The sequence below is a fragment of the Lagopus leucura genome, unplaced genomic scaffold (assembly GCF_019238085.1).
Source record: "Lagopus leucura isolate 7727_CA_CO unplaced genomic scaffold, USGS_WTPT01 Super-Scaffold_1, whole genome shotgun sequence".
Lineage (NCBI taxonomy): Eukaryota > Metazoa > Chordata > Aves > Galliformes > Phasianidae > Lagopus > Lagopus leucura.
Window position 1 is genome coordinate 166,043 of NW_024962250.1, and position 70,229 is coordinate 236,271.

Consider the following 70,229-nt stretch of genomic DNA (forward strand, 5'->3'; position numbering starts at 1 on the left):
GAGCATCCTGGGAGGCTCCCTGGAGGGCAACCCCTACCTATCCAGCATCCTCAAGCCCTGCTCCTCCACCTCCCGCAGCCAGGCCAAGTGTTTGTGCTCAGCATCGTGAAGGAATCGGGACAGTCTCTGCCCGCACACTTCCAGGAGCTGCGTGGGACCGTCGGCTGCCGCCATGACCTTGTCTGAAACACAGGAGACAAAATGAAAACCTTCCAGGATACAGAGGATGACCGAAGCCCACTTCGTGCCTCGCAGCAGGGTACAAATAAGCACAGCCACAGTTCTAAGACAGATGCAAACCCAGAGGACCTCCCTGGTGGCTTTCCCAAGCCCATAGGACCAGCTGCTACGATACCCAGGCTCTCCTCACCACCTCTCACCCAGGAAGGCCTCACCACCACGGCTCTTTCCCCCCTTCCACTCCTGGTCCCAAATATCGCGGCTTCTACCAATCACAGTGCTCCACCGGCGGAGCCCTCCTCGCTACTGGCTGCCTCCCGCGTCCATCACTTCCCTGCTATTAAAATCCAGTTGCCTATTGGTCCTCTGCCCCAAGCCCCACCTTCCAAGTCCTCCACAACCACAGAGGCGGGCGAGCAGAAGAGAAGCAACTTTTGAGAGCGCCGCGCTCGCCTCCTGACCAATGAGGAGGGCGGGCGGCGGGGAGCGCGGCGGCGATAGGCCAGCGCGGCCGTCACGATGGCAGAGTGGGAGGTGAGCGTTAGATTTGAATTCCAGGCGGGCAGAGCTGCTGCGCGCGCGGCGGCGACAGTGAGGGGAGTGGGGTGAGGGCCGGGCATCGCGCGCGCAGGGGGCGGTTGGGGCTGAGGTAAGCCGGAGCGATGGCGATGGCAGCGGGCCTGGCGCGGCTGCCCGCGGCGTGCAATCAACGGCTGGCGGAGCTCCTGCGGCAGGTGGACGACGTCGACATGGTGTGGCTGGAAGAGATCCGCGAGGAGGCGGCCAGGATGTTCGGCAGGTAACTGTCCCCCCCGCCGCGCGCTCCTTCGCTCCCAACCGACGAACCCGCGCTGAGCTCTGCCCCTGCCCGCAGCCACTACAGTGACCAGCCGGAGCTGATGCCCAAGACGCCATCGCAGAAGAACCGGAAGAGGAGGAAGCGGCCGTCCGCGCTGCGGGGCGAGAGTCTGGAGCTGGGCAGGAGGAGGTAGGCCGTGGGCCCGGCCGTGAGGCGAGGCGCCCTGCCGCGGGGCCGTCGTGCTGCGAACCGTTCTGAGAGCTAGGGGTCCCGCCGCAGCAGCCCCCGCCGTGTTGCCGTTAAAGGCCTGCCTGTGCGCTGGCTCGGGGCGCTAGTAGCCTAGCGGCTGGAGCGCGCCATAGCGCGGAGGTGCCCGGATGAAAGCGCGCCCTACCTGAGAGTTAGTAATTGGAACTCGCGGCCGTTTTATGCCTTCTGTTTGCTTTATATAGCAACTTTCCGATCTGCCGGGGGGTGGCTTCCGTGGTTCTGGGCTGTTGCTGAATCCAGCGCTATGCTAACGTGCCGTCTCTATTGTTAGATTATCTAGAAGGAGGACTAACAACCTCAAAGCAGTGTCCTCTAAGCGATATTCTCAGCGACTCCAAAATAAAGAAGACTCAGCACCAGTCAGCACCGAGGCCCAAGAACTCTCAAGCCAAACTGTCTCTCAGCGGTTGACAAGATCCCAGGTTATAGCGCCTGCCGACTGCTCAGAGGTCCTTCCTGAACATCTAGGTGAAAGGGTAGTTCCCGTTGTAGAAATCAGTGTCTGCGATCGTGTTTCTGCTGAGTTTCAGTTCCAGAAGTGTACACCTGAACCAGCGGAGAACCACTCCACGAACCTCCCCCTGAGCTCAGATGACAAGTCTCCCGAGAAGAGCAGTGCTGCAGAATCACAGCATTTGCCTTCTGCATCTGAGCTCAAGGTCCCTCATACCCCAGAGGCAAAAGGTTCAGGAGAGCACAAGAGTGCGTTTAAGAAGACAGCAAAAGCAGCTAATACTACAGTTGTTTTAAGTGAAGAGCCTGGGCTGGAAGAGGTAGATGACTCTGCTCAGGTGCAAAAGCATAATGAGAGGGATGATAAAGAACCTCAGCATACAACAGATAGCCCAGAAACCCCTACAGGTTCTAGGCTAAGCCGTCGCTCTGTGCGCAGAAGTTTGATGGGCAAACCTTCCACGATTCGTAGAACCTCACTGGCAGAGAAATACTCACTGGCCCGCAAGAGGGAAAGCGCTATTCGGAAATCTATCGCCAGGACAGTGATCAAGCGTAAGGCGCCCCAAAAGTTATCTGTGTCCTCCAGTTCTGTGAATGGTAAGTTTGAACGCCACTGGATACGTGCTTTGCTCTGTTTTTGCTCATTTTGTCAGTGTATTGCATGAGACCACGGGTCTGGTGTTTGCAATGGGCAGGAATAAACACAGTGGCCAACCATCCTGCATGGTTGGATTCTGTGCCTGGAAAAGTTAATAGAAATGGGTAAGCCAACCCAGAGAACAGAAAATCAAAAGCACTGTGTGAGCTTGACCCTCAGCTGAACAAGATATGGTTGGCTACTTGAAATAATGCAAGAGAGGCGATCAGTCAATGGCTGTTCTTACTGCAAACTCCTTGTAGTATGTTGTGCAATCATACACAGCTTCTGAAGAAAGATGATGTTAGTGGAACTGGTTCTTTAGTTTGGGTGCAGCAGCTTAGCCAGATCTTAGATCTTTCTAGCTTAGACAGCCTTTCATTAAATGCCAGTGTTCTAACTGACTTTCTAGATACCTCTGTGAGCGGAGGAACCCAGATAACTGTTAACTAATGGTTGATAGCATATAAATTCAGCCTCGTATTTCACGTGAGAGAACATGATTAACATCTGAGTTTCTGTGGTGGATAGCTGGCAAAGTTCAAGTGGCATCTGGTAAATGGTTTTTTTTGTTGCTAGTAGTCCTTCAGGAGGAGTCTGGGCTCTGTCTTGTTTTAAAGAAAACAAGGTAGCTATTGTGAATTAGATGATATAATCTCTTCTGGAGCCCCTCCTTTGAGAAGGAATTTTGAGACTGATTAAAACAATCTTCTATGCTTAGTTTGCAATGCAAGTGGGTTTCTGCAAAGGATGAACGTCTGCTTGCAAAACAAGTCCTTGCAAAACAAGGTAAACTACCAGGGTCAGCACTTACTACAAAACAAGATTACTTCCCTTGAAACTGTCTGAATACTTTGTTCCATCCCAGGATCATTCTTCAGTCAATGGCCTTTAGGTCCCTAACACACTAACTCTGAAGGATACAAAGCAGCTTTTTCTCCCCAGTTTAAATGATTGGTCTGTGTTGTCTGGATTCCCTGGGAACCTTAAAGAGGACTTCATTTCTCTCCTTCTGCACTGTTTGACTTGACAGTTTTCTTGTCCAGTCAAAATTTCCAGGTGTAAGGAGAGAAACTGAGGTTCAGGCAGCTCCACTTGAGCTGAGTTTAATGTCTGAGCACACTGCATGGGTATTAATTGGCTGCATGGTATCCACCGTGTCTCTGATGGGTGGTGTCCTGTGCATCCAGCACATATTTGCGTTTCCTTTGATAACGCTAGCGTAGAAATTTAGGAGCAGACTTCATACTTCTGTAACGTCTGTCTGCATTTACCCCCCTCAGTCTGAGGCGGCATATCCATCTTATTAATTATTAACAGCAGTTTCCAGCCTGTGTTGGTACTTAAAAGCTAACTACCACTGAGCTAGCTGGAATGTGTAACAGGGAGCAGCACTGTGACTGTAAATAATGCTGGTTTCTGCTACTGCTAGCATCTGATCGCGGCCCTGCAAGATGAATCTGGGCCCAAGCCTAGCCACTCTTAATGTAAACACATTGAATATCACTTTTAACTCATCTGCAATTGAAAACAGTTCTCTTATATTAAAATTGCGGGCAATGCTTTTTTTCTAGTGCTACTTGGGGATATTAAGCTGCCTTTGCTTGTAGTGGCATGCATTTGAATTGCAGGAGGTAACCCAGGAGGCAGAGCAGAGGAGTCTTGAGAGAATCTCACAAAGAGTCTTGGCTTGTGCCTTACATTATAGTTTTGGCACCCTTTTTTCTTTTCCTCTAGGCTCGGGTTCTGAAGAGGTGCCAGAAGATGAAGAAACAGTTGTCAACACTGGGTGAGATTACTTTCAAGATATTTTTTTTATCCTTAATATCATGCTCTTTTTTTTTTTTTTTCCCCTCCAGTTGAATTCTTGATGTAAAATGCTTGTGGATAACAAGTCATTTCATAGTTTCCTCAATGTTATTAAATGTGGCTATCTTTCTAATTCTTTTTCTAGACCTCCTCCTGTACCTCGTACCCCTCCGAAGCTGGTAAGTTTTGACAAGGATTTAAAAGCATTTCTGTTTGTGTGGACTCATGACCAAAATATGTTGGATGTATCTCTCATACGTTGCTGGGAAATCAGGGAGTTGTGACCACATACAGTCAGATTCAGACCACTTGAATAAAGAAGACGTAGGGCATTCAGCTCAGCCACGTGCATGACCCTATACATAGCCTACACAGTTCTGGTGAACAGACTGGAGAAAAGTCTGATTCTGTTTTGATCAGTTTTCCAGAATTGTCAAAATTAAAAACACTGAAGTTTTTGCTCAGAAAATGAGTGCATGTGACTTGAAGTTTATTTCTATATGGTGTTACAAGCTTGGATGCTTCCCAGCCAAGGCTAGTTTGGAAAATAGCATTATCTGTCAGCTTACATAAGAATGTTTAAATGCAAGCATTTTAGTGATGTGAGTGATTGATTGCATTCAAGCATCATTTACACTGTTGGAGCAGGTCCAGAGGAGGGCCACAGAGATGATCAGAGGGCTAAAGCACCTCCTCTTTGAGGACAGGCTGAGAGTACTAGGGTACTTCAGCCTGGAGAAGGGAGAGCTCCAGGGAGACCTCATTCTGGTCTTCCAGTACCTGAAGGGCACCTACAGGAAAGTTGGGGAGGGACTTTTTTGAAGGGCGCGTGGTGACAGGACAAGGGGTAATAGCTTAAAACTGGAAGAGGGTAGATTTAGACTAGATATTGGGAAGAAATTCTTTACTGTAAGGGTGGTTGCCCAGCAAGGTTGTGGATGCCACCTCCGTGAAAGCATTCAAGGCCAGGCTGGATGGGGCTGTGAGCAACCTGCTGTGGAGAGAGGTGTCCCTGCCTATAGCAGGGGGCTGGAATTAGATGATCTTAAAGGTCCTTTTCAACCCAAACCATTCTATGATTCTGAGCACTGAATTCAGTCCTTGGTATTGCTGGCATTCAGAGTGGAGGCCTGCTTTCTTTTTGTGGTTTCGTAGCCCTTTATTTTTATGAGAATTCAATCCTCAATTCATATCAGACTGTTAAATAAACTTCTTACAATTCAGAACAGTTTTTTTAGTTGGGCAGAGTTGGTACACTACTGCTATTCCTGTATTTCTAAAGCTCTTCTGACCTTTTCACTAGTCCTACAGATTACTGAAAGGTTGTCAGTTTGTCTTAAGACGACGACAGAAATTCGTAAATATCACTCAGGTCAAAACATATCCCTCCACAGCTCACACTGCCCTTACGAGGAAGAAATCCCAGGATTATGTCAGTGTTTTGTTGAGAATCATTTTCAATAGGCAAAGGCTGAATTAATGGAGCAGACCTCTGTGGCATTAGAACTTTTGTAAGCAAGGATAGGTTTACATGTGCTTTTATGCATGTACTTTTTGGTAGATCTGCAAAAGTTCAAGTGAATTCAGTTCTTGTAGTGCCTGTGGATTTTAGCTTGACTGAGTTTCAGTTGTGCAAAAAGGTTACAGTGGCAATATGAAGAAGAAAAAAAAGGAACTGACTGCTTTGCAGATCTGCGAGTGGAGTATCTGTATCTTTTGCTTCTCTACCCTGATGAACTTACAAATGCAATCTAGTCATATGGTGTAGTTGATCTATCCTTAATCCTCATGTTTTATTTTATACTGCTGCTGACAAGAGTGGGATTTTATAACCCCTTTGTATGGTAACTGTTGTGTCACAGCCTGAACCACCGATAAAGCTCCTGAGGAAAGGACCCAGTCAGCCCTGGGAGCACAGGTGAAGGCAGTTCAGCTGTGTGACAATAAGGGGTAGAGCCTGGCTGCACCTCTCAGACCTCATTTAAGGGCTGACTGCCACTGGGGAAGGATCTCTGGTTGGAGATCCCCCCCTTGGTGAAGCTTTTCCCTGCGAACCTGGAATCTTTTGATACAGGTGAGCAATCTTCTTCCCTTCCTTTATAGCACCTTTCTAACTGTTCGGTGCTTCTGTCATCACATCTCTATTGTAATGCCTTTCCCATTGTATTGGTTGGTCCAATTGCTACATTGTTCCGCTCTTAAGCTGTCACCAGGTTACCTTATCTATCTGTCTGCCCTTTTCTTAGCAGACTGGGTTTGGTTCCTGGCAATCTTCTTTGTGACCTGTAAGCAGCACGAAAACATCAATACTCAGCACTCTTTGCAGAAAATAAAATGTCTTCATGTGCTCCTGTAGTCAAAGATAATACCTTTATACGTGCTGTTACTTAGAGATCAGCTTTTTCTCAGTCCTGCTATCAGATTAATCAGATCTTTGTGCTTCTGCTGGCCCCCAAGATGCTTCCTATACCTAGCCTTAAGATGAAACTCTAAAGAAGCATTTGTTGAGTATAAAGTTTCCGGGCTTCATTTTAACTTTTCTTCCTAAATCCTTTGTTGCTGACAGCCTACCTGCTAGCCAAAGTAGATTTGAGGAGTGGAATTAATATTTGTATTGCTAGTTACAGTGTAGATTTTGAATGCCATTACCTGTTCTCACAGACATATTGCACCATTATCACAGCAGAAGTAAATGTGTATCTGTAATGCCAAGGAAGGCAGACAGCAGTGTGTATCGTATTCATAATGGAAATACATAAATCTAGGAAATGAGCTGTTTGTTTTTGCCATCTTAATCTTTCAGCATTGCTAAGTTGAGCATTGTCTGATTCTTTGCCAGAACTCCAGCAAGCATAAACAGATTTCAAAGTGGGAATGCTTTTTGTCCTTAATAGGCTCAGTTTGTTCAGTTTAAATAGTCAGTTCCCCACTGCTGATATTCACACTGTGCATTAACATCTGTGCTTCTACTGATGGCATCAAGGGATTTTCCAAGATGGCATCCAAAGCTGTATTTTTCATAGCTGGTGGTTAGGACTTTACTCTGGATGCTGGTACCAGTACTCTGTAGTAGTATTGTACTCCCTGGTTATATTTCAGGCAGGGTCTGTGCTGGTATGACATGATTTCAGGGTCCAGGGAATGGCAATGAAGTTGGTGAGGGGACCAGAACACATCTTATGAGGAGCAGCTGAGGCAACTGGGATTGTTTCCTCTAGAGAAGAGGAGGTTCAGGGGAGGCCTCGTTGCCCTCGACAAGCTGTGGAGGTTGTGGTGAGGTAGGGGTTGGCCTCTTCTCCCAGGTAACTAGCAATAAGATGAGAGGGAATGGCCTCAAGTTGTCTGAGTGGAGGTTCAGGTCGGATATCAGGAATAACTTCTCTGAAAGAGTGGTGATGCTCTGGCACAGGCTGCCCAGGAAGGTGGCTGTGTCACTGTCCCTGGAGGTGTTCAAGAAATGTATAGATGTAGTACTGAGGGACATGGGTTAGAGGGCAACATTGTGGTAGGTGGATATTTGGACTAGACAGATATCTTAGAGATCTTCTCCAACCTTAATGATTCTGTGATTTTATGAATAGTTTGTTCCTGTGCAAGGATTGCATTGAGACCCATCTGTTTTTCCTACAGGATTTCCAAGGCCTGCGGATGTCACTTCGCTCTCAGACTGTCAAAAGAAATGAACAGCAGCAGGAGACGAGCAACAACGGTAACTGCCAGAGGCTTTCCGTGGCACTATTTTAAATAGTTATGACTTTGGGAGGCTGGAAAGCTTGAAAGACTGGCTAGTCAATTTGAAAGCCCAATTTGGAAGGCAAGGATTTGTTTCAAGAGATTAACAGTTAGGAAACTCTGTGCTGGACTTGTCATTTCCACCCTGGGAAGTGCATGGAAATGGTCTGTGATGTAATGAAGATATAAAGTTATGTGTTCTCAGGTTGAGGGAGAACCTTTATTTTCTGTTTCTAGGTTTGTATGACACTGGTTATTTTTGAAAGCAGGAAAGGTCCTGCTATGTGTAATGCATGGCAGGTGGGCTTTTTTTCCTATTTTGCCTGGAGAGAGCTATTAAATTTGTTATGTGCTTTCAAAGCTGTCTTGGAAGGGGTTGTTTGGCCAGAACTAACTGTTTAATGCTTTTTTCTTTCAGAATGTGACTTAAGTAAGAGTGAGAAGACCCAGGAACCACCCCAAAGTGCCAGGTATATTTATAGAATCATTTAGATTGGAAAGTGCTTGTGGTGATCTGTAATCCAGTCTCTTGTTCAAAATGAGTTCAACATAGAAACACTGTTAAATGGTGTAGTGGCAATGCTAAGTCATGGCTTGAACCAGTGATTGAGCACCTGGTGGGAAGGCAGGGCCAACCCAGGGGGGTTCAGCTACATGGAATGCATCTGAGTGACTGGAAGAGGTGGAGCCAGGATCCACCCCTTCCCAGACCTCATTTAAGGCTTGGCAGTGGTGGCAAGGGGATATCATCTGGAGATCCCTGCTTAACTGAGGGCCTTACAAGCCTTCTGAAGTAAGCAATTACTTTCTCTTATTTCTGTGACATCTGGGTGGATTCTCACTTGCTGCAGCCTGGGACCTTGCTGCTCTGTTGTCTTATTGTACTTTCTGTTGCATTACGAATGGCTTCAGTGACTTGTGAATATGAAACTTTTGTAATAAGTTTTCTCTCTCTACAAAAAGATGATTTATTTTTTATCTTCTACCACATTAGGAATTTTTACTGGATAACTATTTGAATATACTCCACCACCTTTTAATCTAGGATAGTTTTATGACTTTAAAAAAAAACTTGAATTTGGGACAAACAGGTGTTTGCAGTGTGTGGTAAGTTGCATGTTTTTCTCACAGGAGAAAGACAAGTTACAAGAGAGCTGTGGATCAACGCTATGACACCCAGCAAGCAGAAGATGGAGGGCTTTCTCCTCAAAGAAAAAAGACTCCATCTCCTCCATGTCCAGCCAGCAAAGTAAGATCCTTTTAACCCTGATGTACTTCAGCAGGAACTGTTTCTTACTGAGACTCCTGCACATAATTTTTTTATTGTTCTCCTAGGTTGTACGGCCTTTCAAAACATTTTTGCACACTGTGCAAAAGAATCAGCTCCTCATGACCCCAACCTCTGTGGGGAGAAATGGAGTAATAAAGTCTTTTATCAAGTACAACACTCCTCTCCAACATGATCCCAAGGTAAGGCACGACTGTCGAAGCTACTAGAAGATGGCCTAAAGAGTGTCCAGGTTAAAGCACAGACACAAAACAAACCTTCCCACCCGTGTTAAACTAAGGAACAATTTCAAGCTTCCTGTTTAGATGAACTAAGTAAAGTTGTGAGTAGTCAACTTCCTGAAGATTTCTAACTCAGGCTCTAATCTTTATTTCTATAGCATTTCTCTGTGGTTTTAACAACTAACAGGGGAAGAGAAAGTGGTTTTCACTTCCCAGTTATTTCCAAGAGGATTCTGAATACTGCAGTTTCAGTGCATATAATTGAAGCCTGTAGATTCTAAGTTTCACTTCTAGGACTCTTCTGATGAGTGAGATCTTTGCAAGTCCCTCTTAAATCTAAGCTGCTGATATTCTGAGGTCTATCAGATCTTTGGAGCTCCTTGTAGGAAGAAACATGAGCCTATCTTGAATTGAAGACTGCTGTGTCAGCGAGACAAGTATGCTGGTATCTACACAAGATCTAGTACAAATATCAAGGGAGTGTAATTGCAGCAACCAGCTATTAGCAGAGATGGATTGCATGCTTTTCCTGTTTGCAGGTGGATGCTGTTAACTGTGCATTATCACTGTGAAGCTTGTAGCATCAATAGGAGAAGCTCCTGCATGCCAAATAGAAGGATTTTGAGTGGACTTAAGATGTTCTGATCCTCCGTTTTCAAATGGAGTTGGTTTCCTGTGCTCTATTTCTGTAGAACTGTTTGGGCACTCTAACAGCATTAGTGAGGACAGGAGCAAAGCTTCATTGATGCACTGAAAGATGAGCTAGAAACTAGCATGGCAAGCACCGATTGCTCTTACTACTTATGCTCAACAACTTGCCTCCAGAATAAGGTAGTTCTAGGGCTTGTTTTTGCTTTCAGGAAGGCTGGAGAAGGAGAGGAGGGCATACTGCAGAAACCAATCTTCTTGTGCCTGTCCTGTATCTTGGCAACCTAACACCTAAACTTCCATGTGTTGTTTAAAGCTCTCGTGGTTGTGATGCTTAGAGAGTCTTGTGCCAGAAGCCTATCATTAGGAAGTAGCAAAATAATCAGTCTTTTATCTGACTGGTGTTCCTACTGACATTAGTGTTTGTGTTGGCAAAGGAGCTGATGTGATGAGAAAAGAGTCTTTCCTACTAATCCTTTGTTGCTGTGATTTCGTTGGAAGTTATATTTCAGGTTTTGTTCCAGTGCAGGCAACTTCCACCTTAGGACTTTCTCTGTATAGGGGCTAAACACCACTAAATAACAAAAGAACAGTAAGATACAATTGTAAATTTTAAATTAATCAGTTGGAGACTAATAACTACCAGTCTCAACGTGGAGCTCAGCATGAAGTAACCAATCATTTGAATATTTGACCCTGCTTATCAGTACGGTACTTGAACTGAGGCTAGAGGTGTCGTAATTAGGCATTTGCAATATACAGTCTGGTGTTAAATTAGTGTATCTTAATGTTTTTGCTATGATTGTAGTGGTGGTGGCTCTTGCTCTTGTAATTGACAGTATACTTCAGGTTGAGTTAGCTGGATTGTTCAGTAAAATGGAAAAAATCCCCTGCGTTTCTGGGTAGGTGCTGTACAGGGCCAACTGTGCAGCAAACGTGGCTGCAAGCACTCTGTTTAAATGGTGGTGGTTTACCAAGAGATAAAGCTTTGTGGGAAGCAAAGAAGCCAGTGAGAGCTCTGAGCTGAAGTAAGCAATGTGTTTCCTAGAGTACCATCTGTTCCCATCACTTGCTGCAGGAAGTTAATATTGTTGCCAAGCATTAGCACTGCTTTTTTGGTTCTCTTTACCAGTTAAATCACAGTGTTGTCTGTCTGCAAACTCTGTGAAAGCTGTCTGGACATTAAGAGCTGATGCTTCTGTTTTAACATCTCAGCTTCTTCTCGTGCTCTCAAGGATTAACGCTGTTGCATTGTGTCCATTGCATCTGTTCTCAGATGTCCATGACCACAGACCTGAGGTCTGTTTCAGGCTTATTACCATGGTGTTATATCTGGGTCTTTACCTCAATCTGGGTAGGCTAAGGTGGAAAGGAACTCTGTCATATGGTATAGTCACATTTCAATTCATCTTAGGAAAAGGAGAGACAAAAACTGCAGGCTCTGAGAAAGAAGGAAGAGGCTGAGCAGTTGAGAAAACAAAAAGTGGAGGAAGAAAAGAAACGGCGACTGGAAGAGGCAAAGTTGTGAGTATAAGCGTTCTGTCTCATCTGCACTGTTCTCTCTGGGCCTGTTATGTCCTGTGTCAAGGCCGTTTATCTTGCAGGCTCCATATATGCAGCAGAAATTCTTGTTGGTTTGCTCTCACTCTAAAAACAGTATTGGATCTCACAGTATCTATCCAAAATGCTACTAAGAAACTTAACACTTTTAGTTGAGTGCTTCTTTGATGCTTCTTTAGCTTTTTGCTTCAAGCTCTCTGCCGTGGAGTTTAAAAATATTGCCAATTTTTAAACAGTTTGCTTAATTCATTGGCTATAACACAGCTCTAGATGTGTGTCTGCTTTATTGGAGTCTTTTTGAGGTCTGTGGTAGGAACTCATCTAGCTGGATGCACTGACAACATTGGGCTGTGTCCTGCAGGAGGCGTGAAGAACGCCTGCGTAAAGTGCTGCAAGCTCGGGAGCGGGCAGAGCAATTGGAGGAAGAGAGGAAAAGGCGCATTGAGCAGAAGCTAGCTCTGTTTGATGAGAAGACAGAGAAGGTAAGGAGCATCCTACTGAGAGCTTACTGGTGAGAATAATCAATATTGAAGCAGGTGATGCTATGTGAGCGTGCCTTCCAGAAAGAGGAATGAAGGCTGCTGAAATTCAAAGAATGGCCATTTAAATAAAGATGTTTCTAGAAACATTGCTCTTAGTGATACTCAGTGACTTCCTTTTTCTTGGTTACAGCAAGTGGCAGGTAAAACTTTATTTTCTAGAGTTATGAATTTAAATGTGGTTTAATAGGGCTTTATTAGATGGATAGGAAAATGACTTCAAATAGATAAAGGCAACCTAATCATTTTATCTATTTGAAGTTGTTCTCTGTTCTGATTAACAGATGAAGATGTGAAAATAAGCATATTTTCTCCACACCTTTTCTGGTATCTCAGATCTTCAGACTGTTCACGTATGTGACCATAATGTCCTTCGTCTTTGCTTTCAGCATTTCCATCTGCCTTATTGATTTCCTGCTTCTTAGAATAAATTCTTATGGCTTTTATAGTATTAGATTTCTACTTCCAGAATAGAATTTGTATCTTCCTGCACAGATGCAGGAGAGGATGAAGTTGCGAATACCGTCTCCTTGGAAGCATTCAAGGCCAGGCTGGATGGGGCTTTGAGTACACTGGTCTAGTGGGAGGTGCCCCTGCTTATTGCAGGGGGTTGGAACTAGATGATCTTAAAGGTCCTTTCCAACCCAAACCATTCTATGATTCTAAGAAGATTGCCTTTTAAAATAGAGCATAGATCTCATCGACTCCTAGCGGCAAAAACAAAAATATGGAAGTCTGTTTCATAAGAGGATGGGGGCTTTGTATTCTTAAGACATACTACCACAGTAGTTCACACACAGAAGGTTGTCCAGCCTGAAATGTAAGTCTTCATCCAGCTGTGTGTGCTTTAGGTGCGGGAAGAGAGACTGGCAGAAGAGAAGATAAAAAAGAGAGCAGCTGCCAAGAAAATGGAAGAAGCGGAGGCCCGGCGCAGGCAGGATGAAGAGGCCAGAAAGCAAAAAGCACTGCAGCAGGTTTGTGCTGCAGCCCATCTTATTGTCCAGCATACAGTTAAAATAGCTGCAGTTTGCTGTGGTCTTTGTAAGCAAGGAATGCAGGAATGCTGAGATGAGCCACCTCAGTGAAAATTGGGGTGAAGAGACTGTTTTCAAAGCTCTCCACAGCACTGTGCTTCTAGCACTATGCTGTGAGCTGCTAGTGATGTTTGTAACCTGCATGTCTTCTTCTTACTGAAGACCTTCATTTATAAATTAGTTAACCTTGTCTATTGGAGCATGGTGGCTATTGGGCCATTTAGGATACATGGTGGTAGAGAAAGGATAGTGTAGAAATAGCTGAAATGCAGGAAGGCAGTGGGGCTGTAGCTTTTTGTTTCATTGCTGTGTTGTGATATATGCCAAAAACTTATGTCAGATGAGATGATCCTGATTCTTTCTTCTGGAGCCTATTCTTGTACAATGGGGAGTAATTAGTTGCCTTCTGCTTAACAGGAGGAGGAGGAGCGTCGGCACAAAGAGCTAATGCAGAAGAAGAAAGAAGAGGAGCAGGAACGTGCCAGGAAAATTGCTGAGCAGAGGCAGGCAGAACAGGAGAGAGAAAAACAACTGGCTGCAGAGAGAGAGCTGGAGAGGAAGAAGGAGCAAGAGAGGATTCAGGCAGAAAAGTAAGATAATATCCATTTATGTACCACATTCTGTGTGGGGCCTTTTAAAAGCAGTAGAAATGCAGGCCTAAGCACTGATGAGCTGTTTTGCACTGGGCACTTCTGACAATTGTGGGTTACTTCACATTTTAAAGATACCCATTTATTGAGTGCAATAATCCATTGCCTTGGTTCTCAGGCAACGTGAACAGCAAGAGAAGGCAGCTCGCCTGCAGAAGGAAGTATTGGCTGCTAAAGAGCAGCTCCAGAAGGAGACAGAGAAAAAAGTAAGTAGATGTGGCTCTGACTTCTGTAGCCCCTTACTGTTTGGAGTGGTTGGGCTATGAAGTTAAGAACCCTGATGAGTGTACTACTTTGCTTCTGATCTTGAGCTAACGTAAAGTGCTTTTGGTCCAGTCACTTCTCTGTCCACTTCAGTGTGAACAGAAGATGTCCTTTTTGTCTGGATATCTGTCCTTTCTTCTTACTCTGCTGCTAACACATACTGAAGTTTTTGGCTCTTCTTGTGCTTTGCCCGGGTGTACTGTACTGTGCTTGATATCAAATAATGATCCCAGGTTTTTTCAGAAACAACGTCCCAATTTTATGTTGTATACTTTCAGACAAAACAGAAGTACAGACTATAGAGTTCTGCAACAGTAATTCTCACATAGATTAACTAAACAAGCATCTTTGTTCATGGTTCATTGTTCACTGGCAGCAGATATCCAGATAGGACAGGATATCTGCTGCTCCTACAGGAGCTGAATTCCTTAGTGCTGATCCCTATGTACCCAGGAAGGTTCTCATCCTGTCTTTTAGCTTCATGAAGGTGGTAAACCCAGTACAACTTGTCTGAGATTAGGTGGGATTTGTCTCAGCCTGTACCGTTTGAGTTAGCAGTCTCTCTGTTTCCTTTACATCCAGTAGGAAGGACTAAAAATGTGTAAGGTCAGATTTCTTTTGGCTTGTTCTGGATGGGATCTTTAGATATATTTTTTTTTTTGTATGTCAAAATTGTGGATCCTTGAGTTAACCCCATGGGTTAGTAGTTAATAAGGTAAACTTAAATTCACTTTTGACATCGGCTTGCCAGAAGGAAGAGCAGTTGCTAGCAGAGATGAAGAGGCAGGAGCAAGAACAGAAGAAACAACCAGAGGAACAAAAAGCTAAAGATGTAGCCCAAACACAGCACCTAGAAAACAAAGAGGTAACTGCTCTCTGGTGAAATTTCTGTAAGGGATCGCATCGGAGAACTTAGATTCCAGCACTGGCACGCTGTTACTATGAGCCATAGTTCCTCCTTTTTTTGTCTTAATTCCCTTTTAGTAATGAAGGGATGCTGTAAACTCTTTCCTTAGTTACCTGAGGTCAGCTCCTGATGGCCTTGAGTACTTAAATGCTTTCGGGTACTGACAAGGAGGGAAGGGAAGCAGCAAATATATTCTAGGATTCTTCTAGCTGTCAGAATAAGGCAGTGGCTGTTTATGTTGCCTTGCCTTCTCTAAACTTGCTTAAAATACTGAACCTTGGAGGCAGTAGATAAACTGAGATAGTTGTATTTAATCTCAAAACTGCAACCAGCCACAGGATGGCAGCAGAGTGCGTGGAATAGTATTGCATTTGTGCTGCACTGCCAGTGAAACGTGAGATTATGTTGGGGATGAATATACACAGTGAACATAAAAGACAAATAAATACATGGGTCTTTATCTCCTTGCAAAGCTATATATTTTAATCTTTAAATGCAAAGCAAACAAAATGTAAACTAACAGTAATGTATATAGAGCCATGAAAAAAAGCATGTTGAGGGGAGCAAAACTGTTTCTAGCTCTTGCTTGTCTTTCTCATTAAGAACTGACTTTAAGTTTCATGGTTGGTGAAATTTGCTGTTTCAAGTTTTTTTTCTCAACTTGCATTTTTCTCAGTCTTACTGTTCCCATCAAAATTATAATAGAGTTTATTCTGAGATGGTCATTTCCTGTACAAGATAATATTTTGTTTAATGCTATTAAATGCCAGGGTGTTAAGCTGTGAAGTACTTATAGGACGTCTCTTAGCTCCAGCTTTGAGGATGTGACAACTCTATTAAAGTTCCTGATTTTGAGGGAAACTGTTGTATCTGTATTAGGATGAGTGTATTGCTGGCTTACCTATGTCATAATTAGCCACTTAAGTGGCCTAATTAAACAAGAGAAGGCAGTACAAAGTCAAAATGGGGTCAAAACTTTATAATTTGGGTGAAGCTCTTTGACCAAGACTTCAGAATTGTCAAATTTTAGGTTTCTAAATCATGCGGTACAGCAAGGGAGAACACCGAGATACTGTAAGCTACAAGCATCTCATGACAACTTGGAAATGTAGCAATACTACTGCATCTAACATCTGACAATATGTTCATCTTCTAGAATTCACCTGCCTGCAATTCATACCAGATGACTCCCCAGTACCATAAAGATCCAAAGCCCCCCAAGATAAATCCAAATAACTATGGAATGGATCTGAACAGTGATGATTCTACTGATGATGAAAGCCAGCCTCGCAAACCCATCCCGGCCTGGGCCAGTGGTACGTGTTAGCAGGTTAAAATCTGTCCTGAAAGACTCCAGCTATCCCTGATGCAGCTTTGTTCCAGTGGATGACAGTGGTTATAAGATTTATCCTTTTCTGTCAATTGGGAGCTTCATGGAGCAGCACTGGGGAATAATGCTCTTTTAAACCACCTTAACACTGCTGCTAGTGTCATTTTGCCAGTGTAAGTGTAAGAATTATGAACTGCTGCTCTGAATTGCACTTTGAAGTGTGCTTGACCGTGTAGTCTACAGAAGCTGGCTGTTGTTCTGCTTCTGAAATACTTTCATTATTTTCTGCTATTCCGCCTATCCCTAAGAGACTAAGAAGTTAGTGTGGAAGCTGACTGTACCTGTAGGAAGAAAAGCTGAGAAACCTTGTCCCTTCCTGGCCAGAACTCAGTGCGTTCTCTCCCATCAAGGAACCTGTGCTAAAGCTTTAGGCATAATCAAAGTGCTTTAAAATGTCACATGTTACAGGAGTTTTTCATGGTGCAGTATTTGTGCGATTAGAAACAAAGGGAGCAGGGACACACAGCATACGGTCTACATAGCAATTTCAGTGACAGAAAGTAATGGTAACTCTAATCTTTTGTTTCTGCAGGGAATCAGCTTAGCCAAGCAGTAATTCGCCAGTACTACAACCCTCCCAATGTTGATGCACTCTTTGGGACAATCGTAAGCCCCAAGTTGGAGGACATCTTTTACAAAAGCAAACCACGCTACTTCAAGCGCACCAGCTCTGCTGTGTGGAACTCCCCACCGTTTCCAGGTGCCAAATCGGTTCTAGGTCTGCCATACAGCCTGAAAAAGTACTGAGGTGGACAGTAGCTGTCTCCTGTGGAGCAATAACATGCATTTTTCTCTCTCTAAATGAGAAGAGAGTTACTATTCAGTATCCCTAAATCTTTAGGCACCGGCATTGAATAAATGTCAACTCTGACTGGGTCTCTTGCATTTTCTATTTTGGAGCCTTGTTTTCTTACCACTGAGCGAAGTTGCAGGCTTTGGGGAGATCTTGCTTCTGAACAGGGCATCTCCTGTTTCCTTCAGCTTTAAGATGCATTCTCATGACCTGTAAGTCTAAATCTTTGCATCATCTCAAGCAAGTGTGATTGTTCTCTTCAGCCAAGCAGGCCTGGCAGCTGATGCATGCAGTAGAGAAAGGTATGTTAGTGCTGTTCCTGCCTCTCTGTGGCTGAAGCCAGAATATTGTACAGCTAATGACCACTGCACGCATCTTGAGTCAAGTCCAAAGCACTACTGATGTCCTTAAGAATAAAGATCTTAGCAGCCATGGTCTTCATCTCCTGCAAATTGCAAAATAATTTGGTTTGGTTTTCATTAGTATGCTCTACGTCAACACCAAATACATTTATGTGCATGAGCTATATTGATGATGATGTTACTGCAGCTCAGGAGGAAATATTCTGAGGATTTTAATGACCTTTCTTCTGCTGTTAGAGAGAGAGAGGTGACTCTGGAGTTAACCATGTCTTCAGGAACACCCAGACTGGCATAAGTAATCTTTGTACTTCTGGCAGCCTCTCAAATAAATTATACAAAGGTCCGGGTATTTTTTCTCTAATTTAAATTCCATGTTTGTGGCAGATTGGATTAAAAGAATGTTTTTATTTAGCTTTAATCCTTGTCTTGCTCTTTTCTCCCCTTAGATATTTCACTTAGTCAGCATCAAAGCTGGTTTTATTTTTAAGCCTTCACTTTGCACTTCTTGTTCAGTAAAGCAATGTCAAAAGAGTTTCCTCATAACAGCAAAATATGAGCTCAGAATTTCAGCTCCAAGATCTCTTGGTGTTCTAGTCTACAAGTTTCTGCATAGAGAGAACAGAAGTCCCAGTAGGGCAGTGACATTTTTCAAGGAAACAGTTACATAAATTTCTATAGGTTGCTGTGGAAATCTGTCTTCTGCAAAGTAGGCAAAATATATGGTTCTTACCTCAGAATCATCTTTTTTTGGGGGGGCTTGATTTTAAAGAGGGTGAGTATTCATGGCTGCAACTTCAGTCAGTAGACTGAGAGCACTGTACATACAGCTTGGTCGCTGAGAAAAAAATACCCCTGGAGATTATGTAACATGTAAGGAGTATTTCCTTGTGCTTTAGCTGTCCTTCAAATAGATACCTTTAAAATGTGTTTTTATACTTATAACATCTGTCAGTTTTGTATTTGCTATTGATGAGTGCGTTCTGTGAAATGATTGTGCTTTGATAAATGTTCAGTAGATTGAATTTTGTACTATCATCTTAGAATGAGGAATGCTTACTGAAATGACAAACAGTTGAATGCTATCTGAATGTCTGACAGCTTGATAAAACTGAAGTCATCTCTGGTTCTTGTCTGGACTCATCATGGCTTTTTTTTAATTATTATTTATAAAAAGTACAGTATTTTGGAACCTGTCCCTCTGGGTTGTGTTTTGCACTGTTTCCTTGAGATAAACACATGTTGTCTGTGAAGAAATTCCTCATACAGCAGAAAAGACTCATGCTTTGATAAACAGGCGGAATTTGCTGAGCAGTTTACTGTTGTTTTGTTTCTGGGAACTGGAAAGAAGCCTGTTTGTTATGATGATAGATTCCCAGAAATACATTCCTGTAATTCACAGCAATATATATCTCAAGCCTGTGATCCTGTTAGTTTGTAGAGGCAGGCAAGTCATATCTGTGGAGAGGATTACACAGGAGATGTAATACAGGAAGGGTAAGGTGATATTCTCCATCACAGAACTGAGGGGCAGGCTCAGGATTTGAGGACAGTGTCAGCCTAAATCTCCCACAGTCTAAGGAATGTAAGTGCCCTTGAGATACTGGAATATTTCCCATTACCTATCAGTTTATTACTTGTCTGACAAATCCAAAAGAGTGGGTAGGGCAGCTGTTAATGTTCTTTCTAGCCACACTGAATGTTATGGACACCTTTGTGAACAAGGGATACTGGCAATTTAAAAAGCCAAACAAAAAGTTAAGAAAGCAAATTATTGGCAAAGAGAAAAGTCACTTCCAGTCTTCACAGACCACTTAAACTTTGTAAGAAAGATAGCATCTTCACTGATTTTATTTTATTTTTTTTTTTTTTTTTACCATTCTGTCTTTACAATGATGCGGTTCTGACCTTGACAAGAACCCAAAGTAAGCAAAGGATTATTACTGAGCCATTTTTACTCTTCTAGCACTAACTTCATCAAAATCATCTGAGTTTTGCTTCCCTCAGATACTTCAGACTCATCGTTGAAGGTAAGCAGCGTGTGACCTCTTGCAAACTTCTACAAGTAAGTAGAGAAAGCAGCTAGCTCTTCTGAGATAAGCGATTGCAGTTCAGTTTTGCTTAGAACAACTGAGCAGAGGGGAAGGAGAGGGGCTTTTACCTTTCTTGCCTTTACCTTTCTTGCCATATCTGCTCAGCAGAACAGGACTGGTTTAGGAACTAGGACCCCTCAGTGCAGAAGATAACACTGACACGTCAAAGCATTTATTTCATGTCTGTTTACAGGTGGGATCCTGAGCCAGGATCCATACCTGTTTCCCATTTGGGTTCAGAGGCTCTGGAAAGCTAAGTTTAAAGAGCTAGCACTACTCAAAATCACTTTTAGGTGTGTATGAGAGCTTGGTGTCCCAGCCAAACCTTACCCTTCCCCTCTGTTTCTTTACACTTAGTATTTACTCTGGCATTCCCTTTCCTATATTAAATATCTGAATATGCTTTCTCCTTAGAATAAATCTGGTTGTGTGTTCATTGTGGCTAATGCCTTTCTTGGCCTCCTTTGTAGGAAGAGGGGCTGACTAAGGAGAATGGCTCTGGCCAGTGTAGCCTGCTACTTTGTGGGTACAAAAACAGCAGCTGGTGGCCAAACTTGAAGAGATCGCAACTGTGAAGAAAATGGAGCCACTCTGGAAGCTGGCTGGGTATGAAAGGTGTGCTGTGAAGTGTATAGCTCTCAGGAAGAGAGAGCATTGCAGCAGTGGCTGTATCCTTTGAGGGGTTGGTAGTCTTGAGTGTGAAAGTATTTCCTGAAGATCTAAATGTGGACTGTCATCCTTCCCAGGCTGAAATGGCAGTGGGAAGAAATGCTGCTGCGTGCAGGTGAAATCAGCATCTCTAATTTCTTGTAAATTTCCAATTCCAGGTGCCAAGAGCTTTCTCCACCTGCAGCTACCTTTTGGTGCAGGTGGCTGCCTGTCCTCCACAATAACAGTTTGCACTGCACTACAAACTGACAGCTAGAACAACAAACAAATGAAACAATCCTTTCGGAGCAGGCCAAACCAAATTCTGCTGTTTCTTGCCTTGAGTGTTGCGTTTATTGAGCCCTGTAACTTAGAATGCTTGCTAAGAAGGTGGTTTTAAGTCTTTGCTTGTGTCCTGCAGGAAGTTGAAGCTTTTCTCTTACTGCATTTTCTCCATCCCATACTGCTGTTTCAGACAGTGTGGGAAGTGCTGCACAAAATGAGGATTTGGCTCTCCCATGTCTTTACTCTGGCCTACTCTGACCAATGCTTGTACCACAGTGCTGTTAAGACAAGAAAGACCCACAAAGAGGAATTGCATATGTCAGTGGGCACAACCAGGCTTGATTCTAGACTTAGTTGTTGTTAGACTTAATTGAATCTTTCAGTGTTTGGATTCTTAACTTTCAAATTCTGATTTAGATGTTTATCTGCCTGCTTTATAGTTTGTCCAACCTCCAACAGGGGAAAGAGATCCAAACAAAGTAGCATTCACTGCTTGCTTTTGCTTACTCTGGCATTTCCCACAGCAGATAATTCCTTCAGCAGAGCAGCAGACCTCCATGTCTCCTGTCTCAGTGGCTTGAATGCTCTCCTGTCTCCTAAATGCCCACCTACTGACTTCTCAGCTCCTGCTGCTGTCTGTCTGGTGTTGCTCTAGGCCAGTGCCACGTTCCTGGGGCAGGGGTCCCATTTGGGACATTCAGGCTATGGTGCTCACTGTTCAAGTGAAGGAGATGATGACAGCTCACAGAAAGGCACTGCAGGCCTGTAAACAATGAAAGGTGTTCTTCCATCCCCTACGTTCTTATTTCATAAGATGAAGTGATACATTTGCCTTGAGTAAAAATGCAAAGCCAAAGATAATGAATGATAGACTATGGCTGCAAAGCACTGTTTTGTAGCACATAAAAGGCTTTTAGCATTTCAGTTATCATGTACAGATGCACTGGGTCAGGTTCTGCAATGGTTACAAACAACTCACCCAAATTACCTATTCTGCCTGTGCATAGCAGCATTCACTCATATTCATACAACACAGAGCAACTATTTTGCTGAACTCATGGGTCTTTGGCATGATTACACCCAGCAGACAGCTCCCATTACTTTCTACTAGCAATGAAAATGCCATTGGGAAAGACAAGCTTGGTGTAAAGACTGCAGGTGGTCAAAATGAACATTTATTGCTGACAGTATAAAATATGTTTCCAAGTGACTTTTAAATCAGAGGAAGAAACTAATCTCCCTGTAGAGCTTTTGCTGGGACTGCAATGCCATCTGTGCAGTGACCACAGGCAAGAAAACCCCAGTCTTCAGAAAACCATCATGTGCTAAAATGGGGTTAGCCCAAATTAAGTTACTTCTATGCATCTGTTTTGCAGTTGAGTGAAGAAGCTGAGCTACAGATCGAGCTTCATCAACACGAGACTCATTTAAGTGTTATCCTTTTCTTACCAACCTTGATATTTTTCTCACAGTAAGTATGTCTCCAAACTAAGTGCTAAGATACATACAACAAGCCCGTACTTTTTTGCTATGCTAACAATATATTTCCAGCTCTACATCTCTACTATATTTTCAGATTTAAAAAGACAGTGTTTTTCTGACACAAAATGCATTTCATGAATGAAATGAAACTTGTCCAGCCCTTACCATGTGCAGAACTGTGAATCTTGGCAAGCATATGTCTACAAGCTTTTATTCTGATTTCTTTTCCTAGAGGTGGATGAATGGAATGAGAAGTATATGAAATAACATACTTTTTAACAATTACCACATACCGTACATGTACCAATACCACAAACCATTGAGATGAGTTATAGTGGTATTCCTCACAGTTAATTTCAGCAGCTTACAGTACAGATGCCTCCACCCGAGGCAGACATCTGAACTTACTTTAGAGCTGAGGGTGAGGTGCTTAATCAGGCCTTGGGGCCCTGATGATCCTGACCATCCTCGGCTGGGCTCTTCATCCTCAATAAAGCTGAGCTGGGAGCCCTATTGTTCCTTCTTTGAGCTCCATCACAGTGCTGGCTCTCAGCTCAACTGCTTGGGGCTGTAGGTGCAGATCATCCCAGTGTATGGACCAACTTCTTGACCGTGATCCATTTCAGAAGTTATGCATCCATGGAGGTGCATGGCAATTAGGGTTGAAAAGGAATTTAAAGATTATCTAGTCTAATCCCCTCCGTGGGGAGGGATTAGAGACAGCCCCTCCAGATCAGGCCCCCGAGGCCCCCATACATACTAGTCTTGACCATCTCCAGGGATGGGGCACCTGCAGCTGTTCTGGGCAGCCTGTGTCCTGAAAAGACCAGCAATGGACATGTCACTTGGTTTAAGAGAACTGTCTGCTTCTATGGAGAGAAGGAGGAACCCCTTGATTTGTTCACTATGGCAGGGCAAGCTATTTCCCTGTGTGTTGCTCAATGAAAAAAAAACAAACCACATGCCACTCACGAATGGAGGAAAAGTGGTATTGGCATCTTTTGTCGGTAAATAAATACACCATTGCTGTGAAGGTAAGGCTGCTTGACTGACATCATTGTCAAAGGAGGAGCACAGCCTGCTGCTTCCTGTATAAATGTCAGCTCTGCAGGAAGACTCCAAAGCTGCTGGGCTGCTGTGCTGTGCTGTGTGCAGCAGAAGCCACCATGAAGCTGACTGTTGTTTTTCTGCTGGTTGCCCTGGCGTCTTATAGCTGCTCTTGTAAGTATGATTTCCATCAGTTTCTGCTTTCGACCTGGGAAACAGTTAAACATGAAGCACTATTTCTCCTCTGCAACCGTCCTAAAACCAGGAGTCTGAACAGATTTTGTGTTTTTGGTATCTGAGTTGCTAATGGGCTGATAGCTGCAGTCTGACAGCGATGGGTTCCTTGTTTAGGTGAGCTCTAATTGTTGACATGGATGAATTCTCCAGCCATGAAGGTACACAGCTTTTCTGGTTAGCCTCACTTACACCTGGACTCTTATTTTCACGTGTCTACCAGGAAGTGATTACCCTGAAGAAACATATTTCAACCAATTACATTTGGTCTAAAGACACAGCTGTTGGAAACTGCACAATGTCCTTTGGCTCTAACTGTCACTGACTGCTGTCTGTTCTCATGTTTTTCCTTTTCAGCATCTGCTGCTTGCGATGTTCTGCGTCAGTTTGTGCTGTCAGCTCTCTTTGATCCTTTGGATCAATACCTGGAGTTCATTGAGCCCTATGTGGGGTCTTCTCCTTCGGTCAGAACTGCTGCCACTCAGCTGAAGTTGTGTGCAGAGGATCACTCAGAAGAGTTGAAGGAGGCAAAAGTAGAGTTGATGGTAATTTAATTCTTTCTGACCATGGTTTTGTTCATTTATTTTTCTTGGAGCTAGACCTAAATACTAGTCTAATGAGGACAAAAGTAATTTTGAATGTACACCTTCATTTCCATCCTTCTCTCTTGAGATGTCAGCATCATAATTGATTTGAAAGGGCTGTAGAAGACCTTCCCTGTCCCAGCTGAAAGCTGGAAAGGGTGAATTTCCTCTAGCAGCCTTCTACTCCCAACTGTTGAGTGCATGCTGGAGAAACCAAGCCCTGCTGGTTGGGGCTCAGAAACTTCCCTACCTGGCATTGTGCCCAGAAGGGGGACATTTTGGAGGAGATTTAGGGCAGTAGACCTTAGAGATGCAAGGGAAGACGGCAGTTGAAGTGAAACTTTTGTGATGATTCCAACGAAACAGGATGGGGAACTGCATTTTCCCTACCTATTTTTACCTTGTGCTATGCCTGCACACACTGTTCTTACTCTTTTATAGGATAACTTGCTAAAACGCTGTGAAGAGCAGGAATGATTCCAAGGCCCTCCTTTGTGATGGCTCCAAATGCTGACTGACCCTGAACTTCCACCTTCCCATTTTTCTCCATTTCTTGGACAAGAACTTTCACACGCTAACAGAATAGAGCCAACTGTGTTATCTAGGATCTGCAACCCTATCTTCAAACCATTTAGGTTTCTCACAAGAATAAAATAAAAACAGTAACATGTCTTTGCTGATCAGTTTTCTTTATCAAATGATATGATGATGATTGGCTTTGGGTCATCCTTACTAGGATTTGCTTCTCTCAAATACATAGGTATTCACATTTACAGCTGTCATTGAGGAGAGATGATGTGGTATTGCAAAATATTGCAGAAAGTTCCCAATGAAATGTTAAGCCTGGGAGAACCACTGAGATAAATTTAGTCCAATCCACCTTCTTGAAAAAATCCAGACAAATAAATAGGATGATTCCATGGCAAATTCAGCACCTCTGTGTACAAACGTGGATAGGACAAGAAGCTTCCACCAAGCAACACTAACAGCTGTCCTCCATCTATGCTCTGTTGTACAGCTATGTGAAAAAAACTGGTGTAGCACCAATATGTTTTGGAAGCTGTTAAACCAACTTGTTGACTGAGGTATGGGAATAATGAAAATTTGTTGAGGTTTCCCTATGAGGAAGGAATAGAAAGAAGCCTAGCAACCCTAACTAGCTGCCAGCTAGCAGAACTAGGTCTGTAACTCAATAGTTAGCTGGCTCTGCTGACTGTTGCTTCAGCTGGCCAATAGTCCTTTAATTTTTACCTCAAGAGTGTGCTTCACTTGTTTTTAACGTAAGATAGGCAAGGTGATATTATCCCAAAGTTAATCAGCAAATCTGATTCAGCTGCCAGTTCAGATGGAAGTGATCTCCTCATGCCTTAATGGTGAAGGTGTATGTTTGACTGTAGAGCACCTGAAAAGCTGCGTAGAAGAAGCTATCAAAAATGTGCTTCCTTGGTTTGTAGCTATTTTCAATCATGTGTATCAGCTTTCTCTTTTTAATATGTGTATTGCCAGACTGCAGACTGTGGTGCACATTAGGCCAAGACACTACGAGAAGGGATGCTACAGAATAGAAGTAAAGTAAATGATAATAATAAAATAATTACGCAAGGGAAGTGGCAGCGTGCATGACGCCATCTCAGAGGGCTGGCATTTGAGCTCAAAAAGTGCCTCAAATGAAATGAGTAGATGAAGTGTATTGGATGCTGACATTGCAGAGAACAACCTTGTGCTGCGCTTCCAAAGCCATACATCTCATGTGTAATGTCAGCGTGAACTCTCACTGACAGAGCAGTATGTTCACTGCTCCAAGACCAACGGCAGCAATTAATGAATGCAGAGGTCACCCACATTTTTCTTCTATCCACTTCACAATCATGGCCTGGATCCAATCTTAGCACAGCTGCATGACCTGTTGGGACCATTCCCCACATATATACCCCAGGTTTTTGCACTAAGCTATAAAGGTAGCTCTCTGGCATTCACAGCTTAATGCACAATGTACAAGAAAATGGCTCTCACTGCCATGAAGCTGACTGCTACTGTGCTCCTCATCACCATGCTTTGCTGCAGCTCACTTGGTAAGTTTTGCCAATTAAAAATATTGGGTGGGTTCACGATGTGATATATGTGCTCTGCAATGTGATGGCCAGTATTTGAACACTCACTGTGGGCTCACCTTTGAACGGATGGATTGATCCAGAATCAACAACAGTATATCTGCACTAGATTAGATGCTCTGTCCTGCTGGTTCTAGAGACCAGATCAGATGTGGGGACTCAACATTAGGCAAAACAAACCCAATACAACTTTGTTTTTAATGATGGGTAACTACTACCATTACCTATTGTTACCCCTAGGCTTGGTTCCTTGACACAAGGGTACAGAATTTGATGCCTAATAACTGATGCCAAAGTGTCAGACAACAGAAAACAAATGTGGGGAAAAAAACAAATTTGGGAGGTAAAAATGCAAGTGAAAACAGATAATCCAATTCAGTGTGAAGTGGTGTTGGCTGGAGTAACAGCCTACTTAATCCTTCTGAGGTCATTAAGCAAAAGCCTAATAATGTGGAATTGGAATAAGAGAAAGAGCAGGCTAACCAGGAATGTGATGTACGTTGATATAACAGCCTAAGTTATTACATCAGCTAAAGAACCTAATGACAGCAGGTAAAGAATATGGATTTTAATTAATGTGATTCTCACATTAAATCTCATAAATTAACAGAAATGATAACAAAAGAAAGGGAAAACCCCCAAGAAATTTACTAGAAGGGTGACAACTTAAAATACTGATGATTATTTTTTTTTTTTAATCAAAGCTCAATAACTTAATAAAGATAGCTTATACGGAGAGATACAGAAAGGAGATCAGATGGTATGAGCAGCCCTGCAGTGAGGTTTTGGAATAACAGTATGGCAACCTTAAAAGCAAAATCAGGCTTTACAGGCAGCTGTGTAGTACCAACATCAGAATGCTACAAGATTTGGACCTGAAGAAAGGAGAGATTAAGAGAGTAGAACATTTTCAGTTTATTTTCATCTAAAAATGCTGACAGCTTCAGAGGGAGGATGGAAAAATGATTATTACAGGTAGGGTTTGATATTCATGGAGAAGCTGAATGTGTACAAGTGAAAGTTTTGTTATATTCCCGTTTGTATTTCATACTCCAGGTGCTGGATCTTCTCATGAAGTTGTCCCTAGTCTTCTTCAGACACTTCTTGAAGGCTCTTTAAAACAGCTGTACGCTGGGCCAATTTCTCGGTACAATGTTGATGAGATGACTTCAGCTGCTTTGGCTGAGCTAAAGACATGTATTGATAAGCTTTCTCCTGAGCATTTAAAGGCCCTTGTCAATCTGCTGGTAATTAATTCTTTTTATTATTCTCACAAATAATAAACATTTATAACCGTGCAGCTTTGTGCCAGGTTCTGGACAAAGAGCATCCAGGTATTTTAACTTAAGCATTCCCTAACTAAACTTGAGGCAGTGGGGAAGAAGAGCTGTCAGCAAATGAGTTTGTAATCATGCAAATGCAATTTAAGAAAGGTGAGGCAGACGTTTTATTAACTGCAGAACCACTTTGGTTGGAAAAGACCTCTAAGATCATCTAGTCCAACCCCAAACCATCACCACCATGCCACCAAACCATGTCCCTCAGTGCCACATCCACACAGTTGTTGAACACCTCCAGGGACGATGACTCCACCACCTCCCTGGGCAGCCTGCTGCAACGTCTCATCGTTCTTACTGAGAAGAAATTTTTCATAATATCCAATCCAAATGATGATCACAGCAAGAATGTTTGGGCATGTCTCCACATTCCCTGCCCAGTGGTTGCAGAGACTTTAATGTTAAAGCCAGAAGTGCATTCTTAGGATGAATGAACTCCAGAGAATCATTTATGAAGCCAAGTCTCCATTCCCAGGTGGGATGGACCCCTCAAGCATCTTGTTAACAGCCACAGCTGACGCTACGGTGGGGCCTGTAGGAGTGGCATGCCCACTGTTGTCTTAGGTAGGAAGTGAGAGGTAGAAACAATCAGATCAGTAGCTTTGGTCAAAAGGAACGTTTGCTTGGATACACCTTCAATCAGACCTCTAGAATATTCAATATTTGCAATGTTATTAAAATTAATAACTCTCCTCTTGTGCAATTTTGTGGAGACACCAACTTCCCCCATGGAAGAAGCACCTTGCTTCATGCAGGTGTGTTTGTAGGAGCAGAGCCAGGATGAAAAAGAAAACTTACAGATAATGGCCAGCAAGACTCCAGCCTGACACCTTTGGTCTTTGTTAGTGTTTGCCCACAATCTCACAGTGTGTACTGAGCACCCACGGGTGTGAGACCAAGCCTTTTCCTCACAAAAGTCCTGCCAGAGGTTATGAGTTCAATGCATAGCTCACATAAATTTGGCTTTTTTTCTGTGGTTGCATATTTTTAAGGATTTGTACATGTTTTTATGTTATTTTTTTGAAGTGAGTATGCTACATTCACTGCTCTTTCTGTTTCAGAAACAAATCCGAACAGAAGCTTAAACCACCAAATATTTGATCCACTTGCTGATAACACTCCCACAGCTTGCAGTTGCTCATGTCCAAAGCCTGTGGGAAAGTAACAAATACATATAACAAAATGGAGAGAACCAGAATGGTGGCAATTCCTCAACTCTGTGCGCTGACTACAGAACCCAGTCACCTTCCAGTGTATTTTAGATCTTATTTCTTTAGAGGTAAAATCCAAGCTGTAAATAAAATTCAGACAGTGTTTTAAAATGATCTCTCTCTTCTGTTTTTATAAATAAAGGTTGGTTTGAGGTTTTTTTTCTTTCCTCCTTTCTGCTGTTAGGGCAAGATGCCATTTGTTTCGGTAAGGAATAAATAACAAAATTACTGTATAGAGTTATTATACATTATACAGCACACATAGACAAGTCCTCAAGTGAAGCACTTTGAAGTCCAAGTTGCTGATGTCTTGCTGAAGGATCACAGCTGGCCTTTCTGAAGACAAGTGGTGCTACTTGAATCCAGATCTCTGCCAGCTTGGCCAGTTACTATAACAAAATATGGCTCTAGTAATAGAAACTAAGAGCAGATGAGAGAACTGCCTACAAACAAACACTGAATTTCAGTATACAGCCTATACAGTCTATCATTTTTGCTGCTACTGATGACTTGAACAAGTACCCCAGCTCAGAAAAAGTGAAGGATGTGTCTGTGTATTTCTTGGTTCACCAAGGAATCAGTCAAATACAATTCTTTCCATATCAATAAAACTGAATGCAATCCTGCCTATTTGAGGAATATGAAAAATAGTTTTGCTCTGCTGTGCACCAGAAATAAATGTTTCTTCTTTGAAATCAAAAGCAAAAACCTGAATGTGAACAATTCAGAGAAAAGCAAGAGATAAAAGATACAGTTTCAAAAATACTGATATGTCTTAAGAATTGGTAATTGGGTCACACAGAACTTGCATTCATTGGAAAATTCACAACATGGTCTGTGCACTCTTTCAATCCACTTCAGTGTTCTCCACACTCCTTATCCATTTCTAGCAGGGAGAGATCATTTTGCCATCAGTGTCTTTATACACTAATGTGATGAATGGAGGACAGTGGACAGGGAAACAAGCAAACACTCGGTCCGAACAAAAAGTCATCATCAGCTCTTCTTCCCCTCTCAATCCCAAACCCAGAGGTAGTCTGTAATTATCCCACAAGTCTGCAGAGTGAGAACGAATGCGGAAGGAAACAGTCCCACAAGAGGTAACAGTGCATGCATCTCAGGATATCTGAGTTAAATTTTTGGATCTGCCACTTCCATTCTCCCAAAAGTAAGCGTGACCGTTCTCAGGAAAGGTTGCCTCTTTGTGAGTATGAATGCTGAGCACAAAGGGTTCCACTCCTCTGTGGAGGCTTCGAGATACTCTCATCCTTTATCAGGCATTTATTTCATTCATAGAGAGAAAAACGAGTAGGAAATTTAATCCAAGGCAACTATTTACAGTAGCACTCACAATGCTTGGAAGCGGGGTTTGAAAGCACTTGCTAATGATCTCCTGTCACTCTAAAACCAATCTTGAAACAACTATCATTGCCATTTGGATCACTGCACGAAAAGAACAACAAACCTTAAAGTCTCAAATGAGATCAAATCTCAAATGAGACCAAATCTGGATTTCTGTTGCTCGCCAGAGAAATATTTGCATTGTGGGTTTGATCCACACAAGGACCCTTTGGGAGGATTTCAATATTGTACAGTCTTTGTTTTTTAGAGACATAATATTGAAGCTGTTGGCAGTGCAGAATGACACAAATGGACAAACAAAAAGTGAGGAAAAGTGGCAAAGCTGACGGTCTGCGGGAACGTTACTCTGAGAAAAACACTTCCTTAGAGAAGTTTCAACATTTCTTGCAGCTCATCCTACTCGCTCAGCTACTCCTCAAGCAGGTCAGCACTCTCACACAGCTGCAAGGCATCTGCTCATCTTCTTTTTATCTCCAAAGTACCCCAGTCCTTGAGTGAGCGGTGGGTGGGAAGGAGGGGGAGGATGCTGGTCAGAAAGCTAGGGGCACTGCTCCTGCTTTGGGGTGAGGAAGCATGAGGTTTGTGTCTGCTGCTCCTGGGACCCCACCCTGAGGTTTCTCCAAGCAGCAAGGGCAGATGCAGAGCTTCCAGAGACTTCATTGGCACTTGTTACCCAGTCCAGCAGGATACAAGGCCAACAAAATGACATGACTGGTCACGTCATCCAGTGGGAGGATCAGACCCAAACGTCCGATATATAGCAGTGCTCTGTCTGCATGGCTCTACAGTGAGTCCAGTTGTCTTTCAGGTAAATTGTCAGCATACAGCAGGAGAACATCTCCAGGATGAAACTGGCACTGCTGATAGTGCTGGCCATGCTGGCAGTGTTCTGCCATCCTGGTAAGTACCACTGGCTTTAATCAACCTCTAAATGATCTGTACAGCTCTTCACAATGTGAAAACATAATTTACAGTCAAAGGATCATTCTTCCTAATGAAAACATAATTTACAGTCAAAGGATCACTCCTCCTAATTGTTTCTTATTTGCTCTTCAGCTGTTCTTATCGTGCACCTCTATTTTCCATCAGGACTGAGGACTTCTGAGCAAACAAGGCAGAGATGGCACTGCCAGGGGGTCAGGGATGCTGGGCTTCCCACAGAATACAGCACTATGACACACCATGTCCAACTGTCCCCATTACACTGCCTGCACAGTGAAGAGTTCAGAGGCTGGAAGCACTTCAGCAGCAAAATACACCATATGAACATATGCATGTGCATATTTTATTTTTGTGTTCAAGAATAGTTTGTTTCAATGAGATGGGTTAATTTTCATGTTCTCCAGCTTGGCTCGTTTATACTTCTATTTTAGCTGCAGCTTCACCTTGTGAACTCCTCCAGAAAATAGCAGAAAGGTTTCTCTTTGGATCTGTCGATGAATATATGGATGCAGTATCGCCATTCATCACAACACCCGCTATGAATGCGATGGAAAGCAGTTTGAAGAAATGTGTGCAGGCTTCTGTCACAGACAAACAGGCTCTTGCGCTACTGCTGGTGAGTTCCCCCTCCCCACTTGCAAAATATTACATGAGATTCAAAATGCAAGAATGTTAAGTGAAGGAATTTTGTGCTACTTCTAAATCTGACCCCTTTAAGCTTGGTTTGAGGAGGAAATGATGGTGTCATGCACACCCCAGAGGAAAAGCGTATGTGCTGCATAATGAACAAGCACTTTAAACGCCTTGTCTGATGTTGGCCAAATCTGAGACTGCAAAGCTGAGGTCTCAACAGTTGCTCTGTTTCTAGGCGTTTCAGAGGAAATAAACCTTGCAAAGGCTAATGAAAATCTTCAGGGCAGATTCAGAGATTATCCGATACCTGAGGACCCAAGTCAGGACTTCACTGTGAGGAACTGGTTCTGGCTCCCAAGCTTTGGGTCTTTCCCAAAATGGCTATGAGCACACAGACCCCCATGTTGCCCTTTCTTTGGCTAGTGGCAATTTGCTGTGTTTTCCCAGGAAATCCGAATGCTCACCACCAGGAAAGTTCAGCCCACTTCAGCTTCAGTGGACGTTTAAAAGGACACTTCGCTTTACCAATCTTTTCCTAAACACTGTTTGGCTTCTTTTTTTCATTTTAGACTCGGATATTTGGCAACTGCTGAAGACGACACGAATCTGCTATCGTCGAGAAGCCAGCGAGAAACCAAAGCTCGCAGAATGAATGATCGAATCATCGAATGGTCTGGGTTAAAAAGGACCTCCAAGATCATCCAGTTTCAGCCCTCTGCCACGGGCAGGGTCGCAAGATCCGCTGCTATCTGCCTGTCCCCTACTCCCTGAGTACTTTCTTCTCTCTCATCCCGCAGTCACTATAAGGAACCTCCTCTCAATTCACCTTTCAATAAACTCAATGCGATTCAGCCCTTCGTTCCTCCTTCAGCGTTTGCTTTCGGGAAACGATCTAGCCAGACCCCCGTCGTTACAGGGGAGTTGGACCGGGTGACCTTTAAAGGCTGCGGCCACTCGCACAACAACTCCCCGGCCCCGCGCCGCTCGCTCCCGCAGCTCAGGGGCGGTACCGGCCCGCGCTCGCGCTCCGCCTCTGCCCGGCGCAGTGCCGGTCACGTGGTGGCAGGGCGGCTGCCCCCCGGCCGGTCCGGCCAGCGGCGAGCCGCGCTGATGGAGGCGGGAGCTGCCGCCGAGACGGAGCCGCTGCTGCCCTCGCGGAGCTGGAGGGCGGCGGGGGGCGGTGAGTGCGTGGCGGAGGCGGCCTGCCGCCCCGCGCTGCCCCGGCTCAGCGCGGGTTGCTTCCGCCGTCGCGGAGGCTTCCTAGAGTGCCGCGTCTCGCGTCCGGCTTGGGTCGACCTCTGTGTCCTTTATGAGGAGGAGCGGTGCGGTGCGGTGCGGTGCGGTGCGGCTGCTGTCGGCTCTTAGCCCCGCGGCGTGCAGCGAGTCATCCTTTCTTTCTTTCTAACTTTGCAGCCGCCGGAGCTGCCGAGGACCTCCGCATCGACCAGGCCGTGGTGTTTATCGAGGACGCGATACAAGTAAGTCCGACCCGGCTGTGCGACACGGTGCTGTCACCTGGCGCTGCCGTGCTCCGCAAAGCCGGCTCGGAACCCCAGATCCCTGCGGTACCTCAGTTCCAGTGCGCTTCTGCCCAGAAGAAATGTGTTTTGTTTTGTTTTTTTCCAATGCAATTGTGTTGAAATAGCGCCTTCTCTTCCCGTTTGCCCAGCAGGCGCTGACTGTGCTGCTTTGTGGGTGGATGTGCCCTTTTTTTAATTTATTTTAAGCTAGCATCTGGGCAGAACTGTGATTTGCCTCAAAACATGGTTACGGAGCTTCAGAGCTGGCAAACTTTGAGGTTGGTTTCAATGGAGAAGCTGGAACTGTTTGCTCGAGCAGCACTGGCGATGCATGGAAGTCTCCATTCCCCTTGTGTAGAGCTGCAGGTTGAAGCTTCTTATTTTCACAGTTGTGTGCATCATACGGCTTTTTAGAGGGACGAAGCAAAAGATCCGTGAATGGAAGGAGTGCTGGAGAGTGAACCAAGTGTATGGGCCTCTTTGGCAAGCAGGTGGAACCTTAAGTTGTGAGCTGCTCCAGCTGCTGTTACATGTAGCAAGGGCAGTGCTGCCACGTTGGTTATCCAATAACTGAGCGATCTTTAGGTTGAGAAAACCTCAGTAGAATCTTTCCCGTTGCGCCCACATTGGCTGTAGTCAAGGCATAGTCATTGGTGAGTGCTAGTTTAACAATAACTCATGCAGTAATTTCTTTATCTTCTTGTGAAATTGGGTTTGTCTCAAGCCTTGTTGATGAAGGTATGGTTTATTTTTGCAACCTTATTTTTGTCTGTGATGCAGACCATGTGTAATGGTTCAGTGATCTTTTTTTTTGCTTTCTTCCTACAGTATCGATCTATAAATCACCGTGTGGACTCTAAATCCCTGTGGCTGTATCGCTGGTATTATTCAAGAATTTGCCAGTGGTGAGAACTTGTTATTGTTTGTGCTTTTTGGGTCAGGAATAAGTCTTAGTCTTTTTTTCTTCTTTTTTTTTTTAAGAATACTTAAATAATTGTCCTTTTATGCTTTAGAACACACTGTAGGAAGCAAACAATGAGTACATGTAGATGAGATAGGAGTGGAAAGCAGCAAGGTGTACAAAAATGTGGTGAAGAAGAGCATGAGCTTTTTAACAGGGTCTGTTGTGATAGGACAAAGGGAAATGGTTATGAACTACAAGGGGGGAAATTTAGACTGAATGTAAGGAAGTAGTTTTTTTACAATAAAGTTGGTGCAGCACTGGCACACAGGTTGCTCAGAGAGGTGATTGATGCACCATCCCTGGAGATGCTCAGAGTCAGGCAGGACGGGGCTCTGAGCACCCTCATCTATCTGTAGGTGTCCCTGTCTATTGCAGGGAAGTTGGACCAGATAGGCTCTAAGGGTCCCTTCCAACTCATCATTTCACAAAGTCTGTGGCTCTCTGGAACAGTCATAGGACTGCTGCATGATGGATTATTGGTACGATGCCCAGCAGTGTGTGTTAGTTCTCTGAATATCAATTTCTAACCTTATTAAATACTAGCAGGGCTGTTTGTTGTTGTTAGCTTCAAAACCACCCCACCTAGGGCTATATGAATGTCAGCAGTTGCTGTTGTAATGCGTTGTTGTTACTACAACCTTACTGCAGTTCATGTAAATCATGCTATTCAGGTGCTGCATTGCGAGTGCTTTCATTTCTACCCGAGCAGGATTTTGAGCTTCACCATTACCATAATCCTGGCGTTGGCTTTCATTGAAACACCATCCTCACTTACTGTCACATCAGATGTGCGGTACCGCCTTCCTGCGTGGGATCCTCCGTGCGGCCTGACCGAAAGCATCGAGCTGCTGTGCTTCCTGGTCTTCGTGATCGATGTATCTGTGAAGGTGAGCAGCGCTTCCACCTGCCTCTGAGTGAATGGCTTTGGCTTGGCTGCTTGTTTGAGACTGTAGAAGTTGGGCTTTGTAATAAACAGAGCTGTTCTTTGGATCCTTGTTTTGGAATGACTTCGCTGAATGAACTTTTTGCCACGCGTGGCCTGTGTGCCCCTGTCCGTTCCATTGATGTCAGTTAAAGACTTGTAGGAAAATTCTATTATTGGTGCATTCTTTGATTGCCGGGAGCTCTTTATAAAGAGCACAATTGTAAACCTGGGGATACTTGAAAAGCAATCGGTGCAGACTTCATTAGGGTGCTGGAATTTGTTTTAAGTTATTGTGCTGCTTTTTTTTTTTTTTTTTTTCCTCCCCCAGAGTTACTTAATTGGATGGGAAGAATTTTGGAAAAATAAGTGGCTGATGGCTTATATCCTGACGTTAATTATTTCCCTTACTGATTGGGTTGTGTCGCTGAGCTTTTTCTGCACAGAGGTAAGACGTGCTTGCTGCTTTCTGCAGGAACTGTGCAGTGTGTCTGGGCAGTGAGGCAAGGAGGAGAAGCTGCAGAGGGATGCACAGCTGTGTGATGCCTTGGAGAGCTAAGGGGAGGGGTGAGATGGGTCACACTGGATCGAATTTATTGTTGCTCGCTTGCAGTCAGCATTAAGAAAATGCTAATATGATAAAAATACTGAGATGTAGACAGCTTAATTGCTTTTGGGTATGTTAAGGAATATCAGCATCTAAGCCTTGTCAGAGGCAGAAATTGCTGTGTAATAAGCAGACCGTGATATGTTTAAAAACAGCTGAAAACTGAAACCAAACCCTAATTTCAAGATGTGTGTCTATTTTTAATGAAAGCAGCTTGTTATTGATTCACTTCTTGAAACGGATCTTGGCAAAAAATGCAGAAATGCAATCGCTTGACCTGTTTGTCATGTTTACCCAGCAGTAAAGTTAGGTTTCTTTAAAAATGCAAGTTGAAATTTCAATAGCCTCACCAGACCATTAATTATAAACAGTTTTTCTTTTAAAAGGAGGTCTGTAGAGTTTCCTTTAGGCCTTTTTTGACTTTGGTGGGACAGAATTTAGCTTCTGAGAACAGCCTTTTATGCTGCACTGATTTTTTTTTTTTTTTTTTTTTTCTGGTTTATATATGTATATTTAGATCTGTTTTGACAAACATGCACTTAAGACCACAAATACTTCGTGGGAGCTCAGCATCTGATCCACTGTTTTGTTTTGCAGACTGTAAGAATAAGAAGAATTCTTCGTCCTTTCTTTCTCCTTCAGAATTCTTCGATGATGAAGAAAACATTAAAAAGTATCAACAGCACATTGCCTGAAATGGCAAGGTAGGTAACAGCACAGAAAGCATCCCTTCACAGTAAGTCTGTAGCAACCCTTTGGAGTGTGATGCCTCAGTAGCTTTCTTGAAATGGTCTCTGAGATCAAGTAGTGATGGATGGGAAGCTGTAGTAATTCTGTGGCTCCTGTATTCTGTAAGAGTTCTCAAGAATGCATGTGATGTGACAAGGAGGATTTTTTTGATGCTGATCGAGTGGTTTTCTTTTTTTTTTTCCCCTTTTCTTATTCTGTTGAGTCCAGCCCTTTTGTAAGGGAAGAGCTGAGTCATCAGCTGGGCAAAGGGCTGTGCCATATTACTGTAATGTTTCCTCTTGGGGCGGTATGGGTAGGGCACAAAGGTGTCCCTCTCCCGTGAATACCACACAGCAAGGTGCTTTGTGTTCTTTTCAGGATGCTTTACTTCAGGCTTTTCATTTCTAAATGGTTTTAGAAAAACATGCTAGGATCTCTTTGACCTTAAAACTGCCTAAGTTCATGCTAAGGAGTTCTGAAGAAGTGTGATTCTTACCAATCAAAGCTTGGATGGTCTTCTGTTAGCTCCATGTAGTTTATTAAAAAATATCCTTGGGTATTTGTGTATCTCTAGCAAAGGACATGAAGGATGACGTTGATATTAATGCACATGATGTGTTCTTTCCAATAGTGTTGTTCTACTACTCGCTGTTCATCTGTCTCTCTTTACCATGTTTGCCATGCTGCTGTTTGCTCGAACAAAGGTAACCAGCTGTATTGGTGTGTAGATCTCACTGCTTTTCTGCTTACTCGTGTAGCTGCATGTCTGGTTTTCTAATCAAACTGGTGAAACTTGTTTCCCTGGGAGAGACCCACTGGGATGAGTTTGAAGTCTATTTAGAGAGATGTAAGTTGCACAGAATACTTTTTTCTATGGTCCCATACTTCTTGGTGCTGATGCTTTTCTCACAAGTGAGAAGCTTAAAGTCTGCTAGTAGAGCAGCTTCTTACAATTCTCCAGTCAATTCTTTACGTTACTTTTCTGCTTTTGTTGAAACCACCTGTGCTGTTCTGTGTCCATAGCTCTTAATCCTGGTGCTTTCTGTTTCTATTATCTCACATTTCTTTTTTTTTTTTCACTTTTCTTTCCTTATCTAGCTTTTAGTTAAGTTTACTGCAATGTTAAGCTATCTGCAGTACTGGTATCCCTGGCCTTGCCTTGGTAGGTTTTTGCCTGCATTTTTCTGATGTTTTGGCTTCTGATTTTTGTGGCTTCGTTTTTATTTTTGTTTTGTTTCTCTTCTCACTTCCCGAAAGCTTATTTGAAGTGTGATTAAAATCACTTTTGTGTTCAAGTGCTTTTGGGGTGTTCTTTCTCCTAAGCTTCCTGTATCTTTATGTATCCTTCTTTGTACTGCACTCCTTTCCATCTATAAGGCCTTCCACAGCCTTGTTTGTATGATCACTAAGACTTGTTATGTACTTTTTGCAGTAATCTTACTTCTTTCCTTAATCTTTACTGAGCCTTCATTCCTCCTGCAGTTTGTTCTTGAGCTTCTGGTCTTTTTTACGATCAGCAAATTCCTTGAATTCCTGTTACAGAATTTCTGGAATTACAAGTAGAGCTCTATTTTTCCCTTTTCTTAGTTGAATCCAATATCTCTGTATTATATTTCCATGTCACCTATAATTTCAGTTGTAATCTTTCCCAGCAGAGGGGAATACATTTTATATACCTGCACCAGGCACTTCAAAATACACTTAAGTTTAAAAAAAAAAAAAGAGAGAGCTATTTATTTTTCCTTTTTAGATTCTCTGACCTGATACCCATACATACTAATTTTAGCTAACCAGGCAGTGTGCTCAAAGGGTGCGTTAGTAATAAAATTCTGGCCTCTAGATTTGCACATTGCCTTGCATATATGCCCTAGAGGTGCAGTTTTCCATTCTTCTCAGCAGAGTTAATGGCTGTTTATTCTCTAGTGTGTGATTCATGTTCGTATTGTTTGCACTCTGCATCTTTTGTAGCTGTGTCTACTTGAACTTGGAAAAAAAACAAGTGGGTACAGCATTGTATAGCTAGAATAAAAAGTAAGCAGCTCCAGTTTTCTGCTTGAGTTTTATGTGAATTCGGATTGAATATGGGAACAGTCTGTGATATGTTTTATTTAGGTCGTGTTTAGAGTTCTTCTTGCTCTGGTACCCTTGACGTTTCTCATTTGGCTTTTTCTATCAATCAAGGGCAGCTTTAGATCCCCATGCTATCTGCTCATGTCTTTATGGTCCCCACTGGATTTGAGGTGATGGATGGAACTTTTGTTTGGAGCCTCCTGTCTCTCTCAGCTTGCTATTCTTTATTGACTGTGAATAAGTGGTTGCACTGTATTCCTGCAGGACCACTACGTTGTCCTAGTTTTTATGCTTGTCTTGTGTTTTCTTCCACATAGCAGATCTAATTGTGTGCATAAGGAATGGATTATTGACTAAAACTATCTGTGTATGTATCATTTTCTTGGTGAGTCGGTCTTAGTGATTCTAAGTGCTTCTCTGATAACAGTGAGCATTTTTCACTAGGATGGTCAACAGGACAAGGAATGGGTGGGTTACTTTCGGAATTTGCCAGATTCCCTGACATCACTGCTGGTCCTGCTGACTACAGCAAATAACCCTGATGGTGAGCACTCCATTTCAGAAATAACTCTTGTCTGTATTAATCAATGAACAGTGAAATATTGTCAGATTGCTGTAATTGTTCTTGCAGCTGGAAGCTCTTAGGAAGGTTCTGCAAAGATGATTTGTGCATGAAGTTACTCAGGATTTTTTGTATTTCTGTGCTTTAATTTATATACACAGCTCTGCAGTGGAGCTGTATGAGAGCTTTTACCAATTGTCCAAAATTGACAGAGATCTCCTTTATTTTTTTTTATCCTCTTAAATATGAAATTAATAATATATATATTTTTAATTAAATCTGTTGCAGTAATGATTCCTGCTTATTCTAAGAACCGAGCATATTCCATCTTCTTCATACTCTTCACTGTATTAGGTAAGTCATTGCTTGTCTTCATGAACTTAAATGGAGTGTAGCTTTGACATTGATGCATGCCAGCTGGAAAGGGGTTTATTTTTCTCAGAGAGCTTCATCACAAGTTTTCCTTTATGGCTTTTTAAAAAATCGTTATTTCTTGACCATGTTCTGTCTTGCAAGATAGGTTTCACAAAAGGCTCTTATTAAATAGTTCAGTTTTTTTTTTTTTGTAACTTATCATTAGAGAACAGATACACAACTGCATGTACAATGTTAAGCTTTAGTTTTAGAGGAGAAATTCAAGTAGACGGTCTTTTGAATTCTTATGTGTGATTTGCTATATGCACATATGAAACTTCTTTGCAGTGCTCATGTGATACACTGACATTTTTTCTATCTTAGGAGGGAAAGTTTTGTGAAGTTTGTGAATCTTATTTTTTTTGTCTTTTGAAAACTAATGGCTGCCTCTCATTTGAGACGTGATTGAAATGTCTCTTGATTACTGTCGAAGCTGATTCTTTTCTTGGTTGGTGTGAGAGAAGGTTGAGTATTGTGTTGTATGCTGTACGATGTAAAAATGTTTAGAATTAAATAGTTGTTGGCCTAGAATCAGAGAAATGCGATGCATCTTTGAGAAACAAGCATCTATCCCACTAATTCTGGTCACTTTTTTCTTCAAAAGGTAACTTATTTCTGATGAACCTACTTACAGCAATAATCTACAACCAGTTTCGTGGGTACCTTCTGGTGAGTAAAACTTCTCTAACATCTGTGTTCTACTGTAACCTTACGGCTGTGAAATCCTGGGTGTTTGTGGATTTACCTGTGTATCGAAGTATGCCAATCCAATAGTAAGTACAGTTTTAAGATGAGAAAGGTTCATAAAACTGATGTATGTATTTTTACCCATGTGTGCTATTGTAGCTTGATGCCTTTTGGATGAGAAAATCACGTGTTTATGTATGCTTTAGATGTGCAGCTGTGACTAGCATATGAGAAAAACGAGAATGAGAACAATAATGAAACGGTGAACAAGGGACTGTACTTTTTCAATAGCTGTTGTTGCAAAGCCCAGCATTTAATTTCTCAGAGTAGCACAGTATGAGAAGCCCTCACTAAAAACAACTTGCTGACCTTGGTGTCTATAAGAGAAGTAAAAGCTGACAAAGTTACTGTAGTTGATTCCACGAATTGTGGAAGGAACTTAGCTATGGTGGTGGTGAAACTGAGCGTTACAGGTTCTTTCTCCTTCATTGACAAGCTGTGTAGTGTGTTCTGTTGTATTAGGTACACCAGATGGAAATGCTCTGGATTTCCTTAGTAGGAAACAGATGTAAGTTCTTTTGGTTTCTCGCTGAGGTAGAATAGTTTAGCAGTATGAGAGCAGTGAGCTGAGGCAAGTGTATTTTAAAAAGAAGGGAGAGCATAGGCAAAGATGAACTTTCATTTTACTACTTCCAGTAAATGACTGGATAAGGTAGAGGCTGTGTTACACAAATGTAGTTTGTCTCACAGCTGAACTGCTGGGCAATGGGTTAAGGCTGTGTTTTGGTGAGTGTTTTTGTTTTGTGTACCAGTGTGGTGATGACTTCCCTGGCTTAGAATGAGCAGCATTTTCCTATTGTGTAAGTAAACTGTGTTTACTTGAAGTCTAGAGCCTTGTCTGCTTGGTTTCTTCCTTCCTTTGTACAGAGTTCTTGTAAGGAGTGAGAGCTAGGAAGTCTCTTCTCCAGTCATAAGACTGCAAGAGTGCCAGAGGATCAGTGTGCAATCTGAGCTGGGTTTTCCTGTTGGTCTGCAAGTCCTTCTGGTAGGACTGGACTTTGCTGATTTCAACCTTTGATCCTTCAACAATTCCCCTTAAACTGTGGGAGTGTCTGTCTGGTATCTTAACAGTCAAATCTAGTAGCTGATAATGAGGACTTTGGCAGGAAGGGAAAGAAAGCAGTATTTTGACTTCTTGGAAACAGATTGAGTTAGATAGACAAGGCCTTCTGTGAAGCTTGCTGTTGGCTTTGCCAACTGACATTTGTGTCATCTGTTTCATTTATCATACCATTTATCCTTGTTCATAACAGGGGAGTTGGGCTAGGTGATCTCTGCAGATCCCTTCCAACTCAGATGATTCCACGATCTGGTTGAATTTCCCAGTGTTAAGCAGACTGCCTCCTATTATCTTCTTAACGTGTGGTGTCTTTCTTGTGCAGAAATCCGTTCAGTCCTCCCTCTTCAGAAGACGGCTGGGAATCCGGGCTGCATTTGAAGTGCTTTCTTCCCTAAAAGAGACTCCTGCTAATGCAGAACAGTGAGTGGTGGATATTGAGGCAGTAGTGCACCCAGCAGAAAAGACCAAATTTTCAGCTCTTGTTTCAGTGTATGCAGGAAACTGATAGGGTCATGGCTTGAGCTGGTGAAGAGGTATGGCTGGCCCAGGGGACACTGGCAAATTGTTGGCACCTGTGCTCCCTGTGCAACCAGAAGGAGAGGGCCCAGGGTGGAGCCATCCTGGGCTCAAGTAAGGGCCAGCTGCTGAAGGGAGGAGCATCTCTTGGGCCTTGGCTGCTTCCTGAGAAGGGGTGCTGTGTAGCCAGAGATCCCCTTCACCAGCTGGATGAGTTCCATTCTTCTTTGTACATGACTATTGGCCTACCTTTGAATGTTTTACTTCGTATCACTAAGAAGCAAGTTTGCTTCTTCAGAAACAGAACTAGTGTGAACTGAAGATCTCTCATTGAAAAACAACAGTTTTGCTTATTTTTTTTTATTCCATTCTTCAAGTGGGTTTTTATAGTGAGTTGTCTAGGACTTTTATGGGATATTTTCTTTTCATTACTGCTTCTAATTTTATTGGCTTTAAAAGAAGAAAACAAAACCAGAACTATTGATTGTCTCAGTGGCAAGATGTCTCTTTCAGGACCCATCCTCTAAGCTCATCTTCTTTTGGATAGGTCGTATGTTAGTGCTGGAGCCTTGCTTCAAGTGCTGCAGAAAGTTGAAATGGATTCTCGCAGCAGGCAAGCAATCATGATGGTAAGAGCTGGATCTTCTTAATCCTTGGAGGCTGTCAAACTCTTGCTGGGACAGTTATGGAAGCTGATTTCTTTTTTTTTTTTTTTTTTTTTTTTTTTTTAATCACAGCAATGATTTAGGAGCAGTAGTCTTCAGCTGTTTCTGTCCTGCTTTCTTTATGAGCATGAGCTGAGTCCAGATCAGTGTCTGCTTATGTGCTGGTCTTTGCCTAGTAACAGCTTTAGTTCCAATGATTTCAAACTAAGACTGCCACTCCTGTGGTTGGTTTGAAGAAGAAGGCATTCACTGATAGGTGGTGTAGGTGAAGACTTTATTTTGCAGAGCCAAAATTCTGATTTGCTTTGGTTTATCTCTGAAAATAAAATCTCTCTCACTGTGGTCTGGAGCTGCTACCTACAGTTTGGTGTATCTTTACCATTTGAACATGGGGAGGTGTATGTAATTGTATTGCTTCCTCTAAGTTCTGATACTTATGTCAGGCTATAGGAAGAATTGTTTTGCTTATCTAAGGCCTTAATGTTGCTGTTTGCGCTGCAGTTTTTAGGTAGAGCAATTAGCTCAGCAGGAGATACAAGATGCAAAAGTTACAGGTATGGTATCAGAAAAACTGCTCCAAAAATATTATTGCTTTTTAAGGACCAAATTGGAGGAGGTCTTGGAGATAGATGTTATGAACTAATGCCAAGAGAAGGGGTCAACAAAGAGCTGTTGGTAATGGTGTGCCAGCAGTTGGCTGGATCCATTGTGAAGATACACATGTTGCTTTCTGTCATTGTCTGGGATAGGGGCTGTGTAAACAGAGTTGCCTGAAAATAGCACTCTGCTCTGTGATTAAGACTGCACTGTTTGTTAAGTACACAAATCCAATCTGAGAGTGGTGGTACTTCCTGAAGGTGCACTTAATGCAGATGTTGATCTGGCTTTCTCTTTCATGTGAAGTCACTCAAAATATGTTCCTGTGACCAGCTGTCAGCTGCCCAGTTCCAGTGGCTCTTTGAAGAGCTAGACAAGGATGCCATTAAACAAGTACGTATGTACCTCATCACTATTTACAGAGTGTCATAAGGTAGTATGGTTTTGAACAGTTCTGTATTTATGTGGAACTAAGATCTTTCCTTCTCTTTGAGGGAGACAAATGATGGGAGTGGTGGAAGGAATATATGCAATTAATAGCCTGGTTAATTTACCCACTTGAGGCATTGGAGAGGTTGGATTTTTTTTTTTCCCTTTCTTATCTTGTATTGTGCCATGATCGCCAATGCTTTTGCTCTTTGGAGATGATCTCTTGCTGATAATAGCTAGAGCTTGAAAGCGCTTTCCTAATTAAAATGGACTTGAAAAGTTTTGCTTTGAAAAGGTATGTTTCTTAAATCTGAAACTGGGCTATTTTTCCCTGCATTGTTATTAAAATCCTTGTGTTGCCTTTCAGTGTAATTGTTGTGTTCTTTTCAGCATCCTCCCAGTCCAGAGTACCGATCCCATTTCATGCGGAAAATGCAGTTTGCCTTTGGCCATCCCTACTTTGGCTACTTGGGAAATGTTGTTGCCCTTGCAAACATTGTTTCTATCTGTGTACGTAAGAGAGAAAAACATTTTTTTTTTCTTGTTGCAAAATTCAGCAGTAAAACAGTGGATTCATGGAAGATTTGTTGTTATTTAAGGTGGTTTTGGTGTTGGATGCAGATAAGCAGCCTTCTGAAAGAGATGACTTCTTCTTGGGGGTAAGATGCAGCAGTATTTCTGTGGATATTGCTGTTCCCTTAATGTGGTTAATTCTAATCTTTATTATCATTTGTGCGGTCTGAAGACTATCAACTGCTTCTTCATCATATACTATCTGATGGAAATGTTGTTGAAAATCTTGGCAATGGGCTTGAAAAGATATTTATCATACCCGAGCAATAGGTTTGATGGACTTCTAACTACAATTTTGCTGGTAAGTTTGTTTTGTTGTTAACTTCTGTATTCCTGGATTTGTTGTTTAGGGTCATATTGAGTTGCAAGATCTAGCAGGATGCCAGTAGGATTGCTCCTAGTTGAACACTGGTGTGCTGAGTTGAACAGCTTGAGCCAGTGTTGTGTTTTGCAGTGGCATGAGTGCTTTGGAATGGTACTTTGAATGTCCCTTTCCTGGAGAAATTGCTGGAAAAGTTGAGCTTCTTACAGGCAGCCTTTTTAATGTTATTTGGAAGCATTCTGCTCACAAGGATGTCTGTAATGTAGTTAAGCATCACTTATTGAATAATAAAGTGGCAGGATATTAAATCTGTTTGGTAAAACCCTGAAACCTAACTTACACAGTGTAACTCACTCAGTATCTTTCTGTGTGTCACCTTAGGACTAATTTGGATGTATTGTCAAATATAGCAATACCAGAGTATATAAGTAGAGTCATACTAGTGGCTTAAAGCTATTGAACATGTTTTCTGTTGAGAAAGGTAAGTAATATTTAAACCTCAAAATTACCAAGTTTAAAAAGGTTTTTTTACTCTTTTTCCTTTCTCTCTGTCTGAAGGTTTTGGAGATTGCAACTTTTGCTGAATATGGATTTCCTCATCCTGGTTGGTAAGTAATCTCCTTGAACCATTACACTGTCTTAGGTGTCTGGGTTGGATCAGGGGAATATACGTGCATGTTCATGCACACTTGTGGTGTTCTGCTGTAATTATCAGCCCAGTGCATAACTCACCAAACTTAGTAGAAGTTTTCCCTATTGTAGTCACTAAACTTCACGTTGCAAAGTTTAGTAGAGAAATTGCCATGGTGCTGTTCATGTGTACTGGAACAGAAAGCACAGGTCTCCTGACTTTTTTTTCTGTATGTATATTTTTTAAGTCCAAATGGTTCTTGGATAATTATCTTAATCTTTTTTCATCATTAAAACCATGGAAGTGATTGTTTCCATTTTTAAAATACATGTACAGCCATATCAGAAGAGAAAAGCAAAGAACATTTGGAGGACTTTGTAAGTCTTACTTTCAAGGGTGATTCTTGAATGTGGACAGCTGTTTGCACTCTAACAGTATCTTGAAGCACCAGTTATTTTCTCCATCACCACAAACAGATTTCGGCCCAGAAGGTTCTGGATGGCACTAACATCATGTTCTGTGATACATCCTTTAATCACAATTGCAGTTACATCTGCAGATTAAGTAGCATCTTAAAGACAAGACTGAGGTTTCTACTATTATTCTAGAATGTGTTCTGTGTGGTGCTGTCTTAGATGATATTAAGGCTAAACTTGAATGTTTGTGATGCAAATTGTGATCTAGCATCTGTTACCAAGGAGTTTTGTCACTGCTATCTTTCCTTCCCCCACCACCTGCCCACGCTTGTAGCAAGGAGCACCCAGCATGCCTGTGTAAAAGTCAGCTAATGCTCGAGCTGAGATTTGAAGTGTATAGATACTGTCTATAGAACACATACATAAGAAAGAGTGTTGACTGGGCAATCTGTCAGCTTTATACTTTCTTTGAAGACTAACTTCAGCCAGGGCTCAGTAACTTCATTGATGTCTTTTTGTAGTGGGCTGTTTCTCTGATATGTTATTTCTTCCCTAGGAGACCAGAGTTTGTGGGCCTGCTATCCCTGTGGGATATGGTGCGACTGGTGAACATGTTAATTGTGTTCAGGTTCCTGCGGATCATTCCTAATATGAAGGTTGTTTATTCCTCCACACTTCTGATATCTTTTATCAAATTACAAATTTTGTGAAAGGCTCTCCCAGTGCTGTGCATTAGCTTTTCCTTCTGTCTCACCTGAATGGGAGTGTAATTCTTCAGTCTGCACTCCAACTGTCCAGACAATTGCACAGCACCTCACAAACCCTCTTTAGCTGGTTTTCTCCACTGACGTGGTAGGGAAGTCCTGTTGATGTTGCTGTAGCTGATGCTGACATTATAAAATGGGTAGAGAAACGCATCCAGAAATTCTTGCACAGCTTGTGTTGGGCTTCAGCCTCAACTAGTGACTTGATATGAAGTCCTTAGGGAACTTTGTACTCAGGAGCTGATAGGCTCTCACTGGGTGCTGCTGGGCATTTTGATCCTGCAGAAGCTTGTCTGGGAGGAGTTCCTCTCTTCACTTTCCAGTTATGAATAGTTACACAGAGCACTCATGATCTGAAATCACTTTGACAGTTATAATCCTGCACTTAGATTGGCTTGAAATCTATGTCATCAGAGCGTCAGTGGGTGGGAATTGTAGACTAGAAATGCTTCCTCGTCAGTCTCTCTGGAGCTGTGGGATGCTTGAACTTGTTTCCTCCATATTCTGGTCTTACACCTAGCCCTTTAGGTCACTGTATCTGAGCATACCTAAAATTTAGCTTGGTATCTGCTTATGAAAAGGAGCATGGCTCTGTTCATAAATCACGCAGTTATCGCTGTAAGGATCGTCTGCGTTCAGACAGACCTCAGTTTTCCTTCTAGTAAAAATAATTTCATGCAGGTTGGTAGCATGATAAATGTAATATGTATAAAATTCTGCTTTGTTTCAGTTCATGTCTTTGGTTGTTACTACGTTGCTGGACCTGGTAAAAAACTTGAGAGCCTTTGCAGGAATCCTGGTGGTAAGTCATGATGCAGAAGTGTCAAGCACATTCTCTTTATTATGCTGGTATCTGTAAGAAGGGCAGTGAGGAAGTAAACCAGGGCCTTTGGATGTCAGTTTCTGTGACTTCTAACATTTCACTGAAATCAGGCAGTTCTTCAGTATTGTAACAAGCTGCTGTTTTGTTCTGGCCTGCACAATGTGTGCCTCAACTTCAGCTACCAGTGTCTCTTAGGATCACACTTTAAAAGGTTATTTAAGACTTTCCTGAAGTACTTGTCTCAGGTTGGATACTTCAGTTTTGAAAAAATCACCTGTTTTCTAGAAGCAGCCTGGTTTTCCTTACACTGATCTGCTTATCTTAAAATTAGATATCATAACAACTTTAAAATCATTTTGAGTTGGAAAGATCTTGAGATATTGTGTGTTTGGACATGGGGATTTCTGAAAGTCCATGCTGTCATGCTCAAAGAGTGTGTGATGTGTGTAATGTGTGATTAAAGGTTGTGTCACAGCACATGATGTTCATGGCTGCATTTCCTAACTCCCGAGTTTCTGGATTTGCAACAGTCTTCCTGGCAGAGCAAATGAGTTTGTGGGGCATTATTTTTATAATATTTTAGTTTTATTTTGTTAAGATACTTAAATTTAATGGTTAAAGACCAAGGATTTGCTGTATGTTAGGTATTGTCTCAGAAGTTTTTTTTGTATATCAAAATAAAAACTGGCTTGTCACTCATTTTATCCTAGAATAATTACTGTCATTGCTAATCTTGGTTTTAATCTTCAGTTGTGTCCTGGAGAGGGTTATGTTGCAATTTAAAATAACGTTGTCTTGTGCAAAGATAAATTGGTAACAACTTCGTTCTGCTATGCAAGTCATATATCCTGTTGGGACCTATGCATAAAACTGAGAGATGCTTCAGGAGTGTGCCAACTGAGATGTTAGCTTTTATAGTTTTTTTTTTTTAATAGTTTTTTTTTTTCTTTTTTTTTTTTTCTCCCCAGTATCTAAAGGGAGACTACAAAAGGGTGAAGACTCTTTACAAGGGTAGATAGAGGCAGGACAAGGGGAACTGGTTTTAAGTTGGAGGAGAGAAGATTTAGGTTGGATGTCAGGGGGAAGTTCTTCACAGAGAGAGTGGTGAGGTGCTGGAAAGGCTGCCCAGAGAGGTTGTGGATGCCCAGTCCTGGAGGTGTTCAAGGCCAGATTGGATGGGGCCCTGGGCAGCCTGGTCTGGTATTAAATGGGGAGGTTGGCGACCCTGCCGGTGGCAAGGGGGTTGGAGATGATGATCCTTGAGATCCATTCCAACCCAAGCCATTCTATGTTTTTATGATAGGTCAAAGTATATTTCAGGAGCTGAGTTGCCAAATGTCAGAGCCCTATGGAGTTGCAGTCTTTGGGTGAGCTCCGTTGTGCTTTACTGCAGGATCCCAAAGCTGTGCTGCTACTGCTACAGCTGTACATGGGCTTAGTGTTCTGCTGGAAGATCCTTTGATTCCTGACAGTCATAATTACAATGGCAGGAGCTTGTAGTTAGAGTCAAGTTCTTCTTTAGTGGTTATCCGTTAGTGTTTCAGTCTGGTGTCCCTACTTATGCATGTAAGATGTAATGCTTATGAAGTGGTTCTTATCCACTGCAAAATGTCCATCATGCCAGGAGTGTGAACTGTAGTTTTTCACTAATGATGAAGCAAGCAGTTGTACCATAGCATTTGCCACTTCCATTAATTTCACTTGCTTTTACTTGAGGCATTAGGAGCTGCCACTGAGCTTCTGTTGTGTTGACATCTGAGTATATCATTAGCTGATGCTAAAAGTTTTAACAAATTTTCTCCTGAAGCTTGTGCTGGTGAAGTAGTATAACTCATTAGCTACTTTCTGAGATGATCCATGTGCTTAGATAAAATATCAAAGACTAAAGTCAACTTTATTGCAAGGCCATATGCCCCATCTTCTGGTAGGCTGTGGAATGACAGCTTCAACTTAACTCCAGTGATGTCTAAAAAGAGCAGTGCAGTCTTCCTTCTCTTCGTGGACTTCTCCACTTGGTTTTCTAGCAAAACACAGAGATGTGACTAAAGACACTTCAGTCTGTAAACTCATCTTGTCTTAAGCGGTTGTAAAACAAAGGGCTCTGTACTTACTTTTAACTGAAAGTTAAATGGGATTTTGAAAAGTAAGAGCAACAATTTTTTATATATATATAATATATAAAAATATATTATATATAAAAATATATATATAATTTGTAAAAAGTATAGGTATTAAGTATTTTTATTTCAAAAAGTTCCAGGCATTTTTCTTGACTGTTGCCCTTTGCCTGTGATGCTAAGGTGAATTCTGTATAAATTGCACTGTTTTCTTATTTAGTGACAGAAATATTCAAAACTAATGCCTAAATGTATTCCTTCCAGGTGGTTTTCTATGCATTTGCTATAACTGGCATAATGCTGTTTAAAGGTGCTGTGGTTCCTCTGGGAAATGTCAGGTAATATTACTATTCAAAGTAGTACTGGATAGTTTTCAAGTGCATCTGCAAAACTGTGACTCTGAGGTTTTTATTTTGTCCTTGTGTTTGAAGCTGTCTTTGCATTAATCACACAGACTTTTTTCATTTGTTACTCTGTCAGTTTTTCTTACTGTATTGGAATTGCAGAAAGCTCACCTAAAACTCAAAATTTTTAACCTGCTGTAGCTTTAATACTTAGTTTAACGATTTCCTCTGTTTTCTGCCCAAATGAGATACTTAAATTTCTGCAAGGTACTTGCAGGAATCTTGTTTTTGAGGTATAGTATGTAGATAGCTGTGCTCATATCAGACTATCATTCTCTTACAGTCTTGTTAATACAACATATAACAACGGCACTTTGCAGTGTGGGACCTATGAGCAACTGGAATATTGGCCAAACAACTTTGATGACTTTGCTGTGAGTCGGTCTTAGCTCTCCTTCTCTCTCTGCCTGATGGTGTCCTTCTTTTTCCGAGGCTTTGAAGTATGTGATGCATTCACTCAGCTTCTCTTTTCCTCATTCTCTTCAGGCAGCGTTAGTGACTCTTTGGGATGTGATGGTAGTGAACAACTGGCAAGTCTTTTTGGAAGCATTTTCGAGATACTCAAGTCCGTAAGTAGCAGTAATAAAACTGATACAGTGTCGTATCAATTTGGCTTGTAAACAAATGAGAATTGCACAGATAGCACAGTTCCTATAATCTTATAAAGAGAGGTGCTTCTTACTTTTCTTTTGGGTAATTCCAGGTTTGTAGGGAAAACTACTAACTATGTAACTCAATGACTTGCTGCTGCAAAAACTATGATCGTGTTTAGAAGGTATTCTAAACTGGTTTGATAGTTCTCTTGTTCCAAAAAAAGTGAATTATAAACAGGTTTGCAACATACATTTGCTGGGTGGCTCTCACTGTAGAGTCAATTGTGCAGAAGAGATGTAAGTGAATCACAGTAACTTATTTGAGGTTGCTTTTGTATTTACTCTGTGGGTAAATAACTTTTGGTAGGCTTAGAATCTTGGGCATATCTTTCATTTGTATTGCACTGTTTTATGGGAATTTTGAGTTAGCAGGATAGCCTCTGAGTTGGCTTGCTGCAGCGATCCTTGACTGGTCACATTTCAGTGCAGTAACTTGGGAGTTTTGCTGTTTGATTTCTGTGGAGTCGTGGTTTCATCCACATATCAAATATTGCAGTTTGAATCAAGCAGAAGGAAGTGATTCTTCACCCAGGATGTGGTTAAGATGGAGCATTTTTTTTACAAGCTGTTAGGTGTGTTAAGTGTTAAATGTGGTCTGGTGATGATTGGAGAAGTCACGAGAGAAGTCTCTTGGGATCTGAAATGAACAGAATCCACCTCTAGCTCAATAAATTTCTAAAGTGCAAGTGGTTGGAGATGAAGAGCACTTAAGGGGTAGCCTTGTAGGTATTTTGCTGTGTTTTTGCAATTGTTCCATTCCCTGCTGCTGTTGGCCACTCAAAGGATACCATACCATCCTAGGTAGATCTTTCTGTGATCCATAACATCCTTTCCTAGACTGTTTCCCCCCCCCCCCCCCTCTCTTTTCATGGTTTCTTTAGGTATGTTAAGTTGGGGAACAAAATCTGTTAGGCTAACTGAATGAAAAGTCAAGATTGTTGTTAGATCCAGATCTTCTTTTACATTAGTAGTATAATCTTTGAAGGAAAAATGTGATTTCATTCTGGCTTTGGTTACTTCCAGGCTGAGTTTATTTGCTGTCTACTTTATCATAGACCCACAGACTCATTTATTTCCTTTAATCTGATCTGCAGGTGGGCAAAGATCTATTTTGTAGCCTGGTGGTTGATCTCCTCTGTCATATGGGTTAATCTCTTCATAGCTTTACTTCTAGAGGTAAGAAGGAGTATTATTTGATGTTAAATCCTGATAAAAGGTTATGATCTTTATGGGAAATGAAAAGAGCCCAGAAAACCTTCTGGGAAATTTGGTTTGGTTTTGCATGTCCACTTGATCTTTTTTCCCTGTCCTTTTTCCCCCAGATGTTCAGGAAGCATTTTCTTTTCCCCAGACAATTGCGCATTTCTTTATTTTGAAACTTTGTCACAAGCCTGACCGCGTTTTGTTGGATGTGAATGTTTGTCCATTACAGCTGATTCACTATGAAGATGTGTTATGGTGTCAGTTTTTTGCCATTGCTTTTGTCTTCCAGAACTTTATTCACAAGTGGGACCGTCGCTGTCATCGGGAGTCTCTCTCAGATATTGAATACCAGAGGACAGTAGAACTAATGTTCAGGTGAATTAAATTGGGCATGGTGATTGATTTAGATTATTCTGTTTCTCTCTTGGTGCTCGTTGCGAGATGGTACAAGACTTCTCTTAATTTCCTTCCTCAGAAGTAAACTGTATCATCTTTTACCTTGGTGAATCTCAGTACGTGCTCTAGTTGGACTTGTTTTAAGCTGACTTGTGAGCCTAACCTTTATATGCTTTCTGCCAAGATTGTGGTGGGAGAAGAGGTATTGGAAGTAGGGGGAGCTGTGCTGAGGGGAAGAAGAAATTGAAGATGAGGAAACTGATGCACATTCTTGGCTTATTATGACACTGTGGGTGGTGAGCTGATACTCGATGATCATGAACACGTAGAACTTCTGGTGCACATTGGATATTCAATAGTAGCGTTGGGAACATGCTCTCATCTGGGAGCTTTTTCAGGAAAACAAACTTACTGACCTTCAGTTGTATTGCACTATGTGCAGGAAATTGTTTCCCTGCTCCTTATGGGAAAACAGCTGCTGGTTTCCATGACACATCTGTAAAGGATGGATCACTGGCAAGTAGATGCATCTTTAGGGAGCATCAACTTATTGTAATTTTAATTCCACTTTTCAAGAATGGAACGAGCACGTGTTCTCGCAGTGTGGACACTGAGATGCAACAACTGCTGAGAAGTTCCCTTTGTTGTCCCTAACAACCCGTGCTTTCTCTTTGTAGAGATGTTTTGGAAGAACCAACAGAGGAAGAGCTGATGGAAAAGCTGCACCAACATCCACACCTGCACTTATGTAGGTGACTGGTGGGAAGGATGGACTTATTTAGACCTCTGTTTTTTGAGGTTGTCAGCTGGAAGAAATAGAATGGATTTTCTGTGAGGTGCTGCTGGGAGAGGCTTGCAAGGCAATATGTAAGGCTTTGCTTGGCAATTCTCTGCCGAAAGAATGTTTTTAACTGTTCATATTTGAATCCTTGCTATTCCAACTTGATTTTAAGTTGCAATTTTAGAGGAGTATTGCAGCTATTATTTTTATAAACTGTTGGTATCAGAAAGTTTTATTTTCTTTTTTAAGAAGGGAAAGTGTGTTAAAAGGACAGTGCACTTTAAAATATGGACTCTGTAACCACTAAGCCTACTATTTTGAAAAGCACAAGAAAATGGAGCTGCCTTTCCTAGAAGGGGAGTGTGGAGAGGGCTGCACCCTGCAGTTGGTGAATGGATTAGGCAGGGCCAGAGCAAAATCCTTCATTTTTCTGTAGGGAAACTGAAGCACTGTTTTCACTGAAACATGTCACCAGCCTGTCTTACTAAATTTACAGGTGTTAATCACTTCAGAACACAATTAAGTTCAACTGTGGTTGAACTTAATCATGTAGAGTGCCTACTTCACACCTCTTCCATTTGATCGAGGGTTTGTGCTGGTTGCACCATGCTGGTTGCCTTGAGAGCAATAGTAAGTGTGAATGGAAAAATTACATTTGTGGTTTTCAGTGTGATAAGACTGAGCTCACCTTTAGGGTAAATATTTTCATGTTGCTTTTTAGTGAACTCTTCTTTTTAACTTTATCTTCTAAATCCTGTTTTATAATGTATCGTGTTCCATAAGAAAGCTGAGGGGGGTGAACTTTGGCCAGATGTAGCATCGTGGTCACTGTGAGTCTCCCTTTTAAAGGGGGCAAAAAAAGGCTGAGTGGGGTAATCTAAGTGCATAGCAGTTCAGATTTTCCTCTGAGTGTTGCTGTGGCTTTGTGGCCACTTGCTTTGTACCAGAGTAATTTGTCCTGTGTAAGTACCTTGGTCAGTGTATCTAAAGTTGAGAATTAACAGTAAGTTATGTTTACGTGCTTCTCATTACCCCTTAGTATTTCTCTAAAAATGGTGCTTAAGTTTGATTCTTTGTCACATAGCTAGTAAATCACAGTCACAAATACTCTCGTTCCCAATTTAAATTTTTATATGTGAAAATGAAACTCTACTTTGAGGCACTGAATTTTCATTGAGTCACTTGTCGCTAAAATGGACAGTGATTCTCAGCACCTGGCAAAGGCCTGGGGAAGGTAAATGGCTCTAAAACGCCTATGAGCTTAGGAGTTATTTGATACTTTTTAGATAACAAAACATAGAAAGTGCCAAGTAGTCATCCTATTTACTTTTTCCTCTTGTTTTGTCATCGTTTTTTTTTTCTAGTTTCCCTAATAATACAGGAGAGAATCTGGGACAATGGTACAACAAGCTCAGAAGTGTATTTTTGCATTATTGCACTATTTAAAAGTTATTTGGCAGTCCTTGTCTGTTTCTTTATCACTGATTTTCCTTGTGCTTTAGACAAAGCGTGTGTCTTGTTTGCATATTTATATGACATGTCTCAGCTGAGCTCTATGCCACACAGCAATTTTTCTTTACTTCTGTAATTCTGCACCTTAAGCCATGCTGTTGTCTTTTTTTACTCATCTCAATCCCTTAATAATCCAATGAGTAACTTGATTGCACAGGTTTTTGGGGGCATTACCATGCTTATATTCTATTGCGAACTTAGAACACAGATTATAACGAGTAGATAAAAAGCACCACCACATTTCTGTATTTGATTTTGGTTTTGTCAGGATGACTTCTGCTTTTTCGAGCTTGATTTAATCACAGGCACCAATTTATTGGCACTGTTAATGGAGTTATGATCTGCTGACCTTTTTACTCTTTTTCATCATCTTTTTCATTTTGGACTTTTGTCCAAAAATGAAAATGGAAACCACTTTGCCTGGCCAGAAAGTTGGTGACCTTTTCCTATTGGCTTGCAAGCTTCAATCCTGTTTTGTTTTATTTGTTCTTAAGATTTTTCTTTGTCCGTTACGTTCCACCATAATCTACCAAAGCAACATGAATTGGTGTGGAATTATCATCACCAGTGCTTCTGCAATGCAGTCTTCACATGTGCATGGGGTGAAGAAGGCACTCTGAAGGGAATAGTCTTAGTCTTGTTCATGTGTCACAGCTGTGTAATGGATGGGAAATTTAATTAGAAGTTAATATTAAATCTAATGGCAGTTGTACTGAAAGATGTAAATGACCACAAGTCTTGCACAATAACTGTATAAATCATGACAATGTAACTGGGTAAAATTTGAGGTTTGTATTATTAAAAAGGTTTATTCTTAAAATATGAAAGTATGAACTGTTAAAAAGATTCCTGTGGCTTGTTTTCTTTCCATGTCCCATAGCTACAGAATTCTTTGTTTCTAAGCACATGTTAGCATTATCTGTAGGTACTTATGCTTAACTTCTAAGGTGAATAGTTCCTTGGAACTAAGTCAGGATGTTGGGCAGCACGGTTTCCATTTTCATTTTAGTCTTTGGTGCATCTGCAAACTGGATTTTCCTTCCTTGTTCTCCCTGTGAGGGTCAGCGCAATATATGTTCTCATAGCACTTCACAGAACTGTTTGAGTTGGAAGGGACCCTTGAAGGCCATCTGGTCCAACTGCCCTGCAATGAACAGGCACACCTACACTAGGTGCTCAGTGTCCCATCCAACCTGACCTCGGATGCCTCCATGGATGGGGCATCCACCACCCCTCTGAGCAACCTGTGCTGGTGCCTTATCATAAAAAAAACTTTTTCCTTATATCCAACCTAAACCTCCCATCTTTTAGTTTGATACCATTTTGTCTTGTCCTATCACTGCTAAAGCGTCTGTCCCTTTCTTTCTTCAGGTGGGACAGATCTCGCACAAAATATGTCAGAGCCCATAACGTTACTTTGAAACAGGTTACATTTTTTTAAGAACAGGACAAAATCAATTTCAGGTCAAGCTAAAGTCGTCTTGAGTTTGGTACTGTCTCTGGCAGTTGCTTTAGTGGAGCATGTAGGAAACAAAGTAAGCAGCAGGTGACCTTGCCTTGTTAATCAGGCACAGATTTTTTTGCTAGTTGCCCAAGGAGGCTTTAATCAGCAACATGTTGGCTAATTGGAGATTCCTCAGGTGTTTTTTATTCCTCACCTGTTACGAATTTGTACTATTTAAAGACGTAAGGGTGGTGGGAGAGAGAAGAGAGAATTCAAATGTTCTCTGTTTCAGTAGAAGCATGGCAACAACAGTCAGTTTCAATAGCATGCTTATGTATGAAGAAATTTCAAAAGCTGCAGATGGGGCATCTAGCATAACTAGTAACTGGGCAGAAGCTGCAGATGGAAGAAGAAATACCCTCTTGGATTTCAAGGAATTATGTGAGTAGACTACACAAGGCTTGTTTTCTTGACCTCTCTATGTTGCACTGGTGGGGACTATCAATTAGTAAACTGTGAAATGTAAAGTAAAAGTATCTTAAATCTTGTTTTCACCTGTCTGTGTACCGTAAGCAGTAGCATCTGTAAGTAGCATTACTGTGACTTCTGCTATTGCTTAATGTTCTTTTAGTCAGATGAGGTCATTTCAGCTTTCCATCTGTCTTGGCTTTTTATTGAAAAGGAAATAAATATAGGTGTCTGCATGTGCTCTTTCTGTAGGCGTGTTGATGACTTCTGCTTTCCCTAGAGTTTTCTTGAAATAACAGGCCTTCCGCCCGAGGGGAGATCAAATGGTTTGGACTTAATCTGCAGTCTTCTAAACGTTTGGAGACATTTATTATGTGAACTTTGAGTAGAAATAATTTGGAGTGGGGGAGGGAAGAGACTTGGTTTCAGTTTCAGCTCTAAGTACTGCACAGAATGTTTCCAAATGACCTTGATAACCTAGAGGAGATTTCCACTCGCAATTTTGGCTAATGTAATAAGGCAAACTATTACAGTTTTAAAAAAATACAGCATGGGAGAGTAAGTGGTATTAGAGGACAAATCTTACAGGTATCTGAAAGATTAAATGAAAAGTACTTTGCTGTAACTGGCTTTGGAATTCCAGTCTTGGAATGGCATTCCAGTCTTGAAATGGCATTCCAGTGTTGGACCCCACATTTAAAATAATCAAGTTAGGGGAGGCATTTGTTACAGGATAGTAACAGAGGTCATAAGGGATTTGGGAACTGTGTTGGGAAGATTTTGAAGGAGGTGATTTGTTCAGGCAAACAAGAAACGGGCACATGTATTTGCTGTTTAAAAAGCTATGAATGATGTGAGAGAGGTGATCTGTTTCTGTTGCGCTGATGGTAGGACAAATCATTGCTCAGATTTCGTTAGAAAGAGTTTCTGGCTGTGAGGAGCTGCTGCTGACTGTGGGCATGGAATCTGGGAGGTCACAGATTCCCTTTGCTTGAGGCCCTCTTAGGAAAGCCTCTTAGGAGTCCCTCTGCTCCAGCTTTGTATGTTTGTGAACCTGCCCTGATGGTGAAGCATCTGCTGGTCCCTGAGATCCCGTCCCACCCACCTCTCTCTGATTTCACTGGAAAGAATTCCCATGGCTGTAACAAACTCAGCTTTTGTTGTTAGAGCGTGTGCTGTTGAATCTAGCTAATGGCTTACAAATGTGTACAGTAAAGAAAATTTTTACAGGGAGGGATATCGAAAAATATCCACTGTTTAGTCAAGTAGGGAGGTGAAATTTAGTTGTGTGTGCTACATCTCTGATAATCAACCTAATTTCCCCTAGGTGCCTCACTGCATCCTCATTGCAGATGCAGTTTTCCCTACTTGATTCCTTTTAATCTTGTTTCTAGTTATCCAACCTCTTTGGATAAGAGGAGTAATGTGCTGCCCTTCTACCAGTCTGTGTTTGCTTCTTAGTAAGACAAGCACAGAAGGCATATCTTTCTTGTGGTAAGAAGGCTTAATTTGGGCACTCTGCTCTACTTGTGACCAGCTGTCATCTCATGCCACTTTGTGGCATGTTTAGCTCCTCTGTCAAACTTGGTTTGAATGAGTTGAAGAATTCTCAGGGGAGACCTTGTTGCCCTCTGTAACTACCTGAAGGGAGGTTGTAGTGAGCTGGGGGTTGGCCTCTTCTCTCGTGTGTCTAGTGATAGGACTGGAGGGAATGGCTTCAAGCTGCGCCAGGGGAGATTTAGGTTGGACGTTAGGAAATACTGCTTTTCTGAAAGAGTGGTCAGGCACTGGAATGGGCGGCCCAGGGAAGTGGTGCAGTCACCGGCCCTGGAGGTGTTCAAGGAACGGTTGGATTTTGTGTTGAGGGACATGGTTTAGTGAGAACTATTGGTGATAGGTGGATGGATGGACTGGGTGATCTTGTAGGTCTTCTCCAACCTTGGTGATTCTGTGATTACTGGGGGTGATGTTCTGTGTGACTGTTAGAGTGGTGCAGCTAGAAAATGTTACGATAAGTAAAGCTGTGTTGTTGGGAGTTGTATTATTAAAATTGGTGTGATGATTCACTGCATCCAGGGTGACTGAGAATTGAGAGCTTTTCAATGAGAATTGGGACTCTAGTTGGCAGAAGAGGTGGTGGTTCAGAGGGCAGTATGGTTAAGTCGTGGTTGAACTCCATGATCTTTGAGGTCTTTTCCAACCTGAGCAATTCTATGACACTAGTGTGCTCACCATCATTAGTCTGTTTGTAGAATGTGTTTCTGAACTGTGTGCATCATCCACGGTTACCACTGCTTTTTTTGAAAGATAAAGATAAATATATCATGGTGTATTTAAATAACAGAGCTGGTAGTGGGAAATCTGTTGCTATGGCAGGAATAAGCACCAAATCTTTAGATTTTGTGAATCACAAGCCTCATACTTCATGCTATGCTTAAATCTTTTTCTGCGTACATAGAACTACTGTTTTCACAGCATAAAATGAGAGAAAGTGTTCAACTGAGGCTAAGGTGGCACTCTGCAAACAGTAGGTGCATAGTGATGGGTGCAGCTGGGGGAGCCACCTGTAGTTATCACCTGGAAAGCACGTGAGAACAATTTCATGACTGCATATAGGGCGAAGTCACAAGGAACAGCAAGCATGTATGTTTTTAAAAAGTGTCACAGTGGACTAAAATTATTGTTGTTCAGTAGGGAAGCCATAATGGTGATACCTGTATTTTATATTTGTTTTCCAAAGGTAGCAGAATGGTTGTTTGCCAAGAATTACCTGTGTTATTTACTAAATAAACCTAAGCGTCTGTTCAGTTTTTTATTTCTATTTATGTAGCTTGTTTGCAATTCTGTTCGTATCCACTTTTCCACAGTAATATTTTGTTGAACTTCAGACTGTAAGTTGAAGATGATTGCAGCTTGTAACAGCCTTGGTCATCTTTTTTCCATTAGGTCAGTGGAGCAGGTGTTGTCTTTGTTCTGCAAGGATACTTTCATGGCCCTCATCACTGCATTATTTGAGTGCCTCTCGAGTACATTACTGAAAACATCCTGTTGGAATAGGAAAATATGACTATCCTTATTTTACAGATGATCAGCTGAGATATTTGGTGATCTGCCCATAGCCAAGCTTGAAATCCGTGGGAGAGTTCGGAATAAAACCTGGAGTTCCTGCTTGCTGCTCTCACTAACAGATAATACTGCCTTTCTTCCTTTACAACAGCTGTGAACTTCAGGTGTAGATGATGATGATGTTTCCAGTCAGTTGGTTTGCAGTTTTGCTACTGCCTATTCTTGTATTTAACTTCTGCTTATGTTGTTTTAAAACTGCAGAAAAATCCAGGGACCTCTCAACTTCTAACTTTATTTCCTATATTACCAAAAAAAGGAGGGCTATTACTGCTGTGCTACCTGACTTACAAATATTGAGTAGAAATGATCTGATGCTGACCCATGTGCTGGAATTTCAGTAAGTGTAACTGAACTGCAAGGTTTATAGTATCCCAGGTGCTACTGTCTGTGTGCAAAAGGACAATGAACAAACAGGATGACCATCCAGATCAACTTCTATTTGACAGCTCCTGCTCTCCCTGCTGTCAGACCTGGCACTCTCTCCAGGTATTCTTTGTTTTTCCTTAGTGTTGTCTCTTCATACTGCTTGTGTTTTGCTCTTTGAGATGAAAATGAACGGTCCACCTTCTCAGAGCTGGTGAGTGCCTGCAGCTGCATACTGAATTTTGAAAACTATGTCCAATTGTCTTGCATCATTTTACAAAGGACCATCAGCCTTCAAGAGGATGGAAATTGATATAAAAATAGAGCACGTTTTTAACACCTAAGTCTATTGTATAGTAAGGATGAGTGTCTGTAACATGAAATACAATCTCTAATGTGACTGCAGGTTGCTGAGTTGGATGCAGAAATTAGAGTCAAATAGTAAGGATTGTGTTACGTAGGCTGTCAGATGAGGTAAGCATATAAGCCTGTAGTCTTAAGGTTAGGACTGTTGTGCAGGATCCTGGCTAAATTCAGAGTGGGTTCTGCTTGCATCCAGAACAGAATTGTAGCTTTGTGTGTGTTGCAGGACTGTAACACCACAGCATTGAACTGAGTACTGATAGTACGACAGTGGTCTCATACAGTGAGCATCTTACTGAGGTGAACTGGGAAGCCAGTCTAACCTGCATTACTTTATGATGTTATGTCTCCTTGCATTTAGGAATGAATTGTTTCCACATGCACTGAGCTGTTGCCAGTAGTCTTTTTATTAAGTAATGACCTTAAAAAGTAAAGCTTAGGTCTTTAATGTGGCTTCCCTTAGCGATTTAATGCTAGTGAGAAAAATCTTACATTTCACCAAAGCTACAAGTGTTCAGTTTCCAGCATCCTGGATAATTGATAGCTTGTCTGAAAAGAACCTGAGCAATTACTCGCTGTAGAAAAATGACTCTAAAGAACTTCTCTGTGTAACTGAAGGTAAAGGTGTTGAATCTGGACAATAAAACTTAGATCAAAGTAGCCAGTGGGAAAGGCTGTAAGAGGAGCAGATTGTCCTTTAAGCTCCACCATGTTGTGCAGGGTGTTACCTCTCTCCTCCTCTAATCGAATTTCACGAAGAAAGCAAAGCTATTCTTTCCTGTTGTAATTCTATCAGAGCCCTCTGCTAGATCAGCAGGAAAGCACCTGCCCTTCTTGCTTCAGATTTGGTAGATAGAACCCAGTCATTTTGATAGCAGTTAGTTAATCCATAACCAAAGTGTGCCCACAGCAACACCTGCCATGCAGGTGAGCTTTCAGACTTGTTAATGTATAAATATATATAGATTTTTGTATTAAACTCACACGCTTGCATGCCCAATAGTGATCATCATAAGTAGGAGAATTTAATAAAATGAGGTCATAAATGTCTAATGTTGCTTTTTGTTGGGCAATAAAATTGCCCATGTGTTGTAATTGAGGTCTGAAGTGAACTTGCTTGCTGGGGCCTCTTTAGGGTAGATTACAAAGACCAACAGAGTACATGCAAAATATTTTTCATGCTGTTTTTCTTTTTTTTCTCCCTTTTGGTCCACTAGCCTTTCCTTCTTAACTGTTTAGGGTTGGTACCCGTTGTAGTATCTACTGCCATCAAACTCAGTACTTTAAAATTAGGCATGCATTTGAAACATCTGCATGACTGAGACCCTCCACTGTGACTATTAAGCTTTTTGTCTCTGATGTTTTCCGAAGTCATTTATTCTCTTCTGGCCTTCTGAATGATCCTGATACAGTTCTTTAGAGTTCTGTAAAGCAGGCTCCTGTACTTTCTAATATTACAGATATTGGAAAGTGAAGTGTGGGTTGAAGGTTTGATTTTCAAGTGTAATGTGTTCTGAAACTGATTTATGCATAGGTGGCCACTTAAATTTGTGCATGGAGGATCTTCTATTTGGTCTGCCTCAAAGGTTCATGCATGTGATGTCTTATTGTACAGAGTGGAGTATTATCTGGCATAGCACAAGGCTCATGAGCTGACATTAAAGGAGGATACATCTGATCTGCTGAAAGAAAGAGTTGAATCAAATCCTATGTAGCTAAGATGATGGTTCAGATGCGTGAAAGTGTATGGAAGAATCCCGCTGAGACAAAGAGTATCTTGTTTTCTTTTTAAGAAGGAATTAAATAAGCTTTGTTTCATCTATGCTGTGTTGCAGCTATGTTTTCTGTGGCCACCAGCAGGTCAGCGTGCTAAAGGACCAGTTTTGCAGAATGAAGTCTTAGTGGAATGTTTGCAAGGGCTGTCCTGTACTCGAGACTGTTAACCGGTGTTATGGTGTCCCATGGCCTTTGCTGACACCATTTGTTTTATGGCTTCACAGTTTCATTGTATGTCTGTTGTGAATATCTCCCTGTAGAAGGGATACTTTGAATATTATATTGTTAGATCTTGTCTGTCTTGCACCTTGTGATGCTATTCACCCTCAAGAGGATGTAAAACACCGCCATTTGAATTTGGAAATACCTTACTGCAGAGGAGGGCTTACCATGGGGGTTAATTGGAATGGAGCCCTCTGATTAACACAGTCTGCTTTGCTATATCAAAATCATTTTTGCAAAGTTACGATCACAATACCACGCAGTGCTTCTGTAAGTGTGTAGCTGATTAATTGCATCTAAGCTGGTTAGCTGTAACTTAAAAATGAATACTCCTGTGGAAGATTGTGATAGATCAGACTCAGTGCTCTAGAAGCACTTTCAGAATGCATTTTAAAAATCAATACAAGTGCTGTTTGTTAATATACAAATAAATACCAAGTGTAGATTTGAGGTCATTTAAAATACAACCCTGTTATTTGTGAGGATGCCATGTTACAGAGAGCCATATAAGACAGTAGATGTTGCAGTTACTTATTTCTTTTGAAATAGAATGCAAACTAACAAAAGCATGTGAAAATGAGCCTGCGCCTGTGCTTAGGTTCAGTTTTCCACGGCGCTTTGTTCATCCGAACACTTACAGTGAACAGGAATTAAGCACACTGTATTCTTTCAATTCTTGTTTCTGTTTCAGGGTGTGATTGAGAGTGTAGGAATAAATAGAAAAATGGTACTGCATTAGATCAGTTTAGATTTAAAAAAAAGTAATACACAAAAGCAGCTTAAGGCAGTATTGCAGTTGTTGAAGTTCCACTTAGTAGTTTATTACTTGTGTAACGTTATTTAGAAGAATTATAGAGGGAAATTGATGCGTCAACAGCCAAGTTATGTGACTCATCACAAAAGGTGCTGGAGGGACAGTCTTCTCTTTAAGCTTTTTGGGGCTTGCAGTATCTCATACAGTCAAAATGGATAGGAAGAAGACAAGGAAAGACCACTTTCCAGAGGGGAGCTGTGACAAAAGGACTTGCTCTGTCCTTATTGGCATCCAAGACCAGGTAGGATGGGGCCCCAGGCATCCTGATCATCTTAGCAGGTCTAAGTGGCAGGGGGATTGGAACTGGATAATCTGAAGTCTCTTCGAATCCAGACCCTTCTGTGATTCTGTGACTTCAGGCACAAGAAGTGATCTCAGAAGTGGAGAATACAGATCTCACACTTGATGCTTTGTTACTCTTAGTAAACCTTTCTCTTCAGTAAATTTGACTTGAAGATGTAACTTTGGTACTTGGGAAACTTTCTGTAAGGGTCTTCTCATTATGTCTTTTGGTTGTCTCAAGCCAGGTACCACATTTCATGTCTGTTGATATCAGTGAGGAAAGAAATTCACAGAATCATAGAATAGCCCTCATTGGAAGGGACTCATGAAGATCATGGAGTCCAACTTGATGGATGTGCAGGACTCATCTCCAGAGCTTCCCAGTCACAAACTAGTGCTTTGTGGGAGGTCAGGAGTCTTCAGGTGCTATGATCTCCCTTTAAGACACCTTCTTGCCGAGGCAAATCTCAGGTAGCCAGCTGTTGGTGTGAATGGAACGTGACAGCATTTATTTCTTTGTTATTTCTCTAGCTGTGGCTTTTGCCAGCAGAGGGAGTTGAGGACCCCATCTTAAGCTGAGTCTGTAAGGTTGGGCTGTAGGGTCAGTGCCTCTGGGTGCTCTCAATGAAACATTCTCAGTGTGGTTAATTACTGCAGCCTGCATCAGAAGTCTGAAATAAATAAGGGATTGCTTGCTTGTTTTTAATGGAAAAATGCAGGAAAATATGTTTTGAGGCACTGAATTATCAATGCTAAACATCTCTTTGTACCAAAGCATACATAATAAATGAGAAAGCAAAACTTCTCACCACTTGGTAAATCTGGTGTCACATCTGAATAAAATATAGGGAAATTGCATAGGCTGCAGATGAGTCTCAAAATGATCTCTGATTGAGAAACTCAGAGCAGCAGTGGACACAATTTTTTTTTTTTTTTTTTAAATCTTCCCCAAATTTTAACACAGTGATCAGTTTTTCCTGTAGATAGTTCTAGGGAAAGAGGCTTTCTTTTGGTTCCTGGTGTGTATGCTGCGGCTTCTTGTGTTTTGCTGACAAGGATGTCCTGCTATCTCTTGTGTGACAAAATCAGAAAATTGATGTATGTGAACATAAATCAAGGACTGTTGGACTTCCTCTAAACCTGTAGTGTGCGGTTCCTCTGATTTTTGTCAGTAGGCCCTCAGATGAGCATCCATGCATTGATCAGTCAGGGTCTTTTATGGCATCTGAAGCTGGTAACTGAAAATATAATCTATGTTTTAAAGTAAGGTATTGTATAAATAGGTCTTGTAAACTTTAAATTCTCCTTAATTGAGCGGCTACCCATGTTGCTGCCCCTGCTGTGTGGACAAATCCTTCAGAACTGAGCAGCTTGTTGGTTTTGTGTGTAAATATGTATCACAACAACTGTTTCTTTGCTAGTTGATTGATTTCTTTAAACCAGCATTCTGTGACTGTGTTTTCCTTTTGAGAAAATCCAGAGTGCTTAAAGCTTTGAAGGCCTCTCTTGCAAGTAATTGTGGGTGGGATGGACCTTTAAGATACAAGTAATGGTGTTTCCCTTCCTCCCTTAAACCTGATGGGCTACCACTTGTGCTTAGATAGTGTTGCAAACTTAATTTAGATTTAGTAGTGAGGTCTGAAACAAGTTGTGCTTTGTAAAGAAATCAAAGAAAGAAACTGAACTGTGCCTGAGTGGAAACAGTGAGGGAATCAGTGTGTCTGGCATTGACATAATACTGCGAAATCAATGCTTTGATCAACTATAAAGCATAACAGCTGTGTGAAAGGTTTGCTGTGGTTAGTTGGCATTATCTCTTGTGCAAAGCCAAGTACATTGTAAACCAGTAAAAATTAACTGCCAGAGCACAATGATGTTTTTGTGACTGTGAATTCAGATAAAATTATGCTTCTGTTGGCAGAATGATAAAAAGAGCTGGGGCCATTTGCATACAGGTGAAGAGGGGCGGCGATGTCCTGTGTTCTGCAGAGTGCAGGGCACCACAGGTATGCGAGGCATTCAGCTGCAAGGGCTGTCTTTAATTAATCTTTATTTTCACCTGGTTAGTTATGGAGTGGGAGGAAATAGGCAGTACTGTGCTGAGTCATTGGGTGGCAGCAGAGCATTTACCACTTCCCATGGCATCCCAATAGAAGAAAGGACTGCAGCTCTGCTTGATTTTGATATAGGTGTCTGAAAGCAAGGCTTGCACTCTGAAGCACTATCTTAGCATGCTATCTATGGGTGAGAGCCCTTGCTCTTCAAGACAGATTTCCCTCCAAAAGTTTTAACATGTGAATGTCTGCATGTTTAATGTATACAGATGTAGATGTGTGTACAAGAACTGTCTGTCGGCTGTGCAGGTTTCAGCTCTGTGACAGTGAGGAGCTTTAATGCTACCACTGCTGGTTCCCAAATTAGATCCCTCACAGTTCAAGCTTCTTCTGAAGATGTGTAGCGTGGTGGTCTTGTGAGTGAAGCCATGTCATAGTTCTAAATTGTTTTTCTGCTGGAAGTAGTGGTATGAACGCGGTCAGCATTAGCTAGTTAGCCAAAACTACCCGTGTTTTTATTAGTCATGGCTCTTTGTAAGAAAGGTGTAAGAGGGAGGACAATTAGGTTTATCAGTGTTTATCAGTGGCTGTGAGCAACCTGGTCCAGGAGGTGTCCCTGCCTATAGCAGTGGGGTTGGAATTACGTGATCTTAGAGGCCCTTTCCAACCTGAACCATTCCATTAATTCAAGGAAGGAGTTAACCTCTCTGTACTTATTCTACAATTTAAACATGCCTTTTGTTTTTAGTTTTAACTCGGATGTTGTGGACAGTGCTTGAAGGACTTTGAAAATGCTGTCCTCTTTTGGAATGGAGTATATGTAGCATATGTAGTAGTAGGTATTTTCCATTTTCTTTTGTACAGGAGAGAGGGACTAACGCTGGTAGAAGTTATAAGGCTTTTTGAAATCTGTTATAAACATAACGGCACTGATGCTTTGTGTCCTTTGAAGACTGCGTTGCTTCTTTTTGAGGAATTGGCTCTGTAGATTTGACTTTGCAGCCCTCCACTTAATTGTGTGTGTTTTTTTTTTTTTTAACAAATTACCTCTGGCTTTCATTTTCTCTTCATTTGGGGATTTGTCAACCTGACTGCAGAAAAAACACAGTGTCTATTGTACTATGCTTATTTTACATGCTGACAATAGGAAACCCCTCTTTTTCCCACAGATTTGCAGTGACATTCTCATCTTCTCTAGGGGTTACTTCGAGGGGATAACTGCTATTTTTCTTCCAGTTTAAGCTTCCCTGCATCAGGGATATTTGATCATTTCCAGTAGATGGAAAAATGAAGTTTGCAGGCTGAGAATTGCATGTTTGCCTCTGTAGGCTGTTGCGATGGATGCTATCTTATGGCAGATTTTTAAGAGTTGAACCATTGTGTTTAACAGAATAGCATGAGGTTCTGTAAAATAAGCTCTTCCTGGTGTCTGAAGTTCCTACAGCTTTAGCGGCTGCAACAAAAGGTCAGATCTGCTGGAGTTCTAGGAGAAATTCCTCAAGGTTCCCTTGCATCTGCCTTGGATTCAACAGAATTGCATATAAAGCTCACAGGTTTCAAAGAATAATGCTGGGCTCAGTGACTAGCTTGCTCTAACAAAAGATCAGTTTAGCTAGAAAGCTTTGGACTATAATGAAGAAAGTCTTTACACAGCTCTTGGAGTAAAGAGGGAAGAAGTTAGTGTGATTTTTTTGAAGAATGTCAACCTAATACATCGAAGTAGTCATGCATTTTGGGGGCACTTTGAAATAAGGTTGGCCATTAGAAAAAATTTCTTCTTGGAAAGAGTGATGGTGCTTTGGGACAGGGCTGCCTAGGAAGGTGATGGAGTTGCTGTGCTGAAGGTGCTCTGCAACTGTGGAGATATGGTATGAATGAACCTGGTCAGTGGACATGTTGGGGTGGTGATCGAGCAGGATGATGTTGAAGGTCTTTTCTGCCCTAAATGATTCTATGAAGTGCAGTTGTATCAAACACAGAAGCGTTGTCTCTGTTTTGGAAGCAGGGTAATATACATGTGACCATCTGAGCATCTGGTGGTTTGAGGTACCTTGGTGTTCCAGTATGTGTACTGTCCTCACAGTGGGAGTGATTCCCCCAGGAAAACTGAAATGTAAAAATGGTATAGTTCACTGAGAACTACTAAACAGGAGCTATAGCAGTGGTACAGATAGCTCAGCTACTTACACGTGCAGGCAGTAATCCACGTATTTGCACTAATGCTGTGAATTCTGCTGTAATACTATCTAGGATATTTCAGATTAATTCTCATCGTAGGAGCTTTGAAAAGTGCCTACACAGCTCTTTCTTCAGCACGTTGAATGTTCTTGTTCAAGTCCAGACGCATTACCCTCGGTTAGCGGTAAATTAGGTTCTTGAGATGGGCCAATGACAAATCAGGTTTTTATGCCTCTTTTCCAGCGTACCGCAGACCTTTGGAATTTCATGTGGTCTTCTATAAAAGGAAATTAATGATTATGTATTATTCATAAAATAATGTTTCCATCATTTTGTCCGTTTCCTCTCCATAAATTCACCAGCAGAGGGCTGAAGGATTTACCACCTACTTAATTTAGTTTAGATTCATGGATACACTGCTTAAACTTCCCTCTTGAAAGAAAATGTTCCTGCCAGGTTTGACCATAGATGTAAAATATTCTGTGCTGTCTGAGTGCATGACATATGCTGCATGCTGTACTAAGCTGGGAGGCACACCCTCTCCATGGCTTAGTAATGTTCACGACGAAACCTTCAGGTGTCACTTTCCAAGCATTTTGAAACATTATTGTTTTATTTCAGAGCTGCCGAGAGGATGCCTTTCTGTAATGTGCAGTTTTAAGCTATTTAGATCTGCCTGGTCTGCATGAGGGAGATGATTAGATGAGGTGACTGTAATGGTCAGTCTCGATCTGAAACTGATGCGTCTTTCTACAGCAGCCTTGGCTGAGAGTTCAGTGCATGCTCAGGAAAGTGCTTCCACTCTCCTCATAGCATGCCCTACTGAGTTGGGTTAAAAGCAGGACTTCATGTTCGGATAATGTAGCCAAAGGTGGAAACTTGAGCTTCATGGGAAAGAAAACAGATCATTTTGGCATCCTGGAATGGGCTAGTTCCTGCAGTAACACATTTTTCCTAAAGAGAAGACTGGGAATCCAAGTTCCTTCGCTCTTAAAAGTGGTAGAAATTCATTCACTGTTCTGAAGACTTTGTGGTTAAGTTGCTTTTGAGCTGTTCTGCAGGAAAATGAAAGTTATTTCTCGATTCTAAGTCCACTGAAGAGTCTGAAAGATTTCCACTGGTTTCGGTGGCCTTTGGTCAGACATGTGATGTATTATGAAAATAGCAGAGAATGTCACTGTGGTTTTTTTGACCCTAAAAGCAGATTGGCAACATACCTAGAACCGAACTTTTCATATTTTCCAAGTGCTTTGCTGTTAAGAAAATTAAGTAGAACATTGCTATAAAATTTTAAGTTAATAGTATTTAGATGAACATGCTCAGAGACCATTTTGATGGTTTTTAGCGTGTCTTCTTGAGTCTTTCGGGTTCTTCTATAACCAAATGTGATCTTTTAGACCATTTTTGCCAATGGAATTTTTTCCTAATTGTATCCAGGCGGCTCAGTGTAGAGAAGGAGTGACTGTGAGCAGGAATAAATCACTGCTAAGTACCCTGAAAAGATAAATGAGCGAGACCTGAACAAAAACAAACTCACCACTGTGCCTTACTATTTCTGAGGTACCTAGAGTAAAGTGCAATTGCATTTTGTGCTATAAGCTTTGTTTGAAATGCCTTTTTTTTTTTTTTTTTTTTTTTTTTTTTTTTCAAAAGAATTAGTGGCTTAGATTCCATCGCGTTTTGCATGTTTGCTATGTGCTTTCTAGGAGTTTCTTTTGTAAAGATGGATAAATATTGGTTAATATCACTCTGGAAAGTATTTAAAAAGAAACTGCTTTTGCCTTAGATATTCTCTTATTTTTAGGGTAGTGACTGGGAGGGTGCTTAAGAGCCAAGCTGTGTTGTCCCAAAGAATTTGTAATTTTAAAAGGTGGTGTGGGGAAAGAGGAGTAAGAGAAATAATACTATAATAACAGTAAGATGAATATTTTATTTTTTGAGATGTAGTAGCTTCTAGGAGAAGCTAGAAGGGAAAGGCACGGAGTGATCTCTGGGCTTCAGTTGCCCTCTTTCCATTGAGAAGTGTATGGTGTGTTTGAACAGTTGTGTAGTGCTTGTGTCCAAGGAGAGAGGCTGCCCCAGCGGTAGCTATTGCAATGCTCCAGCATGGTCAATGGAGGAACATCTTACTGTTTAAGGGAGTGTCCTGACATGGTGTAAGACTATGGAATGTTTTACGGCCATGTATTGATGCAAAGATTATAAAGCTAGCTCAGGTTTTTTTGTACATCACTGAGTTCAGCAACAACTTGAGTTTTGGGGATGCCTTCTGAAGGAGAAGCCGTATTTATTGTCCTCGTCTTCACAGGCACATCATTTCCTGATCGAGGTTCGCTATTCAGAAGTGAAGTTAGGATGTAAGTGTTCATATTTACAGTATCTCAGAAGTGCTATAGTTTGACCTTCTCAAAGCTTTGATTAATCTCTTCAACCCTTGATGGGGGAAAGAAAAGGTAAGTTGGGAACTTGCTTGACTTTCAAAAACTAAAGCACACAAGGGCCTCTTCTCCAGTAACTATGCCTTCTAAAGTGCTCTGTGATGGAATGAAATTCAGGATTTTTCTCTGAAGATTGGAGATGATTCTGGAGTGTATTCCTTTTTTTTCTTTTCACTTAAGCAGGAAAGCTAATTTTCATTAATAATGCTACCTCTCCTACTTCACTGCAGTCTTATTTTAAGGAAATGTTTGAGCATTAAGCATCTTTCCCACATCAGTGAAACAATATACCTTTCCCTGCCAAAAATCACATTCGCATATCATCCTCACTCCTGTAGCTGCAAGGTGAAGTCTGGAATTTTTCCAGTAGCCCAGCTGCCAATTTATCATTGATCATTATCAGGAGTCACTTGAGTTGTCTATTTTTGACTGTGTGTGATGTGTGAGCTGTTTTAGGTCCTGGGGACCTGCTTGTACTGGTTTATGGAAGGCTGTTCTTCGGAACAGATTGTAGTTCGCTGAGAGAGAGTTCCTATGTTATAATGAAGTAGTAGTGCACTGTTTAGGTGTTGTGTGTGCGATAGGGAAGTGAGCTTGCTCAGTATCACAGGATTTAAGGGGTTGGAAGGGAACCTTAAGAGATCATAAGTCCAAATCCTGTGCCAAAGTGGGACACCTACAGCTGATCACACAGGTAGGCATCCAGATGGTTGTCGAATGTCTCCACTGACAGAAATCTCATAATCTCCCTGGGCAGCCTGTTCCAATGCTCCATCATCCTTACTGTAAAGAAATTCTT

The 70,229-nt window shown here is 41.8% G+C and overlaps 3 protein-coding genes across 5 annotated transcripts in view; 2 read left to right on the forward strand and 1 right to left on the reverse strand.

Annotated features, from left to right (window-relative positions):
- The window catches only part of LOC122178527 (inner centromere protein-like), a 17,124-nt gene extending 16,692 nt beyond the window's left edge, over positions 1–432 (reverse strand). Inside the window, exons 1-2 of the mRNA XM_042868681.1 lie at positions 381–432; positions 38–182 (exon numbers count right to left, since the gene is read on the reverse strand). Coding sequence (XP_042724615.1) covers positions 38–174 — 137 coding nt within the window. The 5' untranslated portion in view covers positions 175–182; positions 381–432. The remainder of the gene's footprint in view (positions 1–37; positions 183–380) is intronic.
- Positions 433–688: 256 nt separating this feature from the next.
- Positions 689–18,662, forward strand: LOC122175918 (inner centromere protein). 3 transcript variants are annotated; one of them, XM_042863964.1, is made up of 18 exons: positions 689–714; positions 915–979; positions 1,055–1,168; positions 1,521–2,302; positions 4,080–4,131; positions 4,297–4,330; positions 7,782–7,860; positions 8,302–8,353; positions 9,015–9,132; positions 9,219–9,353; positions 11,455–11,564; positions 11,962–12,082; positions 12,991–13,113; positions 13,591–13,763; positions 13,942–14,029; positions 14,839–14,952; positions 16,151–16,310; positions 16,917–18,662. In XM_042863964.1, exons 1-18 carry the CDS (start codon positions 700–702, stop codon positions 17,129–17,131), a joined length of 2,550 nt encoding a protein of 849 aa, XP_042719898.1. In that variant the 5' UTR covers positions 689–699; the 3' UTR covers positions 17,132–18,662. The 3 variants fall into 3 exon arrangements, with proteins under 3 accessions (XP_042719898.1, XP_042719887.1, XP_042719904.1); XM_042863953.1 differs by lacking the exon at positions 689–714 and having other exon boundaries at positions 843–979; XM_042863970.1 differs by lacking the exons at positions 689–714; positions 14,839–14,952 and having other exon boundaries at positions 843–979.
- A 13,953-nt stretch (positions 18,663–32,615) lies between these two features.
- On the forward strand, positions 32,616–56,050 carry TPCN2 (two pore segment channel 2). Its single transcript, XM_042865795.1, has 25 exons — positions 32,616–32,685; positions 32,919–32,983; positions 33,854–33,930; positions 34,699–34,876; positions 35,243–35,359; positions 36,116–36,222; positions 36,879–36,951; positions 38,762–38,861; positions 39,168–39,233; positions 39,898–39,962; positions 41,423–41,520; positions 42,164–42,245; positions 43,185–43,271; positions 43,698–43,817; positions 43,907–43,966; positions 44,053–44,181; positions 44,761–44,810; positions 45,806–45,905; positions 46,744–46,815; positions 49,218–49,291; positions 49,641–49,731; positions 49,844–49,926; positions 51,105–51,186; positions 51,503–51,588; positions 52,287–56,050. Exons 1-25 carry the CDS (start codon positions 32,616–32,618, stop codon positions 52,363–52,365), a joined length of 2,211 nt encoding a protein of 736 aa, XP_042721729.1. The 3' UTR covers positions 52,366–56,050.
- Positions 56,051–70,229: the final 14,179 nt, after the last annotated feature.

Bases quoted from the DNA above. Each gene is read 5' to 3' on its own strand.
- LOC122175918 (XM_042863953.1), top strand. From the start codon at position 843: ATGGCGATGGCAGCGGGCCTGGCGCGGCTGCCCGCGGCGTGCAATCAA. The intron at 4,132-4,296 runs GTGAGATTACTT...TTCTTTTTCTAG, and splicing joins GAAACAGTTGTCAACACTGG to ACCTCCTCCTGTACCTCGTA. The intron at 8,354-9,014 runs GTATATTTATAG...TTTTTCTCACAG, and splicing joins GAACCACCCCAAAGTGCCAG to GAGAAAGACAAGTTACAAGA.
- TPCN2 (XM_042865795.1), top strand. From the start codon at position 32,616: ATGGAGGCGGGAGCTGCCGCCGAGACGGAGCCGCTGCTGCCCTCGCGG. The intron at 34,877-35,242 runs GTGAGCAGCGCT...TTCCTCCCCCAG, and splicing joins TGATCGATGTATCTGTGAAG to AGTTACTTAATTGGATGGGA. The intron at 35,360-36,115 runs GTAAGACGTGCT...TTTGTTTTGCAG, and splicing joins TGAGCTTTTTCTGCACAGAG to ACTGTAAGAATAAGAAGAAT.